This window comes from Lemur catta, chromosome 5 (genome assembly GCF_020740605.2).
Source record: "Lemur catta isolate mLemCat1 chromosome 5, mLemCat1.pri, whole genome shotgun sequence".
Classification (NCBI taxonomy): domain Eukaryota; kingdom Metazoa; phylum Chordata; class Mammalia; order Primates; family Lemuridae; genus Lemur; species Lemur catta.
Genome location: NC_059132.1, coordinates 106,659,161 through 106,731,249, shown reverse-complemented (window position 1 = coordinate 106,731,249; position 72,089 = coordinate 106,659,161). Strand labels below are relative to the sequence as shown.

General features: G+C 38.2%; 1 protein-coding gene across 1 annotated transcript; it reads right to left on the bottom strand.

The window, feature by feature from the left end:
• Positions 1 to 17,860: 17,860 nt before the first annotated feature.
• AGA (aspartylglucosaminidase) lies at positions 17,861 to 28,321 on the bottom strand. Its single transcript, XM_045552467.1, has 9 exons — positions 28,106 to 28,321; positions 26,051 to 26,204; positions 25,342 to 25,454; positions 24,445 to 24,557; positions 23,121 to 23,235; positions 21,714 to 21,789; positions 20,357 to 20,464; positions 19,538 to 19,671; positions 17,861 to 18,116 (listed from the first exon to the last, which is right to left on the bottom strand). Exons 1-9 carry the CDS (start codon positions 28,230 to 28,232, stop codon positions 18,016 to 18,018), a joined length of 1,041 nt encoding a protein of 346 aa, XP_045408423.1. The 5' UTR covers positions 28,233 to 28,321; the 3' UTR covers positions 17,861 to 18,015.
• Between the last annotated feature and the right edge of the window lie 43,768 nt (positions 28,322 to 72,089).

Below are 72,089 nucleotides of genomic sequence, written 5' to 3'. Positions count from 1 at the left end.
TGCTGTGCTTTAATGATCCCTGGTCTGTCCATGTGTACAGGAACAAGACAGATACAAAATTCTAGGAAATTCAAATATTAAAGATTTAATAATAATGCACACATTCGCCCCCCTCCCCCAACACCTCCCAACCTTCCTGTTTTATGCTCAATTCCTTGTCCTGTGAGGCTGACTCCTACAGCTTTTTTTTTTTTTTTTTTTTTGAGACAGAGAGTCTCACTCTGTTGCCCAGGCTAGAGTGAGTGCCGTGGCATCAGCCTAGCTCACAGCAACCTCAAACTCCTGGGCTCAAGCAATCCTCCTGTCTCAGCCTCCCCAGTAGCTGGGACTACAGGCATGCGCCACCATGCCTGGCTAATTTTTTCTCTATATATTTTTAGTTGTCCATATAATTTCTTTCTATTTTTAGTAGAGATGGAGTCTCACTCTTGCTCAGGCTGGTCTCGAACTCCTGAACTCAAACGATACACCTGCCTCGGCCTCCCAGAGTGCTAGGATCACAGGTGTGAGCCACCGCGTCTGGCCCCTTACAGCTTTATAATAGAAAACAGTGGCAGGAGATTGGAGGGCAGGATGAGAGAGACTAAAATATTTATTATGCATGGTTCCCTCCAGACTTCAGTGCCTGTTTTTCTCTACAATGGCTGTTCTGGAAGTTTAAAATTCCCACCAGGACTCCTCCTCCACAGTTCCAATGTCCCAGGGCTCTGGAAACACTATTTCTTCCCTTAAGGTACCAGCTGTCTGTCTGTCTGTCTGTCTGTCTCTCTCCCTCTCCCCACCCCGCCGTCCAGCTCACACTTCTGTAAGTAGTTCCTTCATTATAACAAAATTTATGTTCCTTAAAACTGTTCATGAAAGTTTCTCAATGCTTTCTAAGATACAGAGCTGTCTACTTGTGTTAGGTAGATAGTGAGGGATTCCAAGTCTCCTAGGGACAAAAGTGGGTGCCGTTGCCCCCATGTTTGTCCTGTCCCACCCTAATTCTCCACACCCGGGGGGGGGGGGAGGAGGGAACATCCTTTGAACCTGCCAATCACTACTTGGCACCAGCTGCAAAAGAATGCAGAGGACTCTCTAGCCCACCAGCCAAGTAGCATAGGTACCATAGAGTCCAGATGGTGATCTAGAACCCACATGCCTAGTTAAGGCTCAGGTCATGTGACTCCCAGCTGTCCAATCAAAGTAGTTCCATGGTGACCTCTGAACCATGAGGGAGGTCCCTATCTGGGCACTATAAAATAAGACACAGACCTTAGCCAATCTCTCCTTGCCCTGCCTTTTGCTTGCCCTTCTGCGACAATGGGTCTGGTCATCATCTGTGCTGTATGTACCATGCTCTGTAAACCTGTATCTTGCTCTTGCCCTGTAATCCTACCTTTCTCTCCTCAATGTAACTCATTTTTGTGCTTGCCTAACTTTGGTGTGTCTGGTCATTTTTTGGCCATGAGGGCACTAAGAATGACATTCCAAACTGAAACCTGACACTTGCAAGACCTCAATCCTTCCACCTAAGCTTTGAATCCCATCCTCTCTTCCCCAGGAATCTGACATCATCAATTATTCCTTCTCTGTCAATTTTTTTACATTTCCCCTTCTACTGGATTCTCCCCATTGGCTTTGACCATGCTCAGGTGCCTCCCATCTTCAGGAAAAGCAGCCAACCTGTGACTCTACTCACTCCCCTCCAGGTATCCCTCATCCTCTTTTCACAGGCAACTTCATCATACTACCAAAGTTATTTTCATTTACTCTTTCTATTCTCCCGCTACAGTTATCTTTAGTTCACTTGTCCTCTGCTTTAAGTATATCCTAGAACAGTCCTCATTAAAGTCACTAATGATTTCTGTGCCCCTAAACTCAACAAATAACATTCATTCCTCAACATTCCATCCTTTTTGAAATACATTCTATTTTACCTTGGACAGGTATTAGGAAAAATGCAAATTGAAAATAAGAGGCTTAATTCTCCCTGTTGAAAGTAAGAGATTCCTCCCCACCCCACACCTTCTCAGGGCATTTACTTTGGAAAACTCATAAGTACTTTCTCCTCTCTTTGATATATATATAAATCCTTTTGAAGATTAGATAGGACTTTTGTCAGCTTTATGACCCAGGAATGTCTTTCTGAAAGACCTGGGAGCCATCTCTTTGAAATGTAAACATCTGGAGAGATAATGATCCCATCCCCCAGTTTCTGTGGGAGGGGAGGAGCCTAACTTTGGTGGGTGCCTCTCTAAGTTGCAAAACTGCCCCATGTCATAAAGATAGGAGAAGTTTGGTTTCCCTCTAGATAAAGCCGGATTATCTGGCACACGTGGTCGTCCCAATTATCAGCTAAAGTTTGGATGAACCGTGTGTGACAAATGGTGCTGTCAAATCCTCTTACTTGAGGACTAGTTGTTGTTTATCTTGAGAACATGTATGTAAATAGGTTGTATCTGTTTGGCTAAATAAAAGGGTGAGATTTCTTTCTGTCTTTATGATTTCTTAGCAGATTGCCTGTGATGCACATCACGTCCTGGCTTAGTGCTTGTTCAATAATAAAAGATGCTTTCTTTCTCTGCTACCTTTGTGGAGAGGATTTCTGGGTTGGGAGATTTTGTTTTAAATCATATTTCCCCTACACTGTGTATCATCAACACTTCTCATTTTCCATTCTGTGTAATGCTATCTTCCTTTCCACAAACCATGTTTCCACACTGCAAAATGATTTTTCAAAATGTGAACCTGACTACATTAAAGCCCAGGTCTCTCTCTTTCCCCTAGCTACTTACTGACTTTAGTGATCTTAGTATAAAAATGAAAACCAGTAAGACAGCTTACACAGGGCTGTAATCTTGGGCTTTGTCTTTCACCCCTCCTGCTCCAGCCTAACCTAGTTTCTCAGATGTGCCATATTCCCACAGTCCAGAGTGTTCTCCCCTTTTTAGCACCCTCACCCCATGTAATTCCAATTTATCATTAAGATCTCATCTTAAGTATCACATCTTCGGGGAAGCTTAACAAAGTCAAGGTCGGATATTCTTGGTATAGTTATAAGAGCATTGTATGCAATTTTTTTGATAAACTTATTGCAGATTGTGTTGTGGGATTGTTTGATTGCTGTCTGCCTTCTCCATCTGACTGTAAGCTCCAAGAGAGCAAGACGTTTATCTGTTTCTACTTGCCATTGCTTCTCCATGGCCTAATACAGTGTTTGGCATATGGCAGGAGATCAAGAAAGGTTATGTTAGTCCTCTTCTCTGTTGGAATAAAATGTTGCCATTGTATGCAATAAACCAGAAAAAAGTTCAGAAAGTTCAATGTTAAACTTTTTCAGTTGTTAGCTTCCTCTTGAGTCTTAACTATAAAGGTATGTGGCTAAGAAACCAAATATTATTATTATTATTTTTTTTTTTTGAGACAGAGTCTCGCTGTGTTGCCCGGGCTAGAGTGAGTGCCGTGGCGTCAGCCTAGCTCACAGCAACCTCAAACTCCTGGGCTTAAACGATCCTACTGCCTCAGCCTCCCGAGTAGCTGGGACTACAGGCATGCGCCACCATGCCCAGCTAATTCTTTTTTTTTCTATATATATATTTTAGTTGGCCAGATAATTTCTTTCTATTTTTAGTAGAAACGGGGTCTCGCTCTTGCTCAGGCAGGTCTCGAACTCCTGAGCTCAAGCAATCCACCCGCCTCGGCCTCCCAGAGTGCTAGGATTACAGGCGTGAGCCACCGTGCCCGGCCCAAATATTTTAATATATTAAATATGTTTCTCACGGATTCCTTTTACAAAATCAGTATTGACTTTTGACTTCGATTACTGCTGCTTTTCAATTGCTGTGTAACAAATTAATCCAAAACTTAGTGGCTTAAAACAGGAGCTGACAAAACTTTTTCCATAGAGGATCATATAGTAAATCTTTTAGAGATCTCGTTGCAACTACTAGCGTAGCACAAACGTAGTCATCGACAACATGTGAAGGAGTGTGGCTGTGTCCAATACGACTTTACCGTTGGACACTGAAATTTGAGTTTCAGATGATTTTTGTACGTCACAAATATTATTATTTTGATTCTTTTACAATCTTTTTAATGATGTAGGATCCATTCTTAGCTCACAGGCAATACAAAAACAGGCAGTGGGCTAGATTTAACCCATGGGCCATAGTTCATGGGCCATAGTTTACCAACAACGATATTTTTATTATCTTTAACAGGCTAAGAATGAAGACAGAGCAGGGTGATTCTCCTGTTCCTCTTGATGTCTACAGAGGTCACCTGTTAGCACTCAGCTTTGGATGCCCTGCCCTGGAGGGTCTGAGACAGCTTTACTCCTATTTCTGACACGTTGGTGGCAACACCGGGAAGGCTGGGCTCAGCGGGATTGCGACGCCGATTGCTGAACTGGCCCTCAGAGACACTTCGGATTACCAATATGCATTTTGGCGGAGGGTAAGACATTTTCCACATGTAAAATAAGTCAGCTTTTGAGAGGAAGGAATGATGTTTATCAGCATTAACAAAGTACAATGGCGTCGTGGAACAAGTTTCTTAGTTTCCTCCTAAGAAAGTGCTTATGCTAATACACACTGTCAGGTTTTGTACAACTCTTCGCTTCTGATCTCATCATTTCTTCTTTTTTTCTTCATCCTTCAATTGCCTTTCCTTTTCAGCTCAAAACAAGCCTGCAGAGTAAATGCCGAAGCATAATCCTGTATTAATTTATGGGCCGTGGTGTAGCTTACTAGAAATGAAATGCCCCGGTCCCACGGAATCCTAATCACTTTCACAGCCAGCAGGTGCCAGAGTTAAAGCATTTCCAGTGAAGTGAACAAGAACATTAAATAAAACCCGTGCTCGGGACTGGATGCATTTAAGTCAGGAAGAGGAAAGTGCTGTGTTACTGATCAAAGCCTGGCCCAGGGAGGCAACTCTATTTGGCTTTAACTCAGTGGGAAAGGCAGTAACTTCAAATCCATGGTCAGTTCAATTCAATTTATGACAGACTTACCCAGTTATTTCTGTATTGCATAGCAAGCAGAGAGGTTCTGAGCCGGCTTGTGAAAAATATCCCAGGTGAAAGAGATATCTAAAAATTGCCCCCCATGCAAGTTCTTTCAACTGTTCCTGACCCTTTGAGCCATTGTGCCAAAGCAGATCAGAAGCTCCGGAGAAGGAAAAGCCCTCCATGTTTCAGTGGACAGCTCTCGTCCTATTCCCTGGTGAAAATTTCTCTCTCATGTGGCACAAGTGGTGGGGAAAGCCCTCTCTATTAACTACTGACTGGGAGTTGCCCACATGAAAGCAGGTTTGGGGACAACTCAAATTTAGATGCACTGAGAATAATGGAGTTCCTGAATATGCAAATGACTGAGAATGATCCTCTAAAATCTAAGAACGATAGATATAAAGATATCTTTAAATACATTGTAAATCCAAAATAAGCTGAATTAAGGCACATTTTAAAAGCAATATGACTACGCTTAGTTCTGGTGATCGATTATGCCAATCCAAAACAAATTCTCAAAGCTGGTAAAAGTTTTCCATGTATCTTAAACAGCAGGGGGCTGTTAAATCCAATAGAATGGTGAAAGGAAATAGAATGGTAAGCCAAAAACTATGGATAATCAAAAAATTGCTGATATAGTATTAGGTTTTGGAATGCCTGATATGAACACCTTGGCAGGAAATATATCTTCTTAATGATATTCAACATATAGTAATATTAGAATCAACTTGCTCTGCTTGCATTCAACTTAATGTGTCATGCACAATAGTGCCCATGTTTTAATTTTGCACATAGTCTTGATTTTGAGTACCAGTTTTACTTTACAAATGATTTTATAAGCAATGTAAAATAGCTTTGGTAATGCATACTAGCTTAGACACTTTTAGGATTAAAATAAAGATACTAACATTGTCTGTATTACCACTTCTAAGTTTAATACAGCACAGGTATACTGCAGAGATATTGTGGATTTGGTTCCAGACCACCACGATAAATCAAATAGTGCAATAGAGTTGTGCAATTTTATTTTTGTTTCCAAGTGCATATAAAAGTTATTTTTACCCTATACTGTAGTCTTTTAAGTGTGCAATAGCATTATGTCTAAAAATTGAGGTAAATACCTTATTTAAAAATACTTTATTGCTAAAATTTGCTAATGGCATCTGAGCCTTCAGTGAGTTGCAATCTTTTTGCTGGTGGAGGATCTTGCCTCGATATTGATGGCTGCTAACTGACCAGGGTGGTGGTTGCTGAAGGTAGGGGTGGCAGTGGCAATTTCTTAAAATAACACAACAGTGAAGTTTGCCATATTGATTGATTCTTCCTTTCACAAAAGATGTCAGTGTAGCATGTGATGCTGTTTGATAGCATTTTACCCACAATAGAACTTCTTTCAAAATTGAAGTCAGTCCTCTAAAAATTTATCAACTGCTTTATCAGCTAAGTTTATGTAACATTCGAAATCCCTTGTTATCATTTCAAAAATGTTCACAGCATCTTCACCAGGAGTAGATTCCATCTGAAGAAACCACTTTCTCTGCTCATCCATAATAAGCAACTCCTCATCCATTAAAATTTTATCATGAGACTGCAGCAATTTGGTCACATCTTCAGGTTCCATTTCTATTTCTCTTGATTTTCCTACAACATCTGCAGTTACTTCCTCCTCTAAAGTCTTGAACCCCTTAAAGTCATCCATGAGGATTGGAATCAGCCTCTTCCAAACTCCTATTAATGTTGATATTTTGACCACCTTCCATGAATCATGAATGTTCTTAATGGCATCTAGAATGGTGAATCCTTTCATGAAGGTTTTCAATTTACTTTGCCCAGATCTGTCAGAGGAACCACTATTTATGGCAGCTATAGCCTTATAAAATGTATTTCTTAAATAATAAGACTTGAAAGTCAAAATTACTCCTGGATCCATGGGCTACAGAATGGATGTTGTGTTAGCAGGCATGAAAATAGCCTTAATCTTCTACACATCTCCATCAGAGCTCCTGGGTGACCAGGTGCATTGTCAATGAGTGGTAATATTTTTTTTTATTTCAGCATATTACAGGGGTACAAATGTTTATGTTACATATAACATTATGTTACACATAGTCAGAACTTCAAGCGTGTCCATCCCCCAGACAGTGTGCACCGCACCCATTAGCTGTGTATATACCCACCCCTCCTCCCCACTCCCACCTGCCTGACACCCGATGACTGTTACTACTATATGTGAACTTAAGTGTTGACCAGTTAATACCAATTTGATGGTGAGTACGTGTGCTTGTTTTTCATTATGATACTTCACTTAGTGGAATGGACTCCAGCTCTATCTAGGATAATACAAGAGGTGCTAGATCACCACTGTTTTTTGTGGCTGAGTAGAACTCTACGGTATACATGTACCACATGTTACTACTAATCCACTCATATATTGATGGGCACTTGGATTGTTTCCACATCTTTGCAATTGTGACTTGTGCTGCTATAAACATTCTAGTGCAGATGTCTTTTTTATAGAATGTCTTTTTTTCCTTTGGGTAGATGCCCAGTAATGGGATTGCTGGATCAAATGGTAGTTCTACTTGTAGCTCTTTGAGGTATCTCCATATTACTTTATGCAGAGGTTGTACTAGTTACCAGTCCCACAAGCAGTATATGAGTGTTCCTATCTCTCTGCATCCACGTCAAAATTTATTGTTTTGGGACATTTTGATGAAGGCCATTCTCACTGGAGTTAAGTGATATTGTGGTTTTGATTTGCATTTTCCTGATGATTAGAGATGTTGAGCATTTATTCCTATGTTTGTTGGACATTTGTCTGTCTTTTGAAAAGTTTCTGTTCATGTCTTTTGCTCACTTTTTAATGGGGTTGTTTGATTTTTTTTCTTGCTGATTTTCCTGAGTTCTAAACAGATTCTAATTATCAGCCCTTTATCGAGATATAGCATGAGAATATTTTCTCCCCTTCTGTAGGTTGTCTGTTTGCTCTCCTGATAGTTTCCTTGGCTGTGCAGAAGGTTTTTAATTTGAGCAGGTCCCATTTATTTATTTTTGTTGTTGCTGTGATTGCCTTTGGCGTCTTCTTCATAAATTCTTTCCCTAGGCCAATGTTTGTAAGAGTTTTTCCAACATTTTCTTCTAGAATTCTTATAGTTTCATGCCTTAAGTTTGTTATCCACCGTGAGTTGATTTTTGTGAGAGGTGAAAGATGTGGATCCTGTTTCAGTCTTCTACATGTGGCTATCCTATTTTCCCAGCACCATTGAATAAGGATTCTTTTCCCCAGTGCAGATTATAGCAGTAATATTTTAAAAGGAATCTCTTTCTGAGCAGTAGATTTCAACAGTGGGTTTAAAAGATTCAGAAAACCATGCTGTAAACAGATGTGCTGTCATCTAGGCTTTGTATTTCCATTTATAGAGCACAGACAGAGTAGATTTATCATCATTCTTAAGGGTCCTAGGATTTTTAGAATGGTAAATGAGCACTGACTTCAACCTGACATCACCAGCTGCATTAGCCCCTAACAAGAGAGTCAGCCTATCCTTTGAAGCTTTGAAGCCAGGACTTGACTTCTCCTCTCTAGCTAGGAAAGTTCTACATGGTATCTTCTAGAAGGCTTCTAGAAGCCTTCTAGAAGGCTTTTGTCTACATTGAAAATCTGTTGTTTAGTGTAGCCACCTTCATTGTTGGTCTTAGATCTTCTAGATAACTTGCTGCAACTTCTATGCAAGCACTTGCTGCTTCACCTTGCACTTTAATATTAAGAGGATGGTCTCTTTTAAACCTCTTGAACCAACCCCTGCTGGCTTCCAGCTTTTCTTATGAAGCTTCCTCTCCTCTCTCAGCCTTCATAGAATTGAAGAGAGTTAGGGCCTTGCTCTGGATTAGGCTTTGGCTGGTTTGATTTTCTATCCAGACCACTCAAACTTTCTCTGTTTCAGCAATAAGGCTGTTTCACTTTCTTATCAATTGTGTGCTCACTGAAGTAGCACTTTTAATTTTCTTCAAGTATTTTTCCTTTGCATTTACAACTTGGCCAACTCTTTGGCACAAGAGGCCTAGCTCTCAGCCTATCTCAGCTTTCAATATGCCTTCCTCACTAAGCTTAATCATTTCTGGCTTTCGATTTAAAATAAGAACTGTGGGACTCTTCCTTGGTCTTGAACACTTAGAGGCCATTGTAGGGTTATTAACTGGCCTAATTTTAATATTGCTGTGTCTCAGGGAATAGGAAGGCTTGAGGAGAGGGACAGAGATGGGGGAACGCCTGGTCAGTGGAGTAGTCAGAACCCAAACAACATTTATTAAGTTCCTTCTTATATCAGTGCAATTTGTGGCACCCCAAAACAATTACGACAGTAACATTAAAGATCACTGATCACAGATCACCATAACAGGTATAATAATAATGAAAAAGCTTGAAAGATTGCAAGAATTACAAAAATGTGACACTGAGACACAAAGTGAGCACTTGCTATTGGAAAAATGGCACCTATAGACTTGGCTGATACAGAGTTCCCACAAAACTTTAATTTGTAAAAAACACAGTATCTGCAAAGCACAAGAAAATGAGGTATGCCTGTATTTAGAAATATCTTTTGATTACAAATGTAGTAATAGTCACAGTAGCCAGTGAGGGCCATCCAAGGATGTATGTAGCAAAACCTAAGAAACATTTATTCAAATTGTGATGTGAGCATTAAGAATAGATTGGGAAGCTACTCGTAAGTCTGGGGTAGGAATGGAAGGAAGGGGACAGGGGATATTTGGAACTAGGCCAATATATGCTCAAGCATGAATTCTCTGGGTCAGACAATAACCCAGGGATGGGGGGAAAAAGGAAACGGTGTCCATGTTATGTGTGTGTGTGTTTGTTTGTTTCTTCACACTGGATAATAAAATTGTTGTCTAGATTCATAAGATGACAGAAGGAAACATTTCAGAAGCTCTTGAATTTGATACCTTCTATAAATCTATGTCCTGAAAGAATAGCTACAAGAATGTTTCATAAGCAAAGATCTCCAATCCCTTGCCTTCTTTCAACTAGTTTTGTCATAATCATGTCACAAATAATTCTGTTTTAAAAAACAAAGCTGTTCTAGCATATGACTGCTAATGGAGCACTTGAAAGCCCTTCTTGTTTTGACAAGTCAAGTTCAAATAGTATTCGTGGGCATGAGAACATGGTTTGTTTTTATCTGCATCCAGAGACACCTCACCCCTGGAAAAGTTTTGTGCCATGATTTTTTAAAAGGAATACTGTCTAGAGTTTTGACAGTGCTCTCTGCTGATAATCCTTAACCAATTAAAGAGGACCCACCAGAGACCTTTTTCATAAAAGATTTACAGAAAAGTCACAATGTAGTGGAATTCAAAATGAAGAGTATAAAGATAAGTGAGCAATTTTTGAGTAATAACATATTCAGTAAAAGATAAAACATAGCACCTCAAAATACAATGGAACAGCATTAAAAAAAAGGTATCCTGGGAGACATTTCTCTCCCCTAACAACTCTTTAGAATAAACAGATTTCTTCAGGGTTACTTTGAAAGACTGTAACACTTAACAGGTAATTGGGTCAATAATCCCACTGTTTTGAAACAGCTCTTCAGGGACACACACATCTTGCCCTCTAGCAAGGGCGTCATTTTGACAATTTGAAAAACAAAAAATGTTAGTTTGATTGTCTCTAGCTGAACGGACACCAGCAAAGGAAGAAGCCAGTTTATTTATTTCTAAGGGACATTGCATATCAAAGCCTGCATTAATTCCACTTGCTGCCACCCAATAGCTATTAGTTTTTAGAATATGTATGATGTTACTTTTGCAAGATTTGGTACTTTATGCTTATTTTCTTCTTAAGTTAGGGACACTAGCAGTGGGAAATGAGATCTATGGCAGGAACTGGGAGCCATAGATTATAGAATATTGATTCTGCAGGAGAGAGTAGGCGAGGGAGGGGAATTAAAACATATTCAATTCCTATTGTATGTTAGGCACTGTGGAAAGTGCTTCATAATTTACAATTGCTACACTAGCCTTATAAAGTATGTATTAATATCCCTAATTTGACAGATGTGAAGTCAAGTACTTTCTCCAATGGCACATGGATAATGTGGTAGCAGAAGAATTCCAATTTAGGTCTGTCAAATTCCAATGTTATGCTCTTTCTAATTCAAGAGGCTGACTCATCAGGAAGAGAACTTGATATCATCCAGCTCAGCGTCGCTCAGTTCTAATTGCATATGAATCCGCTGTGGTCTTGTGAAAATGCAGTTTCTGATTCAGTACATCTGGGGAGGGGCCTGAGATCCTGCATTTTTAATAAGCTCCCACGTGAAGCTACTGACGTCGGTTTGGAGACTACTCTTAAAGCAGCTAGTCTCTGGCATATTCCCTATGGTTCAGTTGTGCAAACCTAACGTTCTGAGAAAGAACTTGAGATTCCCCAACTAGCTAGTGGCAGAGCTGAGTTTGAGCTAGTGTCAATGCCAAAAGGTGGTTTTGGAGGTAGCCTTCTCCTATCCTCCAACAGCCCACCAAAGCAGACCCTTATAAAAATGCATATACTTGCCATGCAAACTCAGTTACAGGAATTCCCTAGGCCCCCTTTTCAGTAAGATTGCAGTCCCTCCCTTCTATGTAGAATTCATGACTACTGTGAACCTGCTGTTCTGACTTCCAGTCAGTGCTGTTTCTACCATAACTCAAGTATTTACATCTGAAAGTGGGATGCACAAGTGAGCCGTGGAAGGAAGCCATTATGAATCCTCCACAGCAGGGGTCACAGACTCAAATGTCCTTGGTCAGGCAAGTCATGGAAAGCATTAATGCAGGCTTGCTGGGTGCTGACAAACCTGTGAGATGCTGCCCCCTCCCAAGAGGGAGTAGGTTGCTTTCTAAGACAAACCATTAGATACTCTAGTTAATTCAGAAAGGCTAGTTCGGCCTAAACTCTCCTACAGCTGGTTAGTATCTCAGTAAGCAACCCTGCTCAAATCTTCATTTGGTGATTGGTTCCTCTGAGAACATCTAGGGTCCTCCTGGGTGTTGGAGAGAGTGTGGGTGTGTGCATGTGTGCGCACACATATGTGTGGCATCCTCATGCAATTTTGGATGATCAGATATTTGTGTATTTCTGCTTCTCCTACTTATCGTATCCAGGATGATACTGGAGACTTCTTTACCCTCAGTTCTGTAAGTCCACCATGGAATTTCTAATTGACTTGTATAATTTGTCTTCAAAATGCTCCACTGAATAGGGAATTATCTTTTGGCAATGGACCATTAATCTCATTAAATAATAGCAACTAGCAGTTCCTTTCAGTGCCAACATGTGGCTAGATGAGACACCTGGGTGGACTATATCCACTAAATATTTTTATAAAATGAACCAAATCTAGGGAAAGGGGTAGGTGTCACGGCTTTTGCACCTCATATCAACTGAAAAAAAATCAAATAATTAAATGTTCTATGCTTTAAAAATATTAATGAATAATAGTCCACATTAAAAATAAGGGTTTGTGCTCCTGTGAATCATGGATTCAACTAATTTATTCCCCATAGCTACAATTTTGTGTACTAATTGAATTTTAGAAAACTTAGTAAGTTAGAAGGAACATGGTATTGAACAGAAGATATTTTAAGAATATAGCAATTTGAGGTTATAATTTATACATGATCTAAATTTCGGCAGCATTTTATGAATAAACTGGAAATTAGCTGGGTTATCATATCTGACCTAGAATTTGAGAACCTTATAATTTACTGCAATTGCTGCAGGAAAAAAAAAATGAAACACTGGACTCTTGAAGGATAGAATTAACTATAGTATTTGCACCCTTGGTAGGATAAGTACAGACGATAGGCAGAGAGAAGTGACACATTCTGGACACTAGTTATGTGGCCTCTCTCTAAGTTTTGAGCCACTTTGAAGTGTCAGCTTACGCATCTACAAAATACAGGAGTTAGACTTTTGTATCTTATCTCAAAGGTGTATTCCAGTTCTAAAATTCTGATTCTATAAACCATGTTTTACATTTATAAAGTTAGCTTTAATGTGCCTTGATATAGTATCAAAGTAATACACATGTATGATTTGTAACAATTCTAGTAGAAGGCGGCTTATCATGGAATCATCAATGATCTTCTTATACCCCCCCCTCCACTCCCTATAAGAAATCACTCTTGATTTCTCCTGGTGGTAACCTCCATATCCTCAGGGAGAAGTGATGCTTACGCCTCTTTTTCTGATTAGTTGAGTGTAGACAATGAGGATTTTGCTCATATTCCCCATGGTAGTTAAATCACTGTAGTGATAAAGTTCCTTTCTTGATTACCTGTAAACATTATGCCTTTGTTTCTTGTTTCATTACACAGTGTCTCTTGATTTTCTATTTTGAAAGATGAGAGTATTCATCATTTTAAGTGCAACCTGTTAAAATTTGAATCATATTAGTTACTATTTGATTATTTTATTCAAAGGAAAGAGGTTAACATTTAGGTGTGTTTAGGTGTGTCGGGTCCCAGTCTGAATGTCAGTTCTTGGTGTGCTCATGGCCGAAGAGTGACCAGACACACCGAAAGCAAGGTAAACACGAAAATGAGGTTTACTGAGGAGCAAAAGATAGGATTACAGAGCAAGAGCAAGATATGGGTTTACAGAGCAAGATACATTCACCACAGATGATGACTGGACCCATTGTGGTAGCAAAGGAGAGCTCGGTTATGGTCTGGGTCTTGTTTTAGTGTCCAAATAGGGACTCCCCGTGGTTCAGACGTCATCATGGAATCACTTTAATGGACAGCTGGGAGTTATATGACCTGAGCCTTATTACGAATGTGGATCTCCCATGAGCCTCTCTGAAAGTCCATTTGGGGAGGGTGAACTGCAACGGCACCCACTTTCGTCCCTAGGAGACCTGGAATCCCACGCTGTCTACCTAGCAGATGGTATTCCTGGATAGGATAAGGGATCCTCTGAAAATTTTATCACAATTAATTCAACATTCATTGTGTGAACTATTTTTAAGAGAAATCTCAGGTTATCCTTCTTGGCCTTTGTTAAATCACTCTTTACGTTTTGAATCTGTAAAACTGCAGTCTTTGTTCTCATCTTCAACTTACCTGCAGATCTACAATGTTTTATCTCAACTAAATGTCTCAAGGGACAGCGAATAATAACAAAATGACTAATTACTGTTGATAATGTCAAGAGCTGTGAAGAGTCAGATTTCACCCTACTTGCCAGCCAGCTAACAAGTGAGCCTGCCACAGCCTCATGAAAACAGACAGAAGACATGAGACACCTGGGTCAGAGACAAACGAGTTTTAGTCACAGCAAAGCAAACAACACGGTTTTCATGTTCAGGTCCCTACCAGGCCCCACGGGGGTACAGAGAGGCAGGTTCAGGTGGATACTACACATGGTAAGTTGGCATCACAGCTGAGGGACCTCAAGCTTAGGAAACTGATGTTTTATTAAGGGGCCTGCAAACAAAACTGTCTAAACTTTGCCTCAAAGGGAGACATAATCTTTATCGTAATGGATAGCAAACAAACATGCCCCTTGCCCTGGAGGGAGACACTACCTCAGTCTTTCAAAACTTTTGCTATAGAAAAATTCTTGATAAAGGGTGGGGAACCTATGGCCTCAAGGCCACATGTGGCCCTCCAGATTCCCAAGTGCAGCTCACAACTGAATTCAAACGTTACAGAACAAATCCTTTTAATAAATTTGGATTCCACCAAAAGGCCACACTCAAGAATCCAGAAGACCACATGTGGCCCAAGGCCTCAGGTTCCCCACCCCTTTCTAGCTTTCAGCAGAATTAAATGAGATAATACATATAAAAGTACTTAGTATTGTTAAGTGCTCGATCAGTGCTGGCTAGTATTACTCAAGCACATAGTCTGAAGGGTTTCCTTCTGTTACTAGTCTAATAATCTCTGTAAAACTTAACTACTTAAGCATATGTTATGTATCAGTCAGGATAGTAGGTAGTTTATGCTGGATCACACTAACAGAGGGCGTGTCCACCCCACATGCCCATTGTGCAATTTGTTGGGGGTCTGCTCATTATGGTCAGCCAAGGACACAGCTGGTGGGAGCAGCCTTCATCATGTTGTCAGGCTTGGGGAAAAGAGCTGGGGAAGGTCTCACACTCCACTTCTGCACAAAACTCATCACCAGAACTAGTCACGTGGCTGTACCAAATCACAAGGGGGCCAAGAAGACCAGTCCTACCATGTGCCAGGAAGGCAGAGCTGGAAATGTTTGGCGAACAGGATTCCTGCCTACCATAGTTTACACTGTGGCTGGCAGAAATAATAATCAACCCACAAGAAGAGTCTTTGTCGCCCCATTTATATAAAGAAAGTGAAATAATTAATTAAAAAAAATTGTTCCACGGATTAATCAAAGTAATAAATGAAGAGCATGAAATTACCGAAATCTTTATTATATACAGTGGTTAACATTTTCCTCTTTGCCTATTGTACTAAAAATACAAGACACTTGAGTGAAGTGCATCTGAAGCCTCTGGTGTATTAATCAAGAAATTTTGATATTGCTGATATCAAAATTGTTTCCTTTTTTCTAAGTGTTGCTGGTAAACTAAGACAATGCTTGGACTTAAAGTCCACTAAACTCCTAGGCTATACTACTAATGTTATATGAGATGAAAGATGTAAACTGAAATCAGGACAGAAGTACTATATTGTACTCACCATCTAATGTTTTATATCTCTCTTTATATATATATATATATATGTACTTATATATACACGCACAGATATATACTTTTCTATTTCTCTCTTTAGATATCACAGTACCTGTATCAACTTAGAGAAATAGAGAATAGAACACTTGATAATAAAAATCCAAGTGACTATATATATTCTCAGAACCACTTAGGAAAGTCGCTTAATCCATATATATGCTTAGGACAATCTAATATCACCTTAGTATGATGCAAGTGATGACAGTTTCTATGAGGTTAAAGGAAAACAACTTGCTAGAATGGGGATGAAAGCTCTGCAGCCATCGCCCTTCCCTTACCCTTTGACCTGTCACAGCCATGCAATCCATGTGGTAACACAACCAGGACAGAAGTGAAACCAACCACCAACTACTGTCTGCCATGAAAAGTTAGATCAGGAATAGATTTTCTAAGGTTCCCTTCTCAAGTTACTTTCTTGCTTTTTCCAAGTTTTAGTGAACCATTTCTAAGTTCAATTTATTTATGAGCGGCTCACAATTCCCTTTACCAACTGTGCTATTTCATGAGTTTCCTATGTCTTCCCTACAACCCCAGTAAACACTGATATCAAAACGTCATCAAAGAAGCGAGTTCCCTCCATACACAGCATCACCAGCAACAACAAAAAAATTCTATCTTCTCAAAGGAAAGGACAATGCATCTGCAGTATTTAAACACTTTTAACATTATGGTCAAATATAGAACTTTAAAAATGTATTTCCAAAGCTAATTCCATTTCTTTCTACTTTAGATACATAGGGATTACTTCTATCAGGAGGAATGTGAGTTGAAGAGAAAACAGCTTTTAAAAGCACGTGAATTGTTTTTGTCAGCTAAACTCATTTGCTGGGGGAGTGATAGGACATGAATACTTTAAACTTCATTCTCCATTTCCTGGTGGTAAATGGTTGCCTAACTTATTAATGGATAGCAAATATGCAAAACAGGAGTAACATCTTAAAGGCAACATACTGTAAGTTTAAATATTGTTTCCCCCACTTTTCCAAGGCTTAGCATCAGAAAGCAACCTCATGGGAACCTTCAAAAGTAAGATTTCCTCTTCTCTGAGTGTGAAGCTGTACGGTTATTTCATAATTAGCTTTCAGGCTACAATTAGTAGTTGCTAATTCCAGATTTTAAGTCCTGATTTGTGGAGAGTACGATTTAGTAGGACAGAGGGCATGTTCAAAAAGGCTCTCCAATTTTGTTACATAACAAAGTCTGAGAATCTCAAACTATAGCTTTCTACCCTAAATTATAAAGAACATTAAATATTAAGTATAGAAGAAAACAGCAGAAATACTAAAGTTTGAGGACAACATTGTACATGTAGTTTTATTAATGACTCCTGATTTAAAAAAATAATAATTTCAAAGGAAAAGATGCTGAGAAAACACCGATACAACTTCTGCATAGCTGTCAGTCATACAGTTAATTCAGAAGTTAGGAAAACAATAACAAGCTAGAAAACATATTTATTGACTTATTTCTAATTGCAATACCCACCTTTGCACAGGAGATTAGTAAAATTAGAGTACAGATCAAGTTCCCCAAATCATTTTCAAAAGAAATGATCAATATCAAATATTGGTAGCTAAAAGATCAGAGATTTTTGTGGCTTAAGAACCTTCACACACTGAGCTCCAACAGAGGAAAAAAAGCAAATATCAACCAGTGGCTCATCAGAAGATTGTTCATATCTTCTAATATGTGCAGAACAAAAGCATCTATGATATTAATATCATCATCCTTCAAGCTTTTAGGGAATATGAGGTCAAACTAATAATCAGTGATAAGAGACATATGACTGTCACATACTGAAATTCAATCAGGACTAATGCTGAGACTCACTGTTACTTTTTTCTTTAGGTCTAAAAAACTTGTATACTCTAATTATTTTAAGCATTTAAATATAGTTTCTTTTGGTTTTTACTATACCACTGTGGAAATAAATCCCCAAAGTAGCAATTTCTTGCAACATTGATCAGAAATCCAAATATCACCTAAAATCTAAACATATACAACACACACACATACATATTTATTTTCAGGGGATATACAAAAGCTTAAATAAAAATAGATAATAAAAATAAAAACATTTCAGTTATATAAAGTGCCACTTTAGCATAAGTTTATTTTTGTGTTTATTTTACAAAAAGACTTGAGAATACTTGAGGAACACTATACAATGACCGTGAGCAACCTTTTCAGCCTTTGTTTCTTTCTTCTTTAAATATAGATGTTGACAGAAAAGATGGATTAGATGCAGTCCACTTTTTCCTCAGTTGGCTGATTTTTTAGAGGATTATAAACCATGAAACTAAACTGAGTAAATGTGGAAAGTTTATTGCAAGAAGCACCTGGGGTCATAAAATGAGAAAGTGGTTTGGTTAGACATAGGATGCACATATTTACAACTAATACACATACTGCTTATTGCCTGGACATTGGCCATTGTATATCTTATGTCTAACTGAGCCACACAGGAGTACACTAGTGTCATCCTCCCTGCTACTCAGTAGTGACAGTCCACAAGAGGAAAGAAAGGTAGTGGGCAAGCCATCTCTTGAACTTCAGATAACTGGCTGACATTTTTGCTCTATATACATGCTGTCATTGTTACTATTATTTAACTGTTTTCACATCCTTTCCTTAGAAAAAATTACCCAGGCACATTCCAAAACCGCTATTTCCCTAGCCACTAGAACATTCCCATCTATCACCCATAACCCCCCGCCCCACCCTCTATTCTTTTCTACCTTCTACTCTCACAGAAAGCCAGAGGACCTATTTGTCAAGATGCCATCTGTTTAGTCAAGTTCACCTTCTTTAACTGAAATACCTGCGGGGTGGGGCAGGGTGGAGGGGTCCCCTTCTACTGTCATTACATTTAATAATTAGTCAATTTTAAATTCATCTACAATTATATAATTATCATTTTCCCATTCCGTTAAATCCGACTTCAAGCCTTCTAATAAGGTTTATTTCTTAAGAGGGAATCAATAAAACTGATTTATTTTATACCTAAAGCCTTTCCCCCTCATAACTTTTATCGACTTTTGTGTCTTAGTACTTAAAAAAGAATAAAGTATTCTTCAAACAAGTTTTTCAAATACAGAACTGTGGGAAGTAAAAGATCAAAGAACACTAATAAGCAGTCTAACCTAATAAGTCACATTGATCAGTAAGCTGTATATCCTCCTCATCTGAAAAGTCACTAATGAGAATCAGCAGTGGTTGATCTTAAAACACTTTGAAACTGTGATAGGCTCATATGGAAAGTAAATGAAGCAAATGACATGGCTCCAACACAGTGCAAAAATAATTCTGCTAACCTCTTTGGTTTACTAATTAGTAATACATTTTGTTCTTTGGAGCCCCAAGAAGGTCTAAATGGCTGAGACATTTAAATAATGAAGAGAAAGGAAATAGGGAAGATAATTTACTCTGGTCTACTTCTAATTAGTAAAAGTGTTTGCTAGATTAGCCTATCTCAACAGGTACTGGAGCTGATGCCAACCATCATCTGGGACAGATGTGAAAGATAAGAACTAACAGCCAAAGACTGGATCACAGCTGCCCGCAGTCTCCCCCAGAGAGTTTTAGGTATATTTTTAACACTTTGTGGGTCTTCACAGATCAATTAACATTTACCCAGTGCCTACTCTACATTATCCCTTCTTCCATTGGATACAGTGTATCATACACTACAGTATTTAAAAGTGCATGTTTTATAAACATTTGTAAGTTCACAAAGAAATGAAATCCCAATACAACTTACCATAACTTCCAGTCACATTGGCACATATAACAGCCCCAAAGAATTTGGGATAATACTTCTGAATTCTTGAAATCACTTTCTGGCAAGCTATGGTTGGATCTTCTCCTCTTCTCATATATTCTACAGCTTGGTAGCTGATTTAAACAGAGGTGAAACTTTAGTATCACAGAAAAATACTATAATACTCCAAACAGGGTTACTTGAAGTTAGAAATTTAAAACCATCAGCACAGTCACAAGTGACAGAATACAATAGAAAGGAGTCAGTAACTCCTATTAAAGCATTGACAAAGCAAGTAAACCTTGATACAATGTCTATCTTTTCAACTAATCCACCCATTAATTTCAGATGAAGACTATTATTTTTGGCTTTAGGTGAGTAACCATCACTTGGTAAAAACAGCCCAAAATCATAGCCAATAGAGGTTATATTTAAATGAAAAAAGAAGCTACAAAGGGGAAAATACTGCACATGTGTAAAAATCTAGTTGTAGCAATTACATGTTACACAAGGACTGCAACTTTCTACTTTTATCATCAATTATCACAGCTCCTTTACTCAGTACCTTTAAGTCAATTATTTAAGTAGGTCCTATGTATTCTCACCTGTGAAGTAGGGTGAGCAATACTATTATGTTTCAAAGGACTATGATTACTTGAGCGATTATCATTATCAAAATGACAAGTAGAAAGTTTGTATGCAGTTTCTAACATGCTCTTGTGCACATGAATTCAGATTACATGGTGCAAAAATTATTTCCTATCTTGACAGAGAAAATATCTAAGGGTCTCTAAAATTCACAGGTGTAAGAAGTCGTACCTCGGTAGAAAGCGCATCAATATATCACCATCTCCAGTGGCTACAGCTGCCCCTGCCGCATCATTGGCATAGGCCCCAGATCCAGGAACTGGTGAGTCTCCTATACGGCTTTGTGGGGCAGAGCATAATGATTTAAGACAGAAAATCAAGCGTAAGCTAAATTATGTCATGAGCTGTTTCAAAAATAGGGGATATTTCCACTTAGCCACTGATTATCATTTTAAGTAAATTCTTTGTCAGAACATAGGTTTTCATTAGTTTTTTGATGTAGGTTTTAGTCTTCCACAAGCCTCTGTTAACTATACAACAATTTGTTATCAGATGTGGTGTGCAAAAAAGTTGAATTTAGAGATTAAAATGGTGGTTACCAGAGGCTAGGGGCTTGTGGAGATTGGGGAGATGTTGGTCAAAGGGCATTAAATTTCAGTTAGACAGGAGCAATAAGTTCAAGAACACTACTCTATGTACATTGTGACTACAGTTAATAACAATATATTCTATATTTGAACATTGCTAAGAGGGTAGATTTTAAGTGTTCTCACCACAAAAAAATAGGTATGTGAGGCATTGTACATGTTAAGTAGCTTGATCTAGCCTTTCCACACTATATACACATATCAAACCCTCATGTTGTATACCATGTGTACACAACTTTTATAGTCAATTAAAATAGTTAATAAAAAGGAATTTATCAGCCAGTTATATACCAAGATGGCAGAGATTTATAGTGACTCCTCTATTATTACCATTCTTTATCATCTAATTTTTAAACTATCTCAACAGGTTCAAATTTGGTTTCCCTTACTTATAATCTATTCCTGCTTCCTATGTAATGTGCCAAACTTTTACCAATTTTTTTCTAGGAAGAAACCTTTAATGCTTTTCTACTAGTTCAAGACAAAAGCCAGAACTCCTTAAACTGACTTAAGACACCCTGAATCTGGCTCAAGTCCTCCCTTGCGGTCGTATCTTCCTCTGTTCCCTGACCTCTCCCTGTCCTCATGGACACAACTTCCTTCCCAGACACAGCAGGATCCCTGAACCCGAAGCGTGCACTACTTTGTGCCTTTGCCTGCATGTTCCCCTCTCCCTTCTGTGGACTCAGGGCTCAGCTCCCAGCATTACTTTACTGGCTTTCCTAACTACTCCAGTACAGCACTGGCTGTGACTCCCTTTCCTTTAGCACTCTGCAGAGTATTGCATTTGCTTTCACACTCATTTATCTCACCTGTGAGGCTAGGGCCGTGCTTTGCAACCACTACTGCCCCCCACCCCGCCCTCCGCATCCCAGCACCTAGCACATATTGCTTTACCCTCAATATTCATTGGAATGATCTGTTCTTTTGGAAACACTAACCCAGGTATTTTGAATTTTAAACCATTTGTAGATGTACCAGCAGCAGTACGTCCAGTCTTATGGATTACAACCATGCCTGGAAGTTAAAAAAACAAAACAAAACATTGTAGATATCTAAAGTTTACCTCAAATATAGCCAAATAATTGAGGAGCTGGTAACTGCTATGGTCTAAATGTTTGGGTTTCCCCAAATTTATATATTGAAATTCTAATTGACAAGGTGACAGTATTAGGAGGGGGGACCTTCGGAAGATGATTAGGTCATGAGGGCAAGTCCTCATGAATGGCATCAGCATCCTTATAATAGAGGCCCCAGAGAGCTAGCTTGCTCCTTCCACCACGTGAGGACACAGCGAGCAGGCACCATCCATAGCCCAGGAAACGGGCCCTCATCAGACTCTGAATCGGCCGGTGCCTTGATCTTGGACTTGTTAGCCTCCACAACTGTGTGAAATAAACTTTGGCTGTTGATAGACCACCTAATCTGTGGTATTTTGTTATAACAGCCCAAACTGACTAAGAAAGTAACATAAATGTACTCTTTTGTTAATTTTAGGTAGCAGGAAACAAAAAACTTGGGAATATGGAAAACTGTACCCATGGACAATTTGTGGTTTTTGATGTCCTGGTTTCACAGCATTGTTTGGCAGCCATTCCACATCCTCTTACTCTTCTGATTGCTTAGTTACTGTTCAATACCATTTCAAAGGTAATTCCAAAGAAAATCACTGATACAGATTGCTACAGTCTGAATGTGTCCCCCACAAGTTCATGTTTTGAACACTTAATTGCCATTTAAACACTGTTAACAGGTGGAGCCTTTAAGAGGTGATTGGGATGCTGTTATCTCGGGGAGTGGTGGCTTAGTTATCACAGGAATGGGTTCCTGATAAACAGGATGAGTTTGGCCTGATTCCCTCTGTCATGCCCTTTTGCCATGGAATGACCCTCACCCGATGTTGGCACATGCTCTTTAAGTTCCTAGTCTCCAGACCTGTGAGCCAAATACCCTTTTATTGTTTATAAATTACCCAATCTGTAGTATTCTGTTATAGCAGCAGAAAATGAACTAAGACACAGACAAATGCACATTTTCAACATTACAGCTTGGAAAAAATTATTTAAGGTCACCTGAATATGGCAAACATAAAATTATCAAAAAACTAAATATCAAATAAAGATTTAAAAATCCACAAGTGAATAGTCATTGAATTTTAGGGGTCTTATATAAATAATTTACAAAATTGTATACAGATAGTAAGATAACATCTATCTCTCTATCTATCTAGGGAACATACTTGGCAGTTAAAACAATCAACCTCTGGTGCACGAATAGGGATGAAGAGGATCTACAGGAAGGCAATTAATTAAACGTTAACCATAAAAACTGTACAAAAGGCAAATTACCAATTGTATCATGACCACAGTCATCTCTTGTTTCTTTATAGGTAGGATCATCCTGCTTTAAGACACTAGGTGGTTTGTAGGGTCCACAGTATTTTGAGGCATCTGGTATAACATTCTGTAAATAATATTTAAGTTTTATTTCTTAGAAAGTGTGTTTTTAGAAATTGGCAAGTAGCTATATACAATCACCAACTACTAGGAAGAAACCAAAAAAGACATTTGGTAACTTAAAGAATTAAAAGCTAAGGATTAACTAAGTCTTATGTAAAAACAGATGGATATATAATTTTGCTAAATACCCATTCTAGTCTCAGAATTACATAATATGGATTAGATATCTATATTGAATGGAACAGGTCTCTGATTTTTCATTTCATATACCTAAAGTTCTCAGCACAATGAAGAGTTTTTAAAATTTAGATCTTAATCCTCAAAGGAATTAGGTGCATAACTTGACCTTTAAATTTCAGAATTTGTTCCCTGGCCAAAGAAGAATTCTGAGATTTAAACTAAAATCGGTATCAAAATCTTTTTTTCCCCCAAAGCTAGGTTTATGTGAATATATTCTAAATTGTACTGTAAGATTCCTTTATACATCTTAAAGACTCAAGAATATAATCCAAATTCATAAGTTTAAGCTATGTATATAGATTGGTATTAAAGCAAGAAACCTATCACTCATGCCTTACACATTAGTGCACAAGGTGCCTCCCCTAACCTCGTTTTATGATTAGCCTCTTTTAAGTGCTAACCCCAGTGACTCATGCCTCCTTGGTTACTCAGAGGTATTTAGGACTTAAGGAAGAAACAGATGGGAGACTAAGATATCCCACAGAAGGACCCTGTATGGCAAAGGCAAACTGATTTATGCTAAAATTCCTAATAAAGACAAATTATCCCACTAGTAACATACTAGACATATAACAGTATAAATCAACTCAAAGACAAGATACCAGATATACTGCACATAGATAAAATCTAAGAAATATGTTAGACTAATGGTTTCCAAACTTTGATTTTTTTTGGACTTTGTTACAATACAAGCAAAACAGTTCTGACTGAGGCAGCCCCCTCTCCACAGCAGAACCTACACATTTTGAAAACTACTGCCAGAGACCAGTAGTTCTCTACCCTGGATGTGCATCGGATACAGCTAGGAAGCTTTCAGGAACATCCATGCCCACAGAGCCAACTTAAGTGGCTGGTTCTAATGTTCAGCCAGGACACTAACTGGCACCCTACACAACAGGCAGGCAACAGAGAGTAGAATGTCATGCAATATTTTCAGATAACTTGCCCTTTAAAATTAAATATGTTTACCTACCCTCCAATAATTTGGCTGGCAATTCCGAGCAAGCCAATCTGAATGAAGAGCTTGAGAAACATTAGTAGATAAATCCTCATTGATAAACCCCATGCTTTCTGCAAACTTGGTGGCTGGAGATTGGGAAGATAAGTATAAATTAATCAAGTATCGTCTTTTAAACAAAATATATGTACTGGAGATGTTCTATGTCAACTCTTAACTGGGGTACACAAAGACGTCAGAGGGACACACAAAGACTTTCAGGGGAGTCTTCAGAAGTGAACAGTTTTAAGGCAATCAATTTCTAGATCTTCAACTTTCATATGTGCTTCCTAAAACTGATCTGCTTGAGACCCTTGGCCTGCATGTTATGACAGTTCTCCTGCATCTGCACATCTTCCTCCTACCATTTTACAAAAGAAAAGGCACACTTCTCACCAATACTGACTCTTATTCCCCTGATCAGCGTGCAATGCCTAGGGTGTAAAAAACTCTGGTAAAAACTTTGAGACACAAAAGGGACACCTGGATTCCAAGGAATGGTAGCAGATCCTTTTACTTGTCAGGTAGTTTCCAATTTTGTACATTCAACAAAATTGAAGGAAGCCTAGTGGAGTTGTTAGATCATACATCATTAACAGTAACAGGTCACAATGTGATTTTTAGTATATAACTTGGAAGACATTCAAATAATTGACACTGCTATAACAAAACTCCTTCCATTCCCATCTTATCTTAAAGATGAAGGAAGTGAGATTTAGAAGGTAACTTACGGAGTTAAACAGATGTTAAGTAAAACAGCTGAAATTTGAACTTAGGTCTGCTTTTATCCACTGTTTCAGACTGAGTCCTATTTTTCACAGTGAAGACTACAGATATAACCCTAGAAAAAATTTCAGTACAGTTAACAAATACCTGACTCTCCTGCTAAAAGTGTGTGTGTTGTATGTTCCAGTACTTTCCGTGCCACACCAATAGCATTTTTAATCCGTCTAAGATCTCCTACTGCTCCTACATCCATAGTAGTGCTGCAAGAAAAAATGCAGTAAGATTCATTAAGGCATTTTCATAGGTTGATAAATATTTTTCTCCAAGCAACAGTGTTTTGTAGGATAAACCCCCTCATCTTAACACAAAGGTGACAAGATATTCATGAAGTTCACATAGATTCCCACAATCAGACAAAATTAAGGAAAAAATAGAAAGATGGCATATTTACCAAATACCCCAACAGCACTAAAATTCTCAGTTTCTCCTAGCTCATTTTAAATATGGCTTCTGAAAGGGGCTGTAAGGCTCCAGATCAGGCAAAACACAGGACTTGTGGGTGGCAGGTATACAATTATTTATAAGGTCAGAGACATATTGCTGTAGCTTGGGATTCTCCCTGTTCTCTAAGGAGACTACCTACTTCTGTGTGATATTTCTATTGCTATGATGATTTCTTTTTTTCATTTGAGAGGGAAACTCTGTGTCTGGAAAGGCCAAGTACAATAAGCGAGGGGTTTTCATCTGTGACAAAACTCATGCATTCTTCCATCTTGCTCTCTTTAGAAGAACTCCAAATGTAACTCAACATGAAATGAAACTGCAGAGATAAACAGGTCCTGAAGAGTGTTCTCACCCATCCATGATCATAGCATCCAGTGTGGTCTCTCCGAGTTCATCAGGGCTTCCTCCAAAGCCTACAGTGCCATCACACTGCTCTCTCTCACATGTGGCACAGCCATTCTCCACTGCATCCAGGGTCGAACCTCCAGATGCTAATGTCCTCCATGCTGTTAATAAAATCCCAATAATGTTTCTTTATATTTACATATTTTTCCAATGCCAAATGCAACAAGCCAAAAACATTTTGTGCACTTCCAATTTTTAAAAACTTTTCCACATTTACTCCAAGTTAAACTGAATTTTTAACAAATTAGTTTACGAAGTGTTACAAAGAAGTCAAAGTAATATAGACAAATTATATAATGAGTTACCATGAAGAAGTCAAAGACTTTGGCTAATGGTACAAAGTGAGAGTTTCTTCGTTTATTAATACCTAGTTTTCTGTGTTTGTGAGAAAAAAAATAAGTATCTTCTCCTTTATTTTAAAAGGTACCATCAAAACTACTAAAAAGTAGTCAAATTTAAAATCCGCTAAATCACAGCCTTATAAATTTCTAATTCATCATAATATTATTAAAAATGTGCATAACACTTTTATTGAGGTAACACCTATCACAGCAAGTCTCGATAATACTGTAACAGCAAGTAAATAATTACAACATGGGCTTTACATGGATTGATCCATTTAATCTTCATAACAGCTTTTGAGGTAAGTATCCTGCAATTACCATTCTTAAGAAACAAAGCCAGAGAGGTTAAGTAATTTGCTCAAGGTCACACAGCTAGTATGTAGCAGAGTCAGGATTCAAAAATAGCCACTTTGGCTCCAGTGGCCATGCTTTTAGCACTATGCTATGTTCTGTGGACCCTTGGACATTGGGGGAAGTCTTCAAGGGATAATTCCTTTACGGATAAAAACAGAATTACATGAAGAGTAGTTGCTATTGTTGGTAAACACTTAAAGCATCTCTTAAGCGCTACTACTGTATCTCCAGGCTTGAAACTGTATTCAGAGACGTTCCCCCTTTCAAAAGCAGCAACTTACACAGAATTGTCCCCTGCCCAGCTTGCTGCACTTTCTTTCCGTCATTATCGCTGGGAATATCTTTTTCACAGCCTGTTTCCTCATTTTCTCTGAATCGTATGCACTGCCTATAACACACAAATTTAGGTCCACCAAGTTCTGGGGCCAATTCTGCTCCAGAAAGTTAGAGGGGTCTAAAATTACTCATGTAGTCGTAGATCTTGAAGCAAATGAAAGGAACAGCATAGTAAAATGCGAAAATGCCAAGCCAGTGGTTACGTACAGGATAAGGCGGCACAGAGGAGAGGAACCTAACTCAGCTTGGGCTTGAGGGCAGTAAGCCAGGGAAGCTGCCTGGAAGAGGTGATATCTTAGCTTAGTGAATCTCAACCCCAACTGCAATTCAAAATCACCTATGGAGCTTTGTAAAACAAAAACAAAAACAAAAACAAAACAGATGCCCTGGTTCCAGCAGTTAAATCACAATCTCTGGAGGTGGTGCCCGGGCAGGATGATTTTTGAGAAGCTCCGCAGATAAATTTAATGCGCAGGCAAGGTTGGAAAGTCGCATTCTAGGTGGCAAGTACCAGACGTCAGCATGTAGCAAAAAAAGTAAATGGGAAAGAATACACTATGGTTGGGAAATTATTAATCGTCTGTAAAACTGGAGTGCAGAGTACTGCAGAGAAGTGAGGGATTACAAATAAGAAGTGGAGAAGCAGACAGCCCGTGGAAAGACCCGGTTTCAGGCAAAAAGTGTAGGTGCCACTGGAGAGTAAAAGCAAAAGGCCGTAACCGTGAGCGCAGCAGCAGGGTGGATCTGCACACAGGGAGTAAATGATGAGGACCTAAAAAGCAGCAGTGGCAAGGAGGAGGGAGTAAAGGTCGACTGCACGGGATGTAGCGACGCTGAGACCGGCGCGGCCCAGGCTGCCCTTGCCCGCCCTGCCTGTCCGCGCGCCCTCGGCGGGGCCAGCCGGCCGGTCCTGCCCCGCCGGCGAGCGGTCGCAGTGCAGCCCCCCGCCCCCGGCCGCCGCCCCGCACCTGCTTCGGTTGCGTCCTTAAAAGGCCAAGTGTTGAGGACCAGGGGCAGAGAGCTGTAGCTGCGCGCTAGGGCCGGGCCGAGCAGCAGCGGCACAAGAAACAGACGAAAGCTCGACCTCCGCGCCATGGCTGTGCGCCCAGCGGACCAGCGCGAAGGTCGCGACCCCCAGCCCGGCGCAGACCCCGCCCCCCAGCCCGCGCTCGCGGAGCTCGTGATCCTCGGGGCCCCGCCCACGCCGCGGGGCGCGGTTGGTGCTGCCGCAACTCTCGCGAGGCGTGGCGTTTCCGGGGCCCGCGGGGCGTTCTGTCGGCTGCGTGGTTCTTCCTGGGGGATATACGGATTTTTTTTTTTTTTTTTAATATAGTCATCCAAAGTGTTGCTTTCTCTGTTGTTATAGGTATGCTGAGCTTGGTATGGGAAAATTAGTATGAAATCACGCAACTCTGGGTTGCATGACTCTAGGAACTTAAGGTAATTACTGTGTACCATTAATTTGGTTTTTACGAATCGTTTTAATTTAAAATTGAAGTTGAAAAAGTTTGCCCAACCCAAAATGCACTCTTCTGGGATTCCTGGCCTCAGAGATCTGGCGTGGTTATTGAGTGTAGGTGAAGCATGTTGGCTTTCGATCGGATTTTTTTTTTTTTAATTCCCCCCACCCCCCAAAGCCTTGCATCGTTTTCACGCATCGTTTTGTAGGACGTCCTCGTAATAAATCCCTGGGCTGGAAGAAAGGGAGAAAGTGTGAGAAAGTAGAAATTTATCCTTTGCATAGCTCACTGAAATGCACCTTTCTGCACCTCCAGGGCAAGAAGGCTACCTCCATTGCTTTTTCAATGTATTTTGCCTTAATAGTGTCTGGCACTATTAAGTGCTAAACAAATGTTTGAATAAAAGGATGAATGGAGACTTTACATGCATGGTAGAGGCTGCTTATTTTGATAGTTGCTGGGCAGTTGTGCCAGGGCGAACCAATCTCTTTTGGGATTCTGGCATGCCTGCCCATGTTGCCAAAGGAAGACAACACAAATAATTTTTAAGAACATCTGTAAATCTATTCAGACTTTTAAAATATGAACTATGTAGGAGTTGTGGGCCTTAGAAAACCTTCCTTACTGCTAGGAAATTACATAATTTAAACAGCATAAGATAGCCTTATAAACAGCATAATAGAAGAATTATCCCAAGGCAGGGAAGGGCTATTAAAGTTAGGTGTAATTGAAGAGAAATGTTGTAAGTTCCTTCTGTGGGATTTTGGAGGAGGAACAAGTCATTTGTGATGGGATAATCAAGATAAGCTAATGCCAGGTGTAATCTGAAAGACAGGGGAAATGATGAGAAAGCAAGAAAAACACACGTTGTGTTAGGTAGATAGTGAAGGATGCTGGGTCTCCTACGGATGAAAGTGGGTGCTGTTGCCTCCATCTTGGTCCTACCCCACCCTAATTCTCCACACCTGGGGGAGGAGGGAATACTCTACGATCGGCCATCAGAACTTGGCCCCAGCTGCAACAGAATGCAAAGGACTCTCTAGTCCACAGGCCAAGCGGCATCGGTATCATAGAGTCCAGAAGTGTACCTAGAACCCACAAGCATAGTTAAGGCTCAGGTCATGTGACTCCCAACTGTCCAATCAAAGTGGTTCCACGTGACCTCTGAACCATGAGGGTGGGCCCCATCTAGGCCTTATAAAATAAGGCGTGGGCCACAACGTTGGTTTTTGCCGTTCCTTTTGCCTGCTGTGCTGCTACCATGGGTCGGGTCTTCATATGTGACGTATGTACCATGTTCTGTAAACCTTTATCTTTCTCTTGCCCTACAATCCTACCTTTCTCTGTGCAGTAAACCTCATTTTCGGGCTTGCCTACCTTTGGCGTGTTTGGTCATTCTTTGACCATGAGCACACCAAGAAGCTAGAGTTTAAGACCGAAACCTAACAATTGTACTCTGTATTAATTTTCCTTAGCACCTGAGCTGAATATTATTTATGCAGCCTAAGGAACTGGGACATGCCTTTAGCAAAAATTTTAAATAGAATACATGAAAATTGATTTCAGTGTCCATTATCTCTGTAGCCTCTTCCTAGTTTTTAAGGTATTAGTGTTTCTTCTGGATGAAAGAGCCTGAACTCTTACTGCCTATGTCCATTCCTTTCTCCAAAATTCTCTCTCCTTACTCGAAATCAAAATTCCGTCAGAGAAGTTCACCTCATCTATTGGTTAGAAGAAAACAGCTAAATTATACGATAGTGGGAAGGTTGGAGAGAAAGTCTAAATATGTCAACTTTCCCGTGGACATCTGTATTTAAAATAATTAACATGTAATCCCAAAAGAATGTATCCTATTTGGTGTCCTCTTAGTGGCTATTAATATACCCACTGGGTCTACTCTCCAGTTTGCCTAAACTTTCATTTCTCTAGCTGTGTCTTAAAGAAGTTAAATTCGTCTGGGTTCCTTCTGGATTAATTTTTCTTTAAACTTAAAGAATAGTTTGTGTTTTAGTCCTGGAAGTAACCTCATGTTACTCTCACTTAAGTTTTCATTTGGGCCTAAATATAACTGGGTCCTTCTGCTTTATTTTGAGGTAAATTAAATGAAAAGGGACATCTGCTAACACACAGTAGACCTTTAGAAAATGGTCCACAGTTTTCCCAGTATCCTCTCTAATTTTCCATCCTTTAAAATCATTAATTACACATAACGATAGAAGTATGTCGTGTTACTGATAAATCAAAAGACCTAGGTATAAAAATTTAAATTTAGAATGCATTACACAATTTTTTTGGTAAAACGTTTATGTTCCTAAATAGAACTTACATAACTAGCAATACTTAAGAAGGATTCTGAGGACCCGGATTTTAAAGGTAAGGGTGACTACTATCAGCTGTGGTTAACTCAGTATTCTTCCTGAGCCACACTTTTCTCATCTATAAAATGGAGGTAATAATAGTGTTCTTTCTTTCTTTACAAAGCTTTGTGAAATAAGCTTTTAGGAGATGTGAGAGAGAGGTAGAGTACTAGGCAAATTAAAATTCTATTGTTTTAATTGGCATTTACCAAGTATCAGGGAGGGGGAAGTCCAGAAACATATGAAGCTGCAAAAAGAAATCAATTTAAGATTTGAGAAATTTCCACAGGAATGATAAAGAGTTGGCCAGATACCTGTAAAGCCTTTTAAAGTAGGCACTTAGAATTTCCTTGACTGTATTAAATGGGAGTTAAAAATAATTTTTGCAGTCTACTTTGAGGTGTCTAAAAATTTGGTTTAAATGTTTATAAACATGGTGCATGGCAGGGTTGTGAGATTTCTGGATGTCTTAAAAACAGCATCTTCAAGTCTTAACAAGGAGAAAGCCTCAAATGGAAACTTAAATGATGTTACAAATAAAGTCTTCCCTTGTGTGTGCGCGCATTGTGTGTGTGTGTTGGGGGCTGGGAGGGAGTTTTGGGCAGCTCCAGGCTCCCCTCCATTTCCTCTAAACTTGATGGCTTTCAATTTACCAGTCTCAGACGGATGAAGAGTTGAGTCTCTCCTGATAGCATTTGAAGCTGTGGTTCCACAGAGGATTTAACGCTGTAGTTGCAGGGAGTCTAGTATTTCAATTCTGAGGCTTAAAAAACTAAGCCATCCCCTCTGGCTTTTGCATTGATGCTGTGAAATCCATTTGAGAAACATGCCCATGTTTTGCTACTTGTTCAAAGCTGTAAGCGTGACTTGGCATGGAAATAATTTCTTTTTCAAAACTCCCCACTGAACTATTACTTGGGTTATCTAAATATAGGCTAGTTACTTGATTGGCATTTGCTCTTGTCAGTTTCACAAACTAATGATTTTTGCTGATGTTAGAGCATTGTGGTACTGTGTTTCTAATTTAAATCCAGTTTCACATTAATCTGGGAACACTTGATGTTATTACCTGATCGTACATTCTGGATGTAATTAGAGTCATTATACAGAAATAAGTGTCATCTTATTATTCTCTAAATGAGAAAAGAGAGTATTCTTCCTTTCTGAAATAATTTTTCTGGGTCATGACCCCAAAACCATTTGTCAAATCAATAGAAGATTCAAATCACAAACTTTTTTGACTTTTTAACCTTTAAAAGTCATCTTTGTGACTTATAAAGACCAAGATTATATAGTAGACTAAAGCTGTTGTAAACATCTGCGTGCAGGTAACATAAGAGTTTTAATGGATGTATAAAATTCATTTATGACTGCATAAGAACTTAACTATTGATTTCTGTTGCCTTTAAAATTTTGGGTCTTTGTATATGAAGAATTTTTCAGAATTAACCTGTCAGATATTACATTTAGTTTATATGATAGTCTGTAGCAATTAAAATAGCATGCTTGATCATGGGTGAAGGTCAATATTAGGAATTTAGGATTCTTACAGAACTCAGGTGGATGAGCACTGTTGTTAACACTAAGGTTTCTGAAGAGTCAGGGCAGATTTAGAAATTAAGCAGGTCTCCAAATTCAGGACAATTTGGGGAATCAGATGGTTTGAGAAATTGGTATCAGGTGAGCTCTGAATATGAGGAAGGAGCTGTTCAACCTTTCTACTCTTTTTGATTTTTATACTGGGTACAGAACTAGTAGCTGTGAACCCACTAGCTTTTACGTGTAACCCAGGTGTCTGATGGCACTCAGTAGTTTAGGTGCCCTAAGTAGTCGATGGCTCTTAGAGTGAAAGCCTAGATTGTGATTTTTTTTTTTTTTCTTTAGAGATGGAATCGCCGTGTTGCTCAGGCTGGAGTGCAGAGGCTACTCATAGGCGCGATCATAGCTCACTGCAGTCTTTAACTCCTGGGCTCAAGCGGTATTCCTGCCTCCTCAGTAGCTGGGTACTACAGATGCTTGCCACCACACAGGCTCATAAATCTTTAAACTCCTTGAATTTCATAGGTTTGAAGTTATGATAACTGTAACTCTGAAATTTTGTATCAGCTTTCAGTTGCAAATAACAGAACTTAATGGTGGTTTGAAGCAGTAAAGATTTACTTTTTTTGCACCTAACAAGAAGTAGAATGCTGCTGGCAATGGTTCAGCAGCTCTAAATGTCGGACCTTATTTGTTACCTTATAGTCACAAGATGGCTACTATTGCTCCTGACATACATCCACATTCAACCAGGGAAAGGAAGAAGAAAGGCCTGGTATCAGCCACATCTTTCCCTTTGCATCAGGCAAGCAAAAGCATTCCCAGACACTCCCAACAGAATAATACTTTATTCTCATTGGTCAGAATGATGCCACTTGGCTTTCTCAAGAAAGTCTATAATACAACATTTTTTTTTTTAAATCTGGGCCATCAGTGGAATATAATAGGAACAGCTTATACAGAAATAGGAGCTCAGATACCTAGATGACCTTGAATATTTAAGACTTATGTAAATTTCTAGAAATTTTTTAAAGGACTTTGAACTTCATCATAGTATAAATTTGGAGTTTGAACCAATGTTACTTAGATCTCATTCAATGTCAGAATTATGACTCTGGTGCTCAATGAGAGATTGAAAAGAATATGGCAGTTCTCCCTCTGGTATAAAAAGATGGTTATTTTTGAGAATAAGAGATTAAAGGAAAATGGGGGATTAAAGTGCCTAATAATCTTCTCTAAGAGTAGTAAAAGTCATCTGCCTAGATTGTAACAGGTTTGGAATGGGATTGGTGACTAGAAATTGGTGAAGGATTTGAGAAGTTACACTGTGGAGCATGTCAGAGGGATTGACAATAATTGAACAAAAAAGATTGTGGACATGAATGAAGACCATTTGAAATCAAATAGCCTGATAATTGCTGAATCCTAATTAATCACAGTCTCACTGAGTGTGGTGGTTCACACCTGTAATCCTAGCATTCTGGGAGGCTGAGGCGGGAGGATCGCTTGAGGTCAGGAGTTCAAGCCTAGTTAATCACAGTCTCTTTCATTTCTCCCATATCATTTTAAAGCACCTAAATTATAACATAAAAAGTAAGAATTATCCCCCTTTGTGGAGGGAATCTGGTTGGTTGCTGGGAAATCTATTGGTATTGCTGATAATGGCAAAGTCCGCACTAGAGAGTTGGAAAATAAGGAGGTTGTAATAAATGATAACAGCCCCTTTCACATACCACTGACTGTCATATCCTAGGCTTCAAAGGTAGGTTCAATCCACAAATTGAGGAAGGGGATCTTACACACTATGGTGGCCTTGGCCTTAGAAACCCCAACCATTGTTGCTTTCCATCTTTCTTCCTGTTTTACTTCTTTTTCTCCTGTCCCTTCCTTCCTCTCTCCTCTCCTCTCCTCCCCTCCCCTCCACTCAATTATTTGATTGCCTACTGTGTGCCCAAAATGTTTTTATGTATTCTGGATATAGTAGTGAACAAAGACAAAATTCCTACTCTGATAAAACTTATCTAAACTACTGAACAAATAATGTAGTATGTTAAATAGCAGTAGAAGCCATGGAGGAAGATAAAGCAGCTTACTGGAATTGCTGGGATGGGGTGCTTGTGGTGAAGTGATGAGAAGTGGTTTTGAAGGAAGATTCTGCAGGACTTGGTTATCGCCTGGGTATGTGGCTTCAGAGACAGGAAAAGCACCAAGCTTTTGTTAGTTATAATGGACAGTGTGACTAGACACAACTTAGGGTGAAAAATGGGATAAGGACTAAGTTTTTGTCTTTGGTTACAGAGTAACCTTGAAGTAGATTTAATTAATGTACTACCCTTAACACATTTCTGAGCCTTATGAAGGGAAAATCTATATTGCCCACAGTGGTCTCAGGAAAATACTTTACAGAAGTGAATGCTGTTATTAAGAGAGTAGCTTCATAAAAGCAGGAGCAGGACTCTCATGCTCCATTATGCTATCTTCCTCCAAAGAGGAGAGCCATATACATCCTGGTTGACCAAACATTCCTGTTTAATTCAGCTGGAGCAAGAGAACAAAAAGCTGAGGAATGTTAGGGGAAGCCACTTTTCTCAACTCCTTATATTTCATTTCATGTTGAGAGTATTAATTGAACCCTCTGTCTCTCTACTTCCTTATTTTGGGTGCCTTTGAAAAATTTGGAAAGACTAAACTGGGTGGCATTCGAGGTTCATCTTTGACCCTTTTCCCCTTGAGCCTGAGCTGTTCACAGTGAGTAGGTTCTTTGCTCTTGCTTTGTCATGACTGGCTAAGTCTGTCTAGTTCTGGGATTTAATGCTAGGAAGTCCATTTCACTCTCAAAGTAAGGGATAGCCTCTGACTTAGCCTTTATTAATTGTGGAAGTGATCTTCAGGCCTCTTATGCCACTCCTTGATTTTATGTTTCAGTTTACTCAGAACTAGTAGGGAAGAGGAGTACTGTTTACTGAGTCTCCAAGAGAACCAGGCAGCAGCAGTAATGGTCACACCACTTTCTTCTGTTTCATAGCAGTTGACAGACCATATTCACGCATGTAATCTCATCTATGGCTTTCATTTTGCTGGTGAAGGAACTGACATGACCAAACTCACAGTTACTAAAAGGAGGGATGAGATAATATATCCAGGTCTCCTTACTATAAACTATAATGTTTTTTCCTCATATCCACTACACTTTTGGATATATACTGAAGGTATGTTTTCTTTGTATCACTCGGGTAGTGCATATTTAAAGTTTAAGCAGCAGCATAGGGAATCTCTGTCAAATGGTGAAAATAGAAAACTTGACACTATATATTTTATTAAATCCTTGCACATTTGTTCAAATGTGAATCTCACATTTGAAATACGTCAAATTTTTCATTCCTGTGTGAAATGTACTCAAATATATTTTCCTTGAGAGTTGTCCTTCGTGGAGTTTTTTAAATTTAAAGTGCTGAATTTTGGTATTCATTTTGTTATGTTTGTTGATCTGGTGATATTTGTGATTAAACTAAGAAATGAGTAATGATATCTCAAAATGCTGAAGAATTTCTATAGCAGCTGCTTTTCACCAAGTACCTCTTAACTCCTCCAGTTGGCAGAATGTAATATCTATTAATTACCACAAAATTCTAAAAGTCTCCTGCTTCATGATGGAAACTATCTTGTGCTTATTTTCCTGTGAAGTAAAATCTAACATGGTAAGCACCCAGGAGAGCCATTATGGACAGACAGCAGTACAATATGAATGGCACTGGAATGTTTCCATGTGGCACTAGACTCTTATCTCCAGCCAAGACCCATCCACACAAATAGAAGGAATGCGAACTAGCCGATGAGGCTGTGCATTCGCTATTAAGAGCAACTGTGCGATCTAGTTTTCAGGACCCGTGTTACCCAAACACATTTTTCTACATTACATAATGTTATCATTTAAATACTGTCATTCAAATGTGAAGACCAGCTGTGCATATCAGGACACAGCTGTTGGGTTGAGGTGCAGATAAGCCATCTGGTGCTTGGTTCTGGGTGGTTAAATTCCAGCCGGGGATTTAACTTCATATCCAGCTGTGATAAAGTAAATTGAAGGTTGCATATTATTCCTCAGAAATCACTCCTTTGGGATATTTCTCAGCCATAAATTTTAACCAGAGCTGTCATTGATTGGTTTTACACTTTCAATTATAAAATTTGCCAAAATAAAACCAAACAAAAAACTGTTTAGTCGTTTCACTTTCGTTCTATGAAATGAAACCAAATAGTTAAAGAGAATAAAGCTTTTCAGTCTTCTTCAAATTATATGTGCACAGGGACAATCTGCAGTAAAATTGCCTGGCTTAACACATCTCTCTGAAGGATGGAAAGAAAAATCAGATGACCCATAAAAGCTGAGTAAGAGGGCAAAGGTGGTAATTAGCCTGATTTCTAGAATCGCTGTGGCTGTAGGTATGTGAAATACGAGAAAGCAACACAATTTTCACAACAGTCATCGCTGTGCTTAGCCACACCCCTTTCTCAATTTCAGATGTTGTCAGTGGAAGGATCTTCAAATGCTGCCTTGACCTTTGTATGTGTGGCTAATCATGGAGTCTGGAGAAAGAAATATCTTGAAAAGTTTGATTCCTCCAGTGTCCTCAGGCATTTCTGTGTATAGCTATCTATTATATATTATGGAAATTATCTTACCGTTAAACATCTTCAAAGGAGCAGACTTTTACTATAATTTATTACAATATTTTGGTTAGTGAATGCTCTAAAATTTTACTTAATGCAGATAACACTAAAATATATTATTGAGTGAGATAGAGTTTGTGGCATATAGTGTGAATGTTAGTTATCAAATAATTTAGCTAATACCGAGATGAAATGGTTTCTTCTTTCTTTAAAACTAATTTGCTTTATTCTATCCTATGGCTTCTGAATGGAAAACTGATTTTTATCTCTAGATGCAACGTTGTTCTGGCAGCCATATTGGCTAATTTAAACAAAAATGTGAATGTGGGGGAGTGTAGAGAAATTATTTGGTAAAGACACTTCATTTTCTTTTCAAAATGTGTTTAGAGAAAATTGTATAAGGGGAGTATGTGAGTCAACAGAACACAGAGATAAGCACAGTAATGCAAACTTCAGATGAGTACCTTCAGGATTGGTGGTTTATTTTTCATTTGATTCTATATGCAGAAATCCTTAAACACTTTTAATTTTAATAATAAGTTTCAGTTCAGAACTTGTTTCTAAAGGTTTGACAGGTCTAAGATAAATCAGTAAAAGTAGGATATTGTAAGAAAAGCTGGGGGAAAATATTTTGTTTGTTGGGGAAATAGAATTTAAAAAGAAGTTATTTTAGAATTGATATCAGGATTATGTTTTTAATTAGCAGTTTCTCCCAAATACATTTAAAAAAATCTTGTCAGTACTTTGAATAAAAAATAAAGAAATCTCCCCTTAAATTCTATAGGTGCCCATACTTGCATATCTCATTCCCAGCATTGAATGGGACTGATAGCAGCAATTGCAGAAACTCTGTGGAGTGTGGAAGGACAGGCCTTACTATCATGGAAGTCATGGCACAAAAATGAGAAACAACAAGGGGAAAACAAAGATGTTTGCAAAGAATCTAAATATACACAGATTCTAAACTCATATTACACCTCTTGTTTTCAGATTTTAACTGTTGACAGTTGTTAAATTTTAGGCTAATTCTCATTTTGTTCTTTTCACCTAGAATACTTAAAAATAATTTTATTACATGCTTTTAAAAAATTACATGTTTTTGTACCTTCAAATGTAGACAAATGAAAAACTGCAAATTACTCCTATTTGTTAGAAGTTTCATTATTTGACTTAGAAATATTAATTTTACTGACGTCTCCATGTCACCTAGAAGCCCTTCAGTGATGGCGAACGGCCCCTTCTTACAACAAAAAGATGATAGACTAGGAGGGAAAAGTGTAAAGAAAACTGATTTTCAGTGAGTCTGGTTGTTCAGTTTGTTTGAGTTCTTTTCCTTTTGAAAACGAGAGGTGGGCAAGAAATCTCCTGAATTAGTGAATTTCAAAAATAATTGAAATGAAGATACTTATATAATCCCTGGATTATATTGTGAAACTATAAGGGAAAAACTGGAAATGGTGAAAGTTACCCAAGTAAATTTGGTGTTTGTATTAAGGGACAGGTTGTGGAGTCAGACCTTCCACGATAAAAAAGAGATTTGTTGTAATTTCTTCCTTTTCTTTTCTTTTCTTTTTTTTGACACAGGGTCTTTGTATGTTGCTCAGGCTAGTCTCGAACTACTGGCCTCAAGCAATCCTCTTGCCTGGCCTTCCAAAGTGCTAGGATTACAGGCGTGCGCCACCATGCCCAGCCGGTTGTTTTTTCTTTGTTGTGTTTCAGGCATGAGTTTTGGTTTCCAATTAGGAAATGTATTAAGAGCCTAAATGTGTCAATGTGTTATGTGTACAATAACGTCATGATGATGAACAGCTACCTTATTGTGTACTTCTGTGAGTCAGTGCTGTTCTAAGTATTTCATGTATTAATTTAGGTAATCCTTTCAACACTATCATGATCCAAACTTTATAGGTGAGGAAAAGAAACCAGGAGAGGTTAAGTAACTTGGCCAAATTCTCTTAGCTAGTAAATGGTTCAGCTAAAATATAAACCCCTAATGTATGATTCCAGAAACCATGTTTTTTTTCTTCTAAATTATATTGCCTAGAAACTATTATGTTAAAACATATTATATCTGATTGTGATCTCATAAGCAAGTAGGACTCAAAATGTGCAAACACACAGGTATGCATTCTTTCCTCCTTAACCAACCAACCAAAAACACCTAACCAAAGAAATGATTATGTTTGGAATATGTTAAATATTGTAGGTTAATAATCCTCTAGTTATTTTCCTTTACATCAAAGCATTTGAGGAGAGATGATCAAGTGAAAGGCAACAGAATAATTTAGCTACTTAAAATGGGTATTGGAGTATAGAGAACCTAAGTGGCATTGACTTCAGGAGGTTTACCTAAACTGTACTTAAATACATTTGTTTTGTTCTGTTTTGTTTTTTGAGACAGGGTCTCTCTCTGTTGCCTGGGCTAGAGTGCAGTGGTGTCATCATAGCTCATTGCAACCTCAAACTCCTGGGCTCAAGTGATTGTCCTGCCTCATCCTCCCGAGTAGCTGGGACTACAGGTGTGTACCACCACGCCTGGCTAATTTTTCTATTTTTTGTAGAGGTGGGGTCTCACTGTTGCTCAGGCTGGTCTTGAACTCCTGGCCTCAAGAAATCCTCCAGCCTTGGCCCCCCAAATGCTAGGACTGAAGGTGTGAGCCACTGCACCTGGCCTTCAAAAACATTTTTTAAAAAATTCCTGAACAACAAAGAGTAAAGTTTCTATATATCTGTGTACCCTGAAGACAGGAAAATAGGAAAACAGATTTTGCTCACAAAAAGGCAGGTTTGATTTAGACATACATAAATCTTTCCAGGACTATGTGAAATAAATCAAAGCCATAGAGAATCACTTGGTCACTGTTCATCACAGCTCATGCATCTGTTACAGTGAATGAATACTGGATCACTAAAATTCCTTCTACCTTTATGATTCTATTGAACTTGACCAATGGTCAAGGTAGGTGCGATGTTTCCCTATCCTTCAAACTGATACAACTTGATTACAAGGGCTGTAATACAAATAACTAACAAATAACTACTAAAAGTAGGTACATAATCATTGAGGAAATACAAGAAAAACAGTATTATTCAGCAACTGAATGGTAGTGGTTTACAATGCATTTTGAATTCCTTATGCAGTATCTAAGGTGAACTCAATTAATTTCTAACCATACTTGGGTTGGATAATCATGGGCTAACCTATTCATGGGTTAGAAGCTTCTAGCTAAGTACCTAGTTTAGGTTAAGAGAAAATATTCTTCCTAGAAAAGATTGTGATCATCAAAAGTATAACCTAATAGAAGATGTAATCCCCTCTGAAGGAAAGATTTTAAGCTAAAATTTTAACATAAAAATGTACAATCACTTCATTACTAGTTGTTTAGAAAAGGAACAAAAACACTTTCTTTTAGGCAAAAATTAAATTATCTTAAACAGTTACTCAAAATTTATAAAAATGGTAAGTTTTATGAAGCATCCATTAATCCTGGAAGTGCTAATCCATGTATTAACCCTTTATTATCATATTAATATTATCTGAACATTCCAAATTTTCTAGGCCCACTCCAAGTTATGAAAACTAGACTATTAGCCCTGAGGAGCAAAATGGAACAGTTTTTCATCATTTTTTAAAAATACAAAGATATGACATTGCAAACCTGTGATACTTGTTTGAATCTATGTTCTATCAGGTTATAATCTCATACGTATATAACTTGTTTGATCTTACTATTTTTTTAAAGTTCTGGTCCCTTCGACAATTTAACTCACTATAAAATTTCATTCCATGTTCCAAAATTCTTCATCCCTTTCAAGAAAAATATATATTCAAGCAAATGCAAGAAAAGGCTAAGGCTTACTAATAAGGAAATTCAAAAACTTATTAGTGCTATCTTTGGTGCAAAGGAGGCACAGCGTTATGGCTAAGACTACATAACATATCCTAGAGACAGTCTGCATACATTTGAACCCGCCATATAAACTTCATAGTTTGTTATATAGAACTATGTATTGCAAATTATGGAAAGTTTTCATTTCTGGGTGTGAATTCCAGTTTCTTCAGTGGATTCTTTTATCATCTTCATAAAAGACAGAGTAGATGTTTGGGTAGTGCACGGGTGTCCATTCTGATTAACTAGTGCTGATGAATCAAAAATAAATCATTTGAATATCACTCCTGGACCTAAGTATAATTGTACAGATACTTGGAATTGGTTGTTCATATATATGTATGATGAGATATCTTCAGAAAAACGTGTAGGTGAGCCAGAATGTCCTGGCACTTGCTTTTTAAGTATTTTGTCTTCTTGGGAGAACTTAGTTACTCATAAGTTATGGCCATTATTATTGTTTTCAATTTATTTACTTTTATTGAGTTATAAATTATATCTGTAGCCAACTATATATTTTTATAGAAAGCATATAAGTAGGTTACGTGTGTATAAGTGTACAAATATTAAGTATATAACTTGATGAATTTTTCCATATAAAAATTGACTCATGTAATCACCCTATATCAAGGTATAGAACATTTCCAACAGCTGCCCTTAGTCAATTTCTACCTTCTTCCCAAAATAAGCCCGATTGTGACCTCTATCACCACAGAATAGTTTTTGCCTGTAGGATCCTTTCTTCTGCTCTCTTCCTCTCTCTCTCCACTTCCACCCCAATTGCCTTCTTGCTGTTTTTGGGGCATAATAAACTCATTTCCACTCCAAAGCATGGGCCACTCTTCCCTTGGATCTTTGCAGGATCTATTCTTCCACACATTTAGGTCTCTGCTCAAATGTTGCTTTTCAAAAATATTTTCCCCAACTAACCTACCTAACTACTTTGTTTCTTTACCCTGTATATTTTTAACATTTACGTGAAATTATTTGCTTCTTTATGGGTTTATTGGTGCTCTTCCTCACAAGAATGTAAGATTCATGAAGATGGACACTTTATCTTATTCGCTAATATGTCATTAGCCTGGAATATAGTATGCCTGGAACTATTAATAATTCTTTGGTATTTTTTGAGTGAATAGATGAGGATTAATCAAGATTCTAAGATCAAGAATTGCTACAACTAGGTAATCATACCTTCCAGAATTCTTTATTTGGAAGACTTTTGTTGCTGTTGTTCTATTTGCAGCCCTAGACTTTCCTTCTAGAAATAGTCAACAAGTCTTTTGATTTTTTTTTTGCTTAACTATGTTGATATATTTTAAGTTCCATTTCCTTCCTGAGATACAGGAAGAACTTTATCTGGTGCACTGGATACTGGTTGGACTTTCAAGTGAGTTGGCTGGCTACTGATACCCCATCTTTGACATGTTCCTCTGTGTTGAAAGGGCAGAATCCACCATGTCTCTTAGGAGAAAGACACAAGTGGGAAATCTCTGTCTTATATGCCAAATGCCAGTCACCTCTCTCTCTATATATATATTCATGTATCCCCCTTTCACCTTTTTATATCAAAGCATTGCTCTTCTCTTGATCCAGTGGGATGTATCTACATATGGAACTTAAGCAGTAGACACAGACCTTCTACACATCTGCCTCATATCCCTGACTTAGATCTGGGGTCCTGACCACTCACAAAGAGGTCCAAGATGGCTATATTGCAGCTCCAAGGCAAATGCTGCAAATCTGTCTTGAGTTAGAACTTGAGAGAATTCAGGAGTCTGAGTCCAAATCACACCCTGACATTGAGGCTGTGGGTATACAGTGGTTGGGAGAGCCTGATTCTAAATCTTCCTGGTTAAAGGTTGATTTCTCAGAGACAGAAAATCTAATTCATATTTATATCATAGGACCTCTTGACATGGTAAGGCACTAATCTTATTTCATTATTATAATCTTGGGAGTTCTTTATTTTACTGATGAAGAAACAGAGGTATGAGAGATTAAGTTATTGGTCTACAGTCATATAGCTTGCGAGAAGAGCTGAGGTTTGCCTACAAGAACAGTGTGCTCTACACTTTACGATGATAATTTGCTAAGACTAAGAGAAAAATATACTGAGAGAGAGCTGAGAGAAACATGGAGAAACTCTAAAATTAAGATGTAGAAAGAATAAAAAGGAGAGTGACAGAAATTTTACTTGGGGGTGGTGAACAGAAACCAATCTGGCTATTTTAAGCAGAAAGGAATTTACTAGAGTGAATTAAGTGCTAATAAGGACATATATATGATTATGATGATATAAAAGTAGAAATAATTTTCTTAAAAACTGAAAGTGGTGGGAAACAGGTGTCTACAATCCTTTTTTTTTTTTTTTTTTGTGGAGGCAGGGTCTTGCTCTCTTGCCCAGGCTACAGTGCAGTGGCGTCGTCATCTCCTGGGCTCAAGCTATCCTCCTCCCTTAGCCTCTCCACTAGCTAAGTACAGGTGTGTACCACCACGCCCAGCTAAATTTTCTACTGTTTTGTAGAGACAGAGTCTCACTACGTGCCCATGCTGGTCTGAAGCTCCAGGCCTCAAGTGATCCTCCCACTCCAGCTTCCCAAAGTGCTAGGATTACAAGCATGAGCCACCGTGCCAGGCTTAAATCCTTTTTTAATTAGAATGATTCTGAAATACAAAATGTAAATTATGCGACACACGAGCAACAGGAAAATGATTTCAGAGAAAACCTAAAAAACCTTTGATTGCGTGTCATGCATAGTAGCTCATCATTAAATGAGTTTAGTATAAATCTCTTACTACCGTTTCGGCGTACGGAGAGTTGTCGGTAACGCCGTCCTACCCTTTATCCAGGAGAAACCGTGGACTGTGTATGTCGCGTGCAAAGTACCGACTAACAATTTTGTTGCAAGCAGCAGGCAGTTCACCACTGTAAAAGCCCTTCCACTGTCAAGGTAAGTGGCCAGAAAGCTGGCTGCCCGGGGCTCCATATGCAATATTTGGTGAGGTGATTCCAGACAAGCCCGAGACATGTTAAGGTTGGTGGTGCCTGACTCAACAGACTGTTTTTGTTTTTCCTCCATTAGATGCTTTTTAAAATTACAAAAGTCATATACTCCTTACAGTAAATCAAACAACAGAAACGTTTGAAAAAGAAGTTCAGAAATGCACCCGACTCCGCGTTCCTACCCGACGGTCCGACCCTCGCTGCTCTCGGAGCGCGCGCAGAAGGCGGCGGCCGCGCATGCTCCGTGGCGGGCCCCGCCCCCGGGCCCGTGGGGGCGCACCTGGGGCCGTGGGGGGACGCACCTGGGGGGGTGCTCACCTGGGGCAGGCGCCAACTGCACGTGGGCGACTTCATGGCCAGAGCCCTTGCCCCTGAGGGAGACGCTGACGGGCATCGAAACTATCCGAAACCGCCTGACTGGGTATGTGTCTCATCCTCTCAGTTCTCCCTGAGGAGATCATTCCACAGCTGTCGTCGGGGAGAAGAGGAAGGGCCTCTCCCCCCCCCCCAGTGATTGTTATTATAATGCTATAAAAGCTTACATTTTGAGGGTTTAAGGAGTGGAATTGCAGCACGTTGCTCACGGACAGGACCGTGGGGCCAGAGTGGGTTGGAAAGGGGTTTCTGCTGTGCGGACTTGGGCGGGCTGCTTAGCCGCTGTCTCGCTCACCTTGACGGTGAAAGCGGGAATAATAATCGCACACCCCTCCTAGAGGGTTGGTGAAGATCAGATTATGTAACTCACGGTCGTTAGAACAGTGTCTGGCATCCATGCTGTACACTCGGTAATTAGAATCGGATTATGATCTGCTGGGTAATTTATGTTCATTATCTTTGTACAATCACAAAATCTCTGAGGTAAATACTGTTTTTTTTATTGTTGTTGAGACAGTGTCACTGGGTGTCCCCGGGTAGAGTGCAGCGACTGTAGTCACCGCAGGCTCCAGGCCCTGGACTGTGGGGGGTCCTCCTGCCTCAGCCCCCCGGGGTAGCTGGGACTACAGGTGCCACCATGCCCTGCTGGGTTTTATGGCTTTGTGTGGTGGTGTTTTTTGTTTTTTGTTTTTTCTTGTCTTTTTTTTTTTGTTTCTTGTCTCTAGAGACGGGGTCTCACTGTGCTCAGGCTGGTGACGAATGAGCTAAGTACTGTTATCAGAGAAGCTCAATAACTCTTAGAGTTACCCTGCTGTTAGATACGTGCCAGGACTGGAGCTCAAGTCTGTCCTCAAAGCTCATAAGTGCCCTTAACTCTTAAGCCATTCATTTAAAAAATTATTTATAGAGACACTACTGTGTGTTATGTTCTAGATTCCTGGATGAAACAAGCCAGACACAGTCCCTGCTCGTGGAGTTTACTTCATTCTTTGGGAGAATGAGACAATAAATAAATAAAATGCAGAATATTTTTGGATACTGGTGCTCTGTTACTTTTAGTTTCTTCTTTCTCTTTGGGGGGGTCTTTGTTTTTCTTTGGGTTCTGGTTAGAGAGGATTCTGTTATCAATTTGACAGTATTTATCGAGCATCTACTCTTTGCAGGCTACTCTGCTACATGTGGCTTGCTAAAACATCAAATGGTTTAAAAATACAGGTGAGAGATCTGAAGTGTGGCCTACTCTATGGCTCTTTGGTGAAGAAATACTTTGTGTATTTAAAACCTCATTTCTCAGGAACAGATTTTCTGACTGGTATGGATCATGCCTACCTAAAGATTTCTCTTCCTGCTCTTGTATACAGAAACCCCCAGATATTCAGCTACTAGTATGAAAAGTCATTCTGTAATACTTTCTACTTTTCAAAACATTGGTGTTTTAATCTTTATTGAAATAAGACTTGGAATTATCTTTTCTTAGCCAGTTACTAAACTCTAGCTGTTACTTATGGTGGTACCTGCAGATATTATAATTATATCCTGCCTCATTTGACAAAGGCTTTGAAGTGGCTTACAAGAATATCATAAAATAAATAAATTAAAAACCAAGGCTGGGTGTGGTGGCTCACACCTGTAATCCTAACACTTTGGTAGACCGAGACAGGAGGATTGCTTGAGGTCAGGCCTTGGAGACCAGCCTGGCATAGTGAGGCCCAGTCTCTACAGAAAATTAGCCTGATGCTATTAGCCTGGTATGTGGTGGTGTGCACCTGTAAGTCCCAGCTACTTGGGAGGCTGAGGTAGGAGGATTGCTTGAGCCCAGGAGTTGGAGGTTACAGTGAGCTATTATTTCACCACTGCTCTCTAGCCTGGGTAACAGAGCTAGACCCTATCTCTGAAAAAAAAAAAAATTAAAAAAAAATTGAACTCATTAATGATATGTATGCTGAAGTAATTGAGGAAAGTTTCCTGATACCTGCAACTTATTTTTTTTCCCTTTTTAAAAATTTCAAAATATTAAGGGGATACGAATGTTTTAGGTTACATGGATCATTTTTATAATGCTTGAGTCCTGGTCGTAGGTGTGCCTGTCACCCAAATAGTGTTCATAGTACCCATTAGGTTGGTTTATTCCCCTCCCCACTTCCCCCCATCCCTGGTTGCTCTCCACTGAGTTTTACTTCTCTCTGTGAACTCGTTTTAGTTCCAATTTAATAGTGAGTACATGTGTTGTTTGTTTTTCCCTTTTTACAATACTTCACTTAGGAGAATCGTCACCAGTTCTATTCAGATTGTTGCAAAAGGTATTAATTCATCTTTTTTATGGCTGAATAGAACTCCATGTTATACATATACCACATTTTATTAATTCACTCATGAACTGATGGGCACTTGGATTGATTCTACATCTTTTGCAACTTACTTTGAAATGCGTCAGAAAATAAGAATGGGGATGGGGTGAGGGATAAAAATTACCTATTGGGTACAATGTATACTATTCTGGTGCTGGGTATGCTAAAAGCCCTGACTTCAGCATTATATAGTTCATCTATGTAACAAAAACCCTTGTACCTTCTAAATCTATTGCAATTAAAAAAATAGAGCAAAAGAAGGATGATAGGTGGGGGTAGAGAAATGGACAGATGGATAGTTATGTGATAAAATCAATGTAATAAAATGTTAATTGTAGGTGCTGGGCATATGGGTGTTTGCTGTACAACTCTTTATAGATTTTTTTTTTTTTTTTGAGACAGAGTCTCGCTCTGTTGCCCGGGCTAGAGTGAGTGCCATGGCATCAGCCTAGCTCACAGCAACCTCAAACTCCTGGGCTTAAGTGATCCTACTGCCTCAGCCTCCCGAGTAGCTGGCACTACATGCGCCACCATGCCCGGCTAATTTTTTTTTTCTATATATATTTTTAGTTGGCCAGATAATTTCTATTTTTTAGTAGAGATGGGATCTCACTATTGCTCAGGCTGGTCTCGAACTCCTGACCTCGAGCGATCCACCTGCCTCGGCCTCCCAGAGTGCTAGGATTATAGGTGTGAGCCACCGTGCCCGGCCTTTATAGATTTTTATGTTGGAAATTTTTCATAATAAAACATTGGGAAAATATAAAAAACGCTAATGGCTCTTTGTCAGTCAACACATTTTAAAATCAGATAACATTTGATTATTTTAGAAAGAGTTACAAAGTAGAATCTAGGAGTGAAATTGTAAAAATTCTTCAAAAGAATTTCATTTCAGAGAATTATTGGTGGAAATTCAAAGATGATAAGGTCAAATCCTTTATGAACATATAAAGAAAAGGACTTGGAAGAACCAAATTACTATTTTGATATATTTTTAGTGAATTCTGAAAATAAATTCTTACTGGTATTCTGTAAAAACAACAAAAAAAATGTTTGTCAAACAACATGTGAACTCCTTAAGGATTGGTATTATCATAAAACCTAGCAAAGAACATCGTACGTGATGGACATTTCTATTTATTAAAATGGAAAAAGCACATAAACCCTCTTAAAATGCCAGGCCTTTTTTTCTCATAATGTCAGTAGAGTTCTCATTCTACCTATTATAAATATTACTTTCTTCTACTATAATTAATTAAATAAAATATAAAATATATTTATTCAATTTATTTGTTTCATGTATTTTTATTTATTAATATTGCATCATTTCAGAAAAGTGCTATGTATTTAAGAATTTTATATATTTTCTACTTGTTTTATGATTGAATATTTTTAAAGTTTATGTTATAAATCTTCAATATTCTATTTGTATAATTGTTTCAATGTATTTATTAGCTTATAGGCCCTCAGTAGCACTTATATTAATGTTTCTGTAAGAAAACAAATTATAAAGTTATAATAAAATAGTGTTTAGAATTCTAAGCCTGTTTATAATTTAGAGATTTCCCTAGAATGTTTCATTTGGGGGTTTTAATCCATGGTTGAGGCACTCATGAAATATACATTAACGGTACAGAAAACAAAGTAGACATCTGCTTTTAGGTACTTCTGAAAAATATCTAAACAATCCCATATGGTTGGCTACTTGTATTCTTTCTGATCAAAGAGAGAGCTTTGCCATAGTAGTTCTCAGTAACTGGCTTTATTTCAAAATAATCTAGTCCAAGCTGTACTTAACAAATCTGCATTACATTTCAGTTTCTCCTTCTTGTCCTCCTTTCTCCCTTCTATGAGGACTTTATTCCTTGTTAATCTGCTAAATGGTAGTGCTGTTCATCAAGAAATCAAGGCCCCATAATGGGGTACTAGGTTATAGTTATTGAAAGGTGGTGTCCATCTTGCTCAATATGAAGCATATGATTTAACTTAATAACCAAACCCACAGCTCAATCTATTGGTTTTTAATGAGATTCTTGCATATTTTTATATTTTATTTTATGTAAGACATATGTGATCCTTGTGCATCATTGACTATGGAAAGGTTAAGGAAGAAAAAATGGGAAGTGAGAGTTTTAAAATATACAAGGTTAATTGAAATTTCAGGTTCTTCTGCAATTAAAGCAACTCTAATTCAATTTGGTGACAATGAAGCACGTTTTCAAGGTATGTTAATTATGGTTATGAGAAGCAGATATTTTTTCTGGTTAGTTTTAATTTTGCTAAAGATACCAATGACTGAAAAAAATTGTGTTTTCATTTGGATGTAGTTACTTTTGTTAGTATAAATTTGAAAGAAAATGTGGGACTCTGTAAAGTTGGATATTTCTTCTTCCTTTCATTTCCAAAAGCGAGATGGTCAATGACAGGAGTGAAAACTTCTTGATTTGAAAAATAGAGCCTTAATTAAAGAACATCACTTCAAATATAATCTTATTGGATGGTTGAGAGATTATGATAAAGATTGGTATATTACTAATGCTTTCTTTTATATACATTAAAAAAGCAAGAACTGATGGATTGTGGTCATTACAGAACACTACTGAATGTATCAATAACACGCATTTTTATTGGCTGTTGAATTTTCTAGTGAGTACTACATAACATATGAATATCCTTTTAATTAAATTAATTTAGAGAGAAAAAGACCTCATCAACCAATTGTTATTAGTTCCATGACCTTATTTATTACTATAGATTTTTGTTTTAGTTTAATGAACTAGGAAATTATTGTCAACATTTGGCAAATAGCACCATGAGTTAATAATATGTGCAAAAGTAGCAGTTAAGTAGTATAGTTTATATTATTAGTGATGGTAATAATAAATAATGACACTACCTGATTCAAATTCTAACTTTGCCACTTATTTACTATGTGACCTCGGGCAAGTTATTTGACTTTTTTTCTCCCCCTCTTCTATAAAATGTATTTGTTTACCTGTGTGTAAACTGGCAGTGAAGATCATAGCTTTTTCTAAGGATCAATTGATTTCATTCATATAAAGCACTTAGAACACAATACCAGCAATTTATGTTTTTATTTTTCTATTCAACAGAAGTTATACTTTAAGCCAATTCCTGTTCCTTAGCAGACATGTCTTTTTAGTCAATTTGGAGTTTCTGCCTTCCTTCATGGTAGGATTGAGTCTATTTTGCAGGAACTTACAGAGTACAGGTTTTGGTGGGGTGCTGGCGGGCACAGATGTAACCCTTGAGGTCTTTGCTCATCATCCTGACTGGGCTTCACCATCTAGGTCATTTCTGATATATTTCTGATATATCTACTTTTCATCTGTCTGTGGGCAATAGGGAAACTACCAGGCTATTTGAGGTCCCATATGCCTAGACTGCACCACAGTTCCTGCTGTGGCCATGCTGCCAGAATCCCCATTCTCTCCATGGAATGAGACTCAGGGCTCCCCTTGTTCTCTGATCCCCAAAATCTAACTGGCGGTTTGCATATGTAAATAGGATGGACTATGTAACGAATTTACTAAACAAATTTACAAGCACAGAAACATAAATATCTACTAAATTTATCAAATTATTATTTCAAGCAAACTCTTACTCCTTGGAAGGAGAAAGTGGATTAAAGACAGTAATTAAGATATAGACAGACATTACCAATAATCCTGTTCGTGGGCCAGGGGACTCTTGGACATTTGATCAGCTGACATGACCATTTAAACTAAAGTAATATTTGTGAGAGCTCAGGGACTTTGAGAAGGGACTCTATAGTGTTTAGTGCCCTACCATGAGTATGATATGAATGACTTGGTCAGGCTGAAAAAAAAAAGAATGGAGAATGTTAGGAAGGGGAGAGATCACTTATGACTGGTGAATTAGGGAAAGGGAAGAGAATGGACGAGGAGGTATATAATTTAGGCCTGGAGGGATGGGTGGGGTTTTAAGCAAAGATAAATTTTGCAAAGAAAAGCTGTTCTTGCCCTTTTTTACCCAAAGTTTATCTTTTTTTCATCCCCAGATTTAACAAATAGAACAGTGTTTTTGTGGTGGAAAGCCTGGAGACTTTGGAGTCATCAGACTCAACACTGTCAGTGGGTTGGCTGGGTGACTTCAGAAAATCAATTTCTGAGCTCTGTAAAATGACAGTGACATTTGCCTAATAGGGCTGAGAAGGTAAAATGCTGAACCATGCATTAAGTACCGCAGTACAGGGCCTCGGCAATAAATACTGTTTCCTGTCCTTTCTCCCTTTTGATTTCAGTGACTTAATATAAAGTTTATTTAGTAGTAGGGACCCAGACAAAATTTTCTTTAGGAATTTGGTTCTAAAAATAAATACTTTGGAATAATAGTCCATTTTCTCCTGGAAGAATCTGTAAAACACAACAACTGTTATTGGCACTGATACTAAACCCAAATTTGTATGATCATAAAATGTAACCAGACAACTGATATACAGAGCCTAAAAAGGAAAATGTGTTCAATTTATATATATATATTTTTAACTTCCAAATTCCACAGAGAGCTATTTTAAAAGGAAGTACTTCTGCAGAGCTAACATCTAAGATTTTGTAAGTGGTTGCATTTAGCCAGACACATGATGTTTTTCTCTCAATTGACCTCTTAAGAATTAGGTCACAGGGTAGACTCTATTCCCACCAATTAAGCTTTGATAACATCTAATTGGACAATTAAGCTCCCTCATTAGAACTTTTGCTCTTATTATGTAAAAATTTACCCCATCTCAAGAAGAATGAGACAGCTCCCCTGGAGTACAACTAAAAGGCATTACAAGTTTGGAGAATGGAGGAAGGAAACAGAACTATTCTCTGGTATGTAGGCTAACCTTGGAGGTATAAAATTTGCTTTTGTTTTCCATTTGCTTGGGATATTTTTTCCATGCTTTTACTTTGAGTCTGTGTGTCCTTGTGTGTTAGATGGGTTTCTTGGAGACAACATATACTTGTGCAATGATTTTTCATCTATTCAGCCAGTCTATAACTTTTTTTTTTTTTTTTTTTTTTTTTTTTTTTTTTTGAGACAGAGTGTCACTTTGTTGCCTGGGCTAGAGTGAGTGCCGTGGCATCAGCCTAGCTCACAGCAACCTCAGACTCCTGGGCTTAAGCGATCCTACTGCCTCAGCCTCCCTAGTAGCTGGGACTACAGGCATGAGCCACCATGCCCGGCTAATTTTTTTTTGTATATATATTTTTTAGTTGGCCAGATAATTTCTTTCTATTTTTAGTAGAGACGGGGTCTCACTCTTGCTCAGGCTGGTCTCGAACTCCTGACCTCGAGCGATCCACCCGCCTCGGCCTCCCAGAGTGCTAGGATTACAGGCGTGAGCCACCGCGCCCGGCCCAGTCTATAACTTTTAATTGGAGTAGTAAGACTGTTCATGTTCAGTGTTAGTATTGATGTGTAGGGTACTGTTCTGTTTTGTTGAATGATAACTTACTGTTTTGTTTTCTGTCTTGTGTTATTGTTTGATAGGAACTGTGAGCTTTAATTTTTGGGTGATTTTAAATTGGTCAGTATCTATTGTGCTGTCCCATGTATAGTGCGCTATTGAGCATTTCCTATAGGGAGGGTCTAGTAGTGACAAATTCCCTTCGTGTTTGTCTGGAAAAGTCTTTATTTTTCCATCATTTATACAACTTAGTTTTACAGGATATAAAATTCTTGGCCTGGCCATTGTTCTGTTTAAGAAGATTAAAAATGGGGCCCCAATCCCTTTTGGCTTGTAAGATCTCCACTGATAAGTCTGCTTTTAGCCTGATGGGCTTTCCTTTTTAGGTTAGTTGTTGCTTTTGTCTTACGGCTTGTAGAATTTTCTCCTTAATTTTGACTCTGGCCAGGTTGATGACTATATGTCTTGGAGATGTCCTATTTGCTATGAATCTTCCTGGTGTTCAATAACCACTTGTATCTGGATATCTAAATCTCTGGCAATACCAGGCAAGTTTTCCTCAATAATTCCCTCAAACAGGTTTTCCATGCTTTTTGCTTTTTATTCTTCTCCCTTAGGGATACCTATTATTCATATATTGGTTCATTTTACATAGTCCCATATTTCTCTAAGTGATTGTTTATCCTTTTTTATTCTTCTTTCTGCATTTTGACTGTGTTAGTTTGTAAACTTTATCTTGAAGCACTGAAATTCTTCTGTTTAGTCTGTTGTTGAAACTTTCTGCTGTATATTGAAGTACCCTAAGTGACTCATTTAAGATCTGTTATATCCTTTCTTACATTGTCTATCTCTTTAGTGACTTTTTCATTCATGATGTGAAATATTTTTTTAGCTTGTGTTAGCTTTCAATTTTCTCAATTCCATTTATCTGTTTGCCATCCATAGTCTGAATTCCATTTCTGACATTTTGACAATTTCCTTCTGGTTGGGGTTCATTGCTGTAGGTGTGTTGTGATCCTTTGGGGGTTTTGAATTAGCTTGTTTTTTTTTTTTTTTTTCATGTTGTCAGAATTCTCTTGCTGGTTTCTTCTCATCTGAAACCTCTCAGTTCAGGGAAGATAGGTTTGCAATGTTCCTGTTCTCCTTTGCTGAGAACTCTCCTGTTTGGTGAGAAGAAGGATAGGTACCTAGGTGGTGCTTCTGTGTCCTATTCCAGAAGATTGATCCAGTAGGAGAGGGGTGTGAACTCTGCAATCTTGTAATGTAGCTGTTCTATGTTGTCCTATTCCCCTGTGGTTGTCACAGTCCAAGCTGGTGCTGGGGGAATCTTTGTGTGGAATGGTGGTCCCTAGGCCACTGTTGGAAGTTCAGGTATGGGGCTGGGTGAGTCTCTCTCCACAGTTGCAGGTGTCGTGGGAGACTGTTCTGCCCAGGTCTACCTGTGGGAGTGACAGTGGCTGCTTGGTGAAGCTATCTGAGTGGTGGTCACAGGCGTCAGGGCTGGAGGCATTCACTCCACCCAAGTCTAGATATAATGGCAGTATAACCAGGTGGTGGCTTGTGGCTAGAGGGTCTGTGTCCTACCAGTGGGGCACAAAACCAAAGGGGGCATGGTCTGCCATTGGCTTTGGGGTCTGCAGGGTTATGGCCTGCCAGTTGATACACATGGCTGGGGGGCTTGGTCCACCACACTGTGCATGGGTGTATGGGGGTGTGGGCCTCCACATAGTGCACATGGCACACAGGCTGCAGGGCTTGCTCCTCCAGTCGTCTTTTGGGTCTGTGGGGGTGTGGCCTACTGGCCTGTGTGCAGGTCCATGGAGTATGGCCTGCCTGCCAGCCACCTATGGGTTCATAGGGGAATGGACCTCCATGCAGTGGCATGCAGGGTCAGAAGGCTTGTCGGTAGGTGGGGCGCATGGGTTGGGCTGCTGGATGGCTGGGGCTGTCTGCTCACACAGGTCCCATTGGGGCTGCTACTGTGGGACCTCTTGAGTGGTGTTAGCACCTGCTCTGATCAAATTCCCTTATGGGGGGCACTTGGTGAGAGAGTGTCTGCTCTTCCTGCTCCCTCCCTGGCTCAGCCTGGAGTGATGTTGGGGCAGCTACAGTGAAGCCAATCCCTGTGTAGACAGGGAACTCTGACCTGGGAGCTCAGAATGGTGTCAGCTACAGCCGTCCAGGAACAGAGGCCAGGGGGGTCCCTGCTGAGCCTGCTCACTGATGCAACTTTACCATACAGTCTCCAAGCAGTTCCCTCATCAGAATGGAGGCCCCCAGAATCGTGGTGGTGGAGGCCCCTCCACAGCTCTACTTGCAGTGTCCTGTGGCGAGCGTGGGGCCCTGGGGCTCTGTCATTTATCACTTCCCCACATGTAGTGATCTCCCCTAGGTACCTTCTGATCTTGGACAGTGGATCTCCTGGTCCCAGTCCTGGTCTCCTTCACTTTGAGTGTCTCCCATCACCCCTCTGACGATTCATAATGCTCTCTCCAAGAGGGCCTGTCCCTAGGTGAGCATCTACTTGTAACTTTTGATCCTCTCCTTGAGAGCAGCATGTTGGGTGGCTTCTAGTTCGCCATCCTGGCCCCTCTCCACAAAGTGGCATTTTGATGCCACTGATGCCATTTATGATGAATAAAAATCATCTTTGATTAGCCCTAAATAAAAATACTTCTAATAGAGCAAAGAATTGTATCTGAATAAATTACTCATTAAAGATGTGTGCATAGCACAACTGAGAGTCACCAGTAATAGGTACTAGCTCAGAAGGAATATTGTGTTTGGACTGATTTTTAACTTAGTTGTTATCCTAAATAATTCATATCGATTTTTCCTCAGCATGATTTCTTTCAACAGTGTTAAGCATCCTGTTTACTTTTTGCTATTTTGGCCTGGATTCTTTGTTATGCATTCCATATAACTGAGTTATCTTTTTTCCTCTAACCTGACATGTATAATAGTTTGGGGGGGGGTGGTACGCCATTATTGTTTTTAACTTATTCTATTTATGAACACTATTGAGGGGCAGTTCACTTTTGTGAGTGTTTTTCTGCTGGTTTGCATTTCATTTTGCATGCGTTATTTACTTTGATGCTGTTCTGTTAGTTATTTCTTGCTTGAGAGCAGTAGATTCAAGGGGTTATTTCCTGCAATGTTATGTATTTACTTTGGTGTCCTGTTCTGTCTGCTTTCTCCTTGGCTTTGACATGGTACTCTTCTGAGTTATTTCCGTCCTTCCTGTTTTTCTTGTTTAGATTGTGTCCTGCTTCTAATTAACAGACTTGAGAATTCCTTGGTGGTTCTAATTTGTGATATTACATTTACAGTTAGTCCAACTCAATATTAAATACACATTTTCACAGCTTTTTACTTTATTAGAGATATTTCACTAAAATTAATCATCAGATTTATGCATAAAATAGATACTTTATACAATTTTATTCACACTTTCTCTGAGCTCTACTATTATTAATAATTTGTACATTTCTTATGGTACCATGTAGTCTACTATTTTGTCTAAATATCCTTTCAGATACTAAATCTGATTTCCCTGTATGTCCCTTTAAGCTGGGGTCAACAAACTGTGGCTCAGGGGCCAAATCTGGTCAATCACCGGTTTTTGTAAGGTTCATGAAATAAGATTGATTTTCACAATTGTAAATCGTTGGGGAAAAAATCAGAAAAGGAAGGTATTTTGTGACATGAAAATTAGATGGAATTAAAATTTCAGTGTCTATAAATAAAGTTTCATTGGAACATAGCCATGCTCAATCATTTAGGTATTGTCTGTGGCTACTTTTGTGCTATATGACAGCAGAGATGAATAGTTCTGACAGAGACTGTATAATCCCACAAAGCCTGAAATATTTACTATTTAGACCTTTACAGAAAAAGTTTACAGATCTCTACTCTGAAGTATTAGAACAGGAATTTTCATAGGAAGAGCTCCATTAATGCCTTTAGAATGAGTAAATAAATGTATATTAAATTGGAAGTCATTATTAATTTAAGCCATTTATACAATTTAATCAATACAGACAATTAAGAATTTTCATTGGGATTTGAAGCCGAGAGCTAGCATCAGATAGTCTGCTGTTTCTTCTGTTTTCATTATTACTGGATCAAGGTTAATAGCTGTCAGGCACAGTCCATAGAAAGATGATCCAGCCTCCGAGATTCTAGAAAAGATTGAGAAGGTGAACAAATTTGAAAAACACTAAGAACTTCTTGATTGAAAATGAAATTAAGACTTTTAAAATGAATAGAGAAAATTCAAGCACCAATTTTAAGAATAAATCAATAAAACCCCTGGAATTTCATTTAGATAAGATCAACTCTTAGGATAAGAAAAATAAAAGCCAATTCTGACATAAAACAAAGCAGACATCATAATATAAAACTAACCTCCTTATCAATGGAATTAGAAAAAGAGTGTATACAGAATAAAAAATGGATACATGTGAAAAAGATGAAGAAAAGAAAACTTTAAAAGCTCCCTGTATAAGAGGAGTATGAGATAATTTTTTTTCTCTTTCTTTGACAATCTTGGACACTCCAGAAAGGATGTCAAAAATTGAAAGAGAAATAGAAGACATTTCTTATGTTTGTCTTCTTATCTACACTTTACTATGATGAGGCACCACTGAATGTTAGTGATTAGGGAAGGTGAGGTACCACAAAGATGAATTTTTCTTTCCTTTTATTTTCATATGTTGGCCGGTAGTTTCTGGAGTTTATAGAGTTTTAATAGCACTTAAGATGTTTAGCTGATTTTGAGTACACAATTTCCTGCACTTATAATAAATTCATGAAAGAGAGTTTATAGTTGGAATTTTTCCTGAAAAAAAATCACACATTTTAATGAAAGGCATTTAATAAGAAATACTAAAACTCAGACTTGCTCTTTATTGCCAGGGCAGTTGCACCTAGTAGGTATACCTTAAGTGCCTATTGGTGATGAGAGAATATAGTATCATCCCTCTTCCTCCTCATGTCCATGTGTCTTAGTTGGTTTGTATTGCTATAATGGAATCTCTAACGCTGGGTAATTTATAAAAAAAAAAAAGGTTTATTTGGCTCATGATTGTGGGTGGCTGGAAAATTCAGGATGGGGCATCTGTACCTGGTGAGGGCCTTGGGCTGCTTATACTCATGGTGGAAGGGGAAGGGGAACCAATGTGTGCTGAGATCACATGAGAGAGGAAGAAAGAGAAAGCGGGGAGCAGCCAGGCTCTTTTTAACAGCCAGCCCTTGAGGGATCTAATAGAGTGAGAGCTCAACTCACCTCCAAGGGAGAGCATTAATCTCTTCAGGGGGATCTGCTCCCATGACCCAAACAACTCCCATTAGGCCCCACCACCAGTACTGAGGATCACATCTCAACATGAGGCTGGGAGTGGACAAACATCCAAACCACAGCACCATGCCTACTATAAATAGCTTGAAAATCACTATCCCAATAAATATAATAAGTAACACATGCTGTGAGTGTGGTCTCAAATGCTGTAATATAACAGCCCAGAGTAGAGGGGAGTTGTGTCTGAGGTAGTCATTGATGGGTTAGTAGGAAAGCTGGTTCTTGAAAGATTCAGCGTGGATAAAGACTGGCAATCTTTAGCAGGACGGCAGGAGAAAACTCACAAAGGCCAGGGACATCTAAGATGTCTTGAGAAAATTATATATAACTTGTGTATCATTTAGGGTATATGAAGAGGATTAAGTCCCTGAGTTAAAATAATGTTATTATAGAACGATGGCATGAAATAATATTCACATGCAATATTTTCGTGTTTAAAATCTATACAGATTCAGCCTGGAACAAACATAAAACACTGAAATAAATAAATTTCATAGTAGTTCTGATATTAAAAAAAAACACCTACCATTAGGTTTCAGTACTTTAAAAAGTGGTGATCTGAATGCTCTGTGAAGACCTGCCCAGTAAAATTTGTAGGCAGAAGAAAAGTTATATTAGCCAGAGTTTAACATTGTGCTTCATTACCTTTAGATTCTCTGTGCCAAAGCAAAGGGAGTTCAGACCTACATCTGTGCAATTTAGAAGAAAAATTCCTCTATATAAAGAGCATAGCATTTTTTTGTAGGTCTGTATAGGTTTGTTATCACTTGCACGATTTGGCAATTGCTTACAACTGCTGCTTGCTCTGCCTATGTAAGTAAAACTAGGTATTTGGTTACAGAAACATATGACTAATGCATTTTTGCATTTTTAATTTGAGGATTTCTGAGAAGGAGGCAAGAAGAGCAAAAACTGTGAAGCAAAGACTTTTGAATATTAGTATTATATCGTACTCATTATCTACCGTTTTCAATTTCATCTTTTTTATAAAATAATCTTTTTGTACATAGAATTCTCCAAGGTCCAGCCTGTAATCACTGTGATACCTTATAACCTCATGAAATATACCTCTTTCTGCTCTGATGTGATGAGATAATTATAAAAGTTTTCTGATAATAAAGAAAAAAGATGAAAGAAAACACTGCTTATGTAGCATAGTTTAGGAAGTGAAATGTTTAATCAGTTTTAGAAAAGTAAACCTGTATTGATAACAAAAAATTGCCTATCTGTTTACTTTTATGAGGAAAGTACAAATTTTCTAAATAGTTGGGTCAAATCTCAAAATACTGTATGACTTTATAAAGTAAAATGAAAACCATCTATTGTATTCAAACCATGTGTTGAGGCTAAAAGGTAATGTTAACTGGATTTACTGAATCCAGCCTAGGAACTTTGATATCCTTCTGTGCCATGTGAGGACTTAGAAGACTCTGTACAATATTAAGCTTCCCAGGGAGGATCATACTGTCTTTTATCAATCTGGGTTGCCCCTTAGCCAGTTTTGCTCCTATTAACTTCTGTTGCAACCCTTTCTGGGAAAGGAACAGAAGTTACATATTTTTTTCTTTCTATCATTTCTGCATTGATGTGGCTCTATCTGTGCCTGAGTTTTTCAGGAATAAATAGATACTATGGACCAAGGAAAGAATAAGAATAAAATTTTGAACTTGACCTAGCTATTAGAGAATATATTCCATCATTAGACTGGAAGATCACCTGCTTCAGTATCATATGATATTGGAGGCCTAGCTTTAGAGGCCTCAGACGTCCTGAAATACAATTCAGATAATATGAAAAAGATGCATACTTAAGCCCCTAAAGCTCCATGCCTGCAGATTTTCGTCTCTTCCTATTACAAAACTAAAATGTTAGCCATTCTCTTATCTGTGCACAAGGTGTAAACATTAATTGATGGCTGTTCTTCCTGAATTACATTCAGTCTATTGGGGAAAACCTGTGTATAATCAGTTTAGAAACAGAGTGAGTTAGAGTGTAATGTCACAGATAAGCAGTGAAATTTTAATTCATGCTTTTATGATATCCAACTTGGATTACTGCAATTCTCTTTTGACAGGTCTCCTTCAAGTGTCCCACTGGAAAAAGAAAAGATAGCTTGTACAAGCGTGCAACCTGTGAGATTTTAAGCATGCAGAATCTGGTCAACATATACCTCTACTTGAGATTTTGGGTCTGGCTGCCAGTTAGGTACTGGATTGATTGTAAGAGGTCTTAGTGATGTGTTTTTGAAACACTGCGTGAATCCAAATAAGTTTTAGGTTCCCTGTTGTCCAAGCCCAATTTTGTTCAACTGTGAAGACGCTGGGTTTTTATTTGTTCAGAACTACTGTTATAAATCACTATGCCCCATCGCTTTTTCAAGCAGTTGTGGAATATATTTTTCTAAGATAGATTCAGAATATCAGACCTGTCTTTGAATTTAGGTCAAGACTAAAGTGACCTGTTTAATTTGCTTTCTTTTGATAGTACTGTGTTCTTTCTGTGTATTCTGTGTAGGTTTGCCAGGATTTTTTAAAGTCCTTTAAAATCTTAGCATTCTAATACTTAGAAGTCCTGTCTAAAATGAACGTGGTTGATTAAATCTTGTTTCACAGCATGCTAATTTATATGCAAGCTCTGATATGCATGGTAACATCCCAGCCATAACTCCCATGGGTTTCTTGGTGGTAAAAGAGAGAAACAAACATTACCTTACATTGTTAGTTATCTTGTGTAGGATATTTATAGAAATATTTTGAGATCATTTTTCACAGGTAGTATTCTTATTGTAAATTCTCAAATCATCATATCTGTGTCAATCTTATTTGAAAATAGATTATTAAAATGCATTTCCACTTTTTAAAAAAAAATCTGGGAATGGAAATGGCATTAAGAGCCTGTATTTCTGAATATAGTTGCATAATTTGGTTTCTTTATCTGCTGGCAATTTCCTATTTCTTTTAAACATGTTTCTTCTGCTTTCTAGACATATATTATATGTATTGTAGTCAGTGTAATTATTCTCCCCTTTTATCTATTGATCATATTGGGTATGTAGTAGCAGTTTTATGCAAATTAAGTCAGTAACACCTATTTTAAGGGAAGGATATACTATTAGTAACTAACTACCTCAGTTTTATTCCTCCTGAGCAGGGGATATTTCCTAGCTGTATAATTATAGGCAGCATAACATAAGAATAAAAATGAGATTTAAAATTGAAAAATGCTGTGGTCATGAATAAGTCACCTTTTTAAAAAGTTTCATTATTTTTTGCCTCTTTAAAACTAACAGATAGAATAGTATGTATTTCCTGTGTGCAACATGTTGTTTTGAAGTATGTATACATTGTGGAATGACTAGCTAATTAACATATGTATTACCTCACATAGTTAACATTATTGTTGTGAGAACACTTTCAACAACACTTTCAAAAATACAATATATTGCTAAGTATAGTCGCCATGCTGTACAATCAATCTATTGAACTTATTCCTCCTATCTAACTGAAATTTTGTATCCTTTGGCCAGTCTCTCCCCCTATCCCCCCGCCCCCCCCCCCACAGCCCCTGGTAACTTACCACCATTCTACTCTTTGCTTCTGTAAGACAAACTTTTTTAGATTCTACACGAGTGAGATCATATGGTATTTGTCTTTCTGTGCCTGGCTTATTTTCCTCAACATGATGTCCTCCAGGTTCATCCACAGTGTCATTTTGAGCTTTGCCCCTCATTTGTCAGATAGTAAGTAGTTCATGACTTATGTGAGAATTAAAAGACATATGAAAGCACCTTGTAATCTATAAGACTATTTAAAAATATTATTTATAATACAATCTAGTGGAACAAAAGCTTTTGTTGACAAGAAACAAAGTATTTAGCAACTCACTTGAGTACAGTCATGTGAAGCATAACGAATGTTCACTGAAGAAAGGACCACATAAGTGACGGTGGTTCCATAAGATTATAATGGAACTGAAAAATTCCTGTCACCTAGTATTTACTACACTACACTTTTTATCATTATTTTAGAGTGTACTCCTTCTACTTACATATACATATAAAAGAAAACTCTAAAATAGCCTCAGGCAGCCTCAGCCTAGGTATTCCAGAAGAAGACAGTGCCATGTGTGTTACTGCCCCTGAAGTCCTTCTAGGGGGACAGGATGTGAAATTGGAAGACAGTGATATTGATGACCCTGATCTTTTGTAGTCCTAGGCAAATGTGTGTGTTTGTGTCTTTGCTTTTAAGAAATAAGTTTAAAAAGTAAAAAAAAAAAAAAAAAAAAAAATTTAAATAGAAAAAAACTTTAAAATAAAGATATAAAGAAAGAATTTTTATACACTGTACAATGTGTTTGTGTTTTAACCTGTGTTGTTACAAAAGAGTCAAAAAGTTAAAAACATTAAAGTTTATAAAGTAAAAGAGTTATAATAAGTTAAGCTTAATTTATATTGAAGAAAGAAGTATGTAAAAATACATTTGGTGCAGCCTATGTGTACTGTGTTTATAAAGTCTACAGTAGGGTACAGTAATGTCCTAGGCCTTCACATCTACTTGCGGCTTACTGACTGGCTCACCCAGAACAACTTCCAGTTTTGCAAGCTCCATTCATGGTTAAGTGCCTTATGCATGTTGTATTGTTTATATCCTGTTTCTACCATACCTTTTCTATGTTTCCATATGTTTAGCTACACAAACACTTACCATTGTATTATAATGCTTACAGTATTCAGTACAGTAACATGCTGTCCAGGTTTGTAGCCTAGGAGCAATAGGCTATGCCACATAGCCTAGGCATGTAGTAGGCTAAACCACCTAGGTTTATGTAAATATATTCTATGATGTTCACACGATGGTGAAATTGCCTAATGATGCATTTCCCAACCATTAAGGGATATATGACTATATTTTGAGGCATAGAATTTGCTATAACAGCTGATCTTCCTCCCTACTTTTTTTTTTTTTTGCTCTATATTCTCTTTCACTTTTTTGGTCTATTATTCCGCCTATTTGGTCTAACAGTATATTTTGTACTATTATTAGTATAAAACAACGCACACATGTGACCTCTATGATATCTTAGTAAAAATCAGATAATAGAATCCTTGAATATGTACAAAAATTTAGCAGTGTATATGGAAAGGGAATATATACGTTATTAAGGCCCTCTTCAAATATTTTACTCTTTAAGTTCACAATAATAAAAGCAACCACCATGTTTCTGAACAGTCACAAAATATTTTGGTAATTATGTTGGGATTGATACACAACCCATTTTTATATTTTTCTATAGTGTTTCTTTAATTTTAGAATAATAAGCATTGGATTATTCTCTTCAGTTGATTTGAGAGCCATTGATCTTATCTTTGAGCTTTTCCTAGTAAGGGAAGCTTGAAGTTCAAGTGCCAGAGCATACAGATGTGGCACCATGTGGAAAGGGTGGTGTGATATAATCTCATTCCCCTGTTGGGTTCTTCAAGTGTGGTGTGATATAATCTCATTCCCCTGCTGGGTTCTTCCTGTCCCTGTTTTTTGGAATTGCTTCTTTTGAGAAAGAAGCAGCTTTTGTTAGGGAATCACAGTTGAACTCCTTTAATTCTGTGGACCAAGTCCTTTTGCAGTCCAAATAAAGTGGTTAACCTCATGCTCAGGATCCAACCATGAGACATCTTTTCCCTTGAACTCTTTATGGTCACAGTCTTCTTGGCTTCTTGCTTCATTGTGTTTTCTCCCTGAACTTTTCACTATTGAATATTTTTATTCTTTCTTTTGTTTTATATCATAGCCAAACTTATGTGTATTAATTTTTTATGTGGGGAGAATTGCCTCAGAGATGAACTACAGATTTATGCACGTCCAGTACAATTCTCACTGTTTGACAGTGTTCCTGTGTTTTAACTGTAGAACAAACTCTTGGGGCTTCATCCAGAACAAGTTTACTTAACTTTAAAAAAGGATATAGATGATGTGACATAGCACAAATGCTAACAAAAGGGTCTTGCAGTACCCAGGTGAGCTTCTGATATCCCTGTATTACTTCCAGTGACCATAAATTATTTTGTCATTGACCAGCTGTTAAAACTTTTTTTTCTACTTGTACAAAATGAAAGTAAAAAGAAGCAGCTAGAAAATGCATATATATATAAATGCATAGATGGAGTTTGCCCTATAGAGTAAGTTGAGATAATTATAAAGGTGACCTGTAGGATATTTCATTTCACTTACAACAAATTCTCTGCATAACCTTACTCCTGTCCCATCTCCTAAATAAATATTTTCAACAAACATTTCCTTAACATATGCTCTGCAGTAGGTACCATGGTAGAAGCCGAACACACAGATATGAATAAAATATAGTCTAATTGGCATATAGTCGTCTTTGGCTCAAGGAACTAATAAACTGACTGCTTTTTTGACTGGAGTATTTAAGTTGTAGAGAATTTATTTTTGGAGGAAGAGTCTAACTAAATAACAATGAAGATGACAAACATTTATTGACTTGTAGAGGCAGCATAGCCTAGTAGTTAGTTAAAAGCTTATACTTCGGATTTCACCACTTTCTAGTGCTGACCATTGGAAAAGTGGTTTAATCATCTGATGTCTGTGTCTTTATCTACAAAAAATAAGTAATAGCAGAATCTACCTCATAGGGTTGTTGTAGAGCTTAAATGAGTTAAAATTTGTAAAAGACTTAGTGCCTGGAGTCAAATAAGTGTTTAAAAAAAAATAAGTTGCCTCGCTGATACCAGGGACAGATCTAACATTAGGAATGTGTTAGTCATCTGTTATTGCATAACAAATTACCCCCAAACTTACCCGCTTAAAACAACATTTGTTGTTTTATAGTGCCTGACGGGTCAGGCATCTTGGTACCTGGTTAGCTGTTTGTTGCTCAGGTTGCTTGAAAGGTGGCCACTAAGTTATTAGCTGGGTCTACAGTTACCTTAGGTCTTGACTGGGGGAGAATCAGCTCTTAAGTTCATCCTTGTGACTATGGACAGATTTCAGGTCCTTGCAGTCTATTGAGTGGAGACATCAATTCCATGACACATGGACCTCTTTATAGGACATTTTCTAACATGGCAACTGGCTTCCCCCAGAGTGTGGGGTGAAGGAATTAAGGAAGGGCACCATGATGGAGGCTACCATCTTGATGAGGAAATGACATTCCATCACTATGACTGTATTCTGTTCATGAGAAGCAAGTCATTAGGTCCAGGCCACACTCAATGGGAAAGGATTTACACAGGATCTGAATACTAGGAGGTGGATTTCATTGGGGACCATCTTAGGAGATGCCAACCACAGAGATAACTAATATTTTAGCCTATAAATGCTAGATAGAATATCTTCAACTATGCAGTATAAAGAAACTGTATTTGCAGTTTTCTTCCACTAGTAGAGAAACTGAAGCCTCTTAAAATCTCCAGAGACTCGATAATCTTTGAGTTCACTTCATTTGCTCAACTTAGAGTTTGTCTCAGATGGTAGATTGTTAAATAAATTTCCTATTAGTTCATTTTCTGTCTTTGAAAGATAGGAAGGCCACTGGTGACTTCAAGGGGACCAGGTGGATGTCCTCAGGGGCGAGAAGCTAATATTGTTTCTTTTCTCCAAATCTCTTCCTGTGTGTTATTTGTTGTTATTGTTGCTCTTGTTCCACTCTGATTTGTGGACTTGCCATAAAGACTTTAGTCAAGACTACGGCTTCTTGGAAGAAATCTCAGAGAAACTCAAACATAATGCCTTCTTTGTCCTCAAGGCCCTAAATGTGTGAATCACAGAATATTTTGCACTTCATGGCTTGTGAGAAACCATGCTATGTCTTTAAGTTACTGACTCAAAACTAAACCATGAGGATGAGACACAAAATGAGGGTAAAGAAAAGTGCCTGTTGAATTTGGTGTGGATAATCCACCTGGGTCATTCAAGATAAAAAGAAGGAAATAATGTTCTAAGACAAAGGAGTGCTATGATTTTATTTGGTCCTGAAGCATCCAGCTGAATTTTCTTTTGCCCAGATCAGTTCAATCAAACACACATAATTGAGATTTTTGTTGCCAGTTAACCTAAGCTGTGCGGACTTAGAAAAAGTCTCCTTGAACCACATGTTTTATGTAAACTATTTCTGAAGTATATTTGGAAGAGAAAAAATTTTTTTCTTTATGGCTGTTTTTCAATTAGTATTCCTGTGCTTATATTGTGCCTGACCTCTTTTAAAACCTTAATTTAAATGAGAAGTAAAGAATTCAACATTCTCTTGCAAGGTCCATTCCAGCTAAAATGTTCTTCAATTCTGTTTCAAAAACATACAGAGTTGTTCTGAATTGTAATTAGAGTGGCAATGAACTCTTTCTTGTTCTTCAGAAATGTGAATGGTAAGGCACAATTTCCTAGCATCACTGTAATAACAATAGCAAAATTATATTTCTGTATTTCTTTTGATGAGCAAAGAGGTAGAGAAATTTATACATAAGAGATTTACTGGTTAAATTAATTTTAAAAATCTATGCAGGAAGTGAATTTTTATTGGAAGAAATAATTAGTTCTCTTACTGATTAGACTACTTACATAACCTCAGCTTTTCATCCTAATTCTTCCTGTTATTTCTGAACCCTTCTTTATTAATTATCCTCTCTGTGGCATCTTCAATTTCTCCCTCCTCACTGACCTCGTTTACTCTGCCTGTACACAGGCCCAGGTCTCCCCTGTTTATAAACAGAAAACAAAGTAGAAATTTTCCTTTGGCCACACCAGTTCATTAGGGAATTGACTTATTGATGCACCTTTCAAACCAGTAAACTTCGGAGAGAAATTTTTCTACCCGCAATACTTTAACCTTGCATTCTTCAACCCTCAAAAGTCTGCCTTTCACCCTAATTCCTTACTAAGTGATCAACAGCCTCCAAGGTCACATGCTCTTGTATAATAATACAAACAGTGTCTTCTTTTCAGTGGTCATCTTCCTTGATAAGTTGTTGATATCTAACACTTATCCCCCAACCCCTTTTGCACAGATAAATCACCCTGGCTTTCTTGATGTAGCATTTTATAGTACTCCTATCTCCCAGAGAGAGAGAGAGAGAGAGAGAGAATATAGTCATAGAAAATTAACATAAGGAATTGGCTCACACAGTTATGGAGGCTGAGAAGTCCAAAGATCTTCATTTGGCAAGGTAGAAACTCGAAAGAGCTGATGGGTGTAGTTTCAGTCTGAGTCCAAAGGCCTGAGAATCAATAGAAACAATGGTAAAAGTGCTAGTCCCAAAGCCAGGCTTGAGACCCAAGAAGAGTCATTTCAGTCTGAGCCTAGAGGCTAGAAAAGACCAATTTCCCAATTCAAACAGTCAGATAGAATAATTCCCTCTTATTCAAGGGAGGGTCAATTTTTGTTCTGTTCAGGCTTTCAATTGGATGAGGGCCATCACATTAGGGAGGGCAATCTGTTTTATTCAGTTTAACACTTCAAATGTTAATCTCATCCAAAAATACCCTCACAGACATACCCAGAAAAATGTTTGACCAAAAATCTGGGACGCTCGTGGCCCAGTCAAGTTGACATGTTAAATTAACCACCACACTATCCATTCTAAATTCACTTATCTCAGGCAACACATAGTAAATCAGAGTTTATTCCTTGTGGGTGCCTCAAATCTTCCTGACAATAGTGGAATTGGGAAGTAACCCACCAGAGACTCCCCAGTTTTCCAGACATATTCTTTCTATTTTCACAATATGGCAATAACTCCATTTCTCCTTAAGATGTATTAATCAGTCACTAAAACATTAACCTCCCCTTTTCCTCTGTTGGTCCAATAACCTGTGCACTCTTAAGTGACCAGGTGATAATGTCATATGCAAGTGCAGCTAGATCATTTTTATTTTCTTGGCTGAGAGTATTACTCTCTTGGGTATTGTTTTAGCTACAGAACAGGGTAACTTGCTATCATGAAGAAACCACAGAATACAGTAGCTCAGACAAGGTACTATTTTCCACTCACATGAGTGCAGTGTTGGCCGATGGTTGAGGGCATACGAGTAAGTGCTTCATACGATTATCCAGGGGTTCCTTCAGTCTTGTTCCATCTTGCTGCTCTGTAGTGCTGTAGAGTCTTGTCTGAATGATCATAACTGGCTCATCTGCATTACGTCTGTGAATTCTAGCCCACATGAATGTGGAAAGAAAGAATGCAGAGTTCAAGCATTTTCCATCATAAAGGATTTGACCTGTAAGTTGCATGCATCATTCTGCTTACATTCTACTAGTCAGAACTTAATCACATGACTACATACAGATACAATGGAAAATTGTAGCTTGTAGTCTTTAACTGGGCAGCCACATGCTAAACAAATACCCAGGTATTCTATTATTAACATGCAGAGGCAAGTAATTAGTTTTGGGGAAATTATCAGTACTGAAACTTCTAAACAATCAGAGACTTATGTTCCAGGGATGGGAATAAAAAATATGAGAGGGACAGCAGGTGTAGTAGCCAAAGGTACCACTTTTACTCGTTGGTTCCCAGGCCCATGTATTTTTGGGTTTGAGAGACTTAGCATCGTATACTGGAAGACAGTTTGATGCATATATCACATTCCAAAAGGCCAGTGCCCCAAGCACAGTGGGATTGGTGCTTGCTGGGAGGATAAACCTTCCCTGCTGCCCATAAGGGCCAACCGGATGGTCCTGAAATGCTGTGTCAGTCCACCTCTGCATGACTATAACATATCATGCTTATGTAAATCAAAGTCCAGTGTTTCTTCCTCAATCAAGTGGTAATAGAGTACTTCCCAGCAGACTTTATGTGGGAGAGAAGGTAGTACAATGAGAGTAGAGATGGTGAGAGTTGGAGCTGTCTGCTCATGCAACTTACCTGTGTCTTTAGAGATTTTTTATGTATCTACATTGACTTGGTGAAAACATCTGATTTGATGATTTTTGTGGGTTCAGTAGCATCTAATTCATGTTGCACATGTCAGGTTGCGTGGCCATTTGGTGTTTCATGGGTTGAGCCTTCAGTCTACCAGATCTCAGTAAGAAGGTCACAGTAATTTCTAAAGAAGAGAAGAATTGTTTGCTGGTGAGGCTATTGTTTTTCCTTAGGGGACATTCAATGAGTGTTTGCGGTGATTTACTTCCAGGGGGCTGCCATTGGCTCCACCAAGTACCCTGACCAGCTACAATCATTTCAAGTTCTAATGGGTCCACTAAGTCATAAGAGCCAAGGGGCAGAGATATTTTTGCTGCAGTCTTATCTGTAAAACCTTATCTTTCTCAGGATTCTGTTCAGAACTGGCAACTTGATGGATTGCTTTCTAGTTTAGAGAAATATGCCAAAATGTGTTGTATGTTGCCTGCCAAATTCAAAAAGGACCTTAGTTGTAGGCAATGCAAGGTATAGCAAGTTGCCTTTCACTTTGGCAAAGATCCTGTGATGTACTCTAGTCCATTAAACACTATTTTCATAGGTTTACCTTGAACCTTTTTGTGTACATGTTTCTTAGCAAGGCGACTAGGTTAATTGCTAATAGTACAGCCTGATTTACTGTGGAATGGTGATATCATTATCATTGCTACAGACTAAGTTATGGCACAAATCTAGAATTACCACATAAAGCTGACATACCACAAGACGGGAAAGTGAAAATATATTGCTATCCATGCCAGGTGAAGGCACACAGTTTCTGGTATTCTCTACCTAGTAAGATGGAGAAGAAAAAATTTCCAACTGCAGACTAAGCTAGAGGGCTTAATTTGCTTTGTTATGAGACTGTATTTGGTTCAGCAGCTTGAATTTGAGTAACTATTAATTAAGCTCTTTTTAATCTATTATTCTTCTGTAAGTCTTATTGATCTTCTGTGTGGACCAAAAGGCAAATTAAAAGAGGACACAGAAGAGATCAGAATCCCTGCATCTTTCAGGTAATTAACAGTGGCACTAATATGCACACTCTCAGCAGAGATACAGTGCTGCTTTGGGCTTACTCGTCTTAAGAGGGGGAGTTCCATAGGCTCCCAGTTGGCCTCTGCTACCATACTAGTCCTCACCCCATCATTTGGAAAGTCAGTGTAGGGAGTTTGCTAGTTGTTGAGTGTATCTATTCAGATTCACACTCAGATACTGAGGAACAGGAGAATGTGTTTAGCATGAGGTAGATTCAGGACCCCACTCTGAGTAGTGTTCCATAGGGGCATTCTGGGTCCCCAAGAATTAGCAGAACCAGGGGCTGACAGTCTCCCCAAAATCTATGTCTTTTTCCCAATACTAAACTACACTAGTATTAATAACAAATAGCCACAAGCTCCTAGCAAAGGCCAGCAGGAAGAATTATAGAATACTTTGATGTTATCATAGGGTCCTTTCTCAAAGTTATCAGACCTTCCATTCTTTCAAGAACTTTGAGTATATGAATTTATTCAGGTCTTTTAATTGAAGAGCCATGACACTTTGTTGAGTTATTTGACTTATATTTTCTATACTGAAGTCTTTTTGGATGTGTAGTATTCAGGTCATTAGAGAACTTATGATTCGTTATACTGTTATACCAACAAACCCTGCAGTGTCAAACCATACCATTTACTCCTCTGGTCCTGGTGCCTGTTGTGGTAAAAGTCCTGTCTTTCTACTGACAGTTAAGTGTTACTACCTGGCCTACTCTTCCTCAAATCCAAGTTTTTCCACTGATACCCTGATATTGCTGAACCTATTTTAATGGAAGCATCCTCTATTTTTATCTACAAATAGCACTTTCCAAGAATGCTGATACTTCCCTGAACTGACATATTTCTCAGTATTTCTAAGAGCCTACTTCTGGGCTCGTAGAAGACAGAGTTAAAGGGTTGTGTGGGTCACACATTAAAATTTAAGAAAATGATTTGTTTTCCCTATTCTTTGTATTATTTTTGCATTACTTAAAAAAAAAGCTAGCCTCTCAACTTTGTCCTGGATGATGATTGAATCTAAGTATCAACCAACCAATGAAATACACACTCAGAACTTGCAGCAGCTGCCTGGGGTGGCTAAAATAAAATCCATTCCATTTTGTTTCTCTAATTTACAATCTACATAATTTTTAAGAGGATGAATTTCCCAGGCAGATTGCCTAGTCTTAAATCTTGGTTTTATACTTCCTAGCTGTGTGATTTTTGGATAAGTTGTTTAAGGTCTATATGTCTTAGTTTCCTTATCCATAAAATAGAGTTATTATGATACCTATCTCCTAGATTAATTGCGAGCAAAATTAAAGTGGTTAGAATAGTATATAGAACAAATAAGTGTTCAATACATGATAGCTATTATTATTTTTATTGAATATAGGTCGATATCTCTAGTTTGCCAATAAAAACCTTTCTTTCTCTTATTCCAGTCCTACCTTCCACTGTTGTTTTACACCAACCATATGTTTCACTTTTGCTAAGCTGGACCACATCATGTTTCCTGACAAGTCTCTCACTTTTGTGTTTTGACATCTTTTCCTGACATGTCCTTTCATGGAACACTGCTTATTGGATTTCGCACATCTTACGATGTTCATATCAAGTGCTGTTGCCATTGTGAAATCTTTCTTGCTATTTTCCTGTCTGAATATGATCTTTTCTCTCAAAAGTCTCCATTGCAGTTTTTTGGGGACATCTCATGAATTGATTAAAGAATTAGAACCCTTTTAAATAAAGGGTTCTGTACTATGTTTAAGGAGCCTTTCCATTCTATGAAAGGATGTTGCAGATTTCTAAGAGAAATTGACATATAAATGGATAATTCCAATATAGTGGTTTGAGTTATTAGAGTAACATTGTTTTCTAAGAGTTCAGAAGATAGGTTACTTAGTTCCCAAATGAGAAGTCAGTAAAGGCTTCCTGGAGAAAGTTATGCCAGAACTGAGTTGTGAAAATGTTTTGAAGCAAGAAGGAATAGCACAATGTTCAGTGGAGGATATGCAGCTCAGAATTTCCATAGTGAACTCGTGATGGTGGGTGGAGGGGAGACATAACTGAACAGGTAAGCACTGGAAAGACAGGATCACAGGGAACTGTGTATGGCAGAGTAAGGAGCTCGGACATGTTTGTAAGTGTCATTGATGGTTTTCAGCAGATTTTTAATTTAGATAATTCATCATGATAGTAGTGTGGAGGTGGGGTGGGGCTTTGGAACAAAAAAGCCAATTAAAAATATATGGTCATCTTCAGATGAGAGATTGAAGAGATTAATTTTCGGTTGATTTTACTTTATATGTGGATGCTGAATTATGCTAGCCTTAAAGGCTTTTGAAAAGAGAAAATCCTTTATTTCTAGAGGAAATTTAAACTCATTAGAATGAAAACAGCAGTTATACTATTATTTGCATAGCATAAATATTTAAAATTAAGAAATTTTTAGAAAATTTATGGTGCCTATCACTGGCTTTCAGAACTCATTAAATTGTACAATAATTGATATGAAAATGAATATAAAGTAATGCAAAAAAGAAATGATGTAGGTAATCTATTTTGCAGGATTTGTTTTTTGTTGTTT

Excerpts from the sequence above, each read along its gene's own strand:
- AGA (XM_045552467.1), bottom strand. The coding sequence starts at position 28,232 with ATGGCGCGGAGGTCGAGCTTTCGTCTGTTTCTTGTGCCGCTGCTGCTC. Across the intron at positions 26,205-28,105 it reads TAAGGACGCAACCGAAGCAG|CATGGAGGACATTAGCATCT; the intron begins GTGCGGGGCGGC and ends TTTTATTAACAG. Across the intron at positions 20,465-21,713 it reads TTAAAATTCAAAATACCTGG|CCGTATAGGAGACTCACCAG; the intron begins GTTAGTGTTTCC and ends TGCCCCACAAAG.